At 45.7% G+C, this 72,089-nt stretch overlaps 4 long non-coding RNA genes across 6 annotated transcripts; all 4 read right to left on the bottom strand.

Moving 5' to 3' along the window:
* Positions 1–2,356: 2,356 nt before the first annotated feature.
* On the bottom strand, positions 2,357–6,583 carry LOC139701843 (uncharacterized). The gene is made up of 2 exons (XR_011704451.1): positions 5,792–6,583; positions 2,357–4,235 (listed from the first exon to the last, which is right to left on the bottom strand). It is a non-coding gene; the product is annotated as an uncharacterized lncRNA (long non-coding RNA).
* Positions 6,584–10,025: 3,442 nt separating this feature from the next.
* LOC139701841 (uncharacterized) lies at positions 10,026–21,419 on the bottom strand. 3 transcript variants are annotated; one of them, XR_011704448.1, is made up of 4 exons: positions 20,841–21,161; positions 13,007–13,196; positions 12,337–12,387; positions 10,026–11,254 (listed from the first exon to the last, which is right to left on the bottom strand). It is a non-coding gene; the product is annotated as an uncharacterized lncRNA (long non-coding RNA). The 3 variants fall into 3 exon arrangements; XR_011704449.1 differs by lacking the exons at positions 12,337–12,387; positions 20,841–21,161 and adding an exon at positions 21,207–21,419; XR_011704447.1 differs by lacking the exon at positions 12,337–12,387 and having other exon boundaries at positions 10,027–11,254.
* A 2,452-nt stretch (positions 21,420–23,871) lies between these two features.
* Positions 23,872–35,415, bottom strand: LOC139701842 (uncharacterized). The gene is made up of 7 exons (XR_011704450.1): positions 35,306–35,415; positions 33,400–33,513; positions 31,494–31,607; positions 29,588–29,701; positions 27,681–27,794; positions 25,774–25,887; positions 23,872–23,980 (listed from the first exon to the last, which is right to left on the bottom strand). It is a non-coding gene; the product is annotated as an uncharacterized lncRNA (long non-coding RNA).
* A 10,542-nt stretch (positions 35,416–45,957) lies between these two features.
* LOC139701844 (uncharacterized) lies at positions 45,958–53,789 on the bottom strand. The gene is made up of 4 exons (XR_011704452.1): positions 53,534–53,789; positions 52,364–52,495; positions 49,624–49,837; positions 45,958–46,909 (listed from the first exon to the last, which is right to left on the bottom strand). It is a non-coding gene; the product is annotated as an uncharacterized lncRNA (long non-coding RNA).
* Positions 53,790–72,089: the final 18,300 nt, after the last annotated feature.

The raw sequence follows: 72,089 nt of genomic DNA on the forward strand, positions 1-72,089 counted from the left end.
ACCCAGGACTAGCTCCCCCTCTCCTTTCCAAAGCATTTCTTTTTTCTACATTTTGTTACATCACCAGATTCCCTCCAAGTTATGTGAACAGATTTAAACAGATGTCAAAGTGATATCGATTTAGTATGGATTTGTAAGAATGAACCCTTCATACTGCCCAACCTGCATCCCTAAAATATCCACCAGCCTTACAAAGAGTGGTTAGCACTTTTGAAGCTGCTCTGGAACAGAAAAGGGAAGTAGCTCTTTATTCTAATGCCCTGCATGTCACTTAGCATGAAGTGCTTTTCTGCCTCTAGTGAGAAAACCATATCATGTTCCTCCTTCACTCTATTGAGATGGAGGATCACATTGATTTTCACATATTAAATCTTTCATTCTCAGATAAATGTATGTGTGTATGTATTTTCCCCTTGATACAATTATGTATAGCATTTCTGGGACCAGTGATAAAAAACACATTTACTACACTGCACTTGATTTGCTAATGTTTAGTGAAGAATTTTGCACCCATGTTTATTAGAGTGGCCTAATGTTCATGTGAAATAAGGAATGTCCTTTTTCAGTACCCTGGAGAATTTTGTGTAAGAATGAAATTATTTGCTCCTTAGACATTTGATAAAACTTGCTGGTGAAACCATTTGAGCCTAATGATTTCTGTGTGAAGAGATTTTTAAGTTCCCATTGGAAGTATGGTCTAGAACTGGGGACCCACATTCTGGAATCCCGTTATCACCCCACATTTCCGAAAGGAAGTGTATGCCTGGGCAGAACATGGGCTCCTTCCTACCTGGATTGACCTAGCTACTCCACTGGTGCATGTTCCTCCTGCTGATAACAAGCTGACACAGAGTCCTGGAGATGGCAGAGTTGCTCACAAACACTAGCAGAAACATGGTGGTTCACAGGAGTAAATACAAATTCCAAATGTAAATGTTCTTTCCCTATTCATAAAGCTTCTGCTACTATCACCACTCATGGATTCATAGGATGCCTTGTTTGTTGCCATAAAACTTTAGCTCCAAACAAGGAACTCATCTTACTGCAATGGTACACCAAGATGCAGGTTGCTAGGGTTGACAAGGGACTCCAGGAGAGTGGGGAGTTGAAGCTCCAAACCTCAGTGTTTGTGTTCCAAAAAAAGAGAAATTACAGACTCAAAAAGCCATGCAGGAGAGCTTCATTATAAGTAAAAGTAGAGTAAGGCTCAAACAAAGAGCACTCCTGAGTGGGTCTTCTCCCAGCCGAGAACGACAAATGGAACAATGCTGTCTCCAAATGGATTGGTGTTTTAGGGGTGCCCTGAGAGCTGGGGTCCACCTTCAGCACTATTTGACAATCAGGGTTCAACTCCTTCATGTCAGGTGGTAGAGTTTTGGGTTCTAGTTGGTCCTTTCCAGAACTGTCATGGTGTCCACCTAGGGAGGGGAGTGTTATTTACGAGTCAATCCTATGTTAATGTGAGAATTGGGACACCTGTGTCCATCAATTCTAGCTTTACAATGACCTCAACTGACCCTGTCAAGAGTTAGGAATAGCCCCCATTAAACCTTTGATGTATTTCTTATTTGGCTCCTTTTGTTCTCTTTATTTGTATACTTGTTGTTTTCCTGCATTATCTGAGTACCCACTTGCCTTAAAATTAATTTAAAGAAAACCTTAAAAGTAACTTAAGGAAAACCCATGACCTTGCCCTGATATTGGCTTGCATTTCATTTCTCACAATTCACTGCTACTTAACATCTCTCACCCTTTGAAACTGGCAGGCTGCATGGCAGATGAACAGGAGTGTCCCTGCCTTCCACAGGGACCACACAGGAAAGCAGGTAGAGGGCAGTCACATAGGCAGCTTTGGCAGGGTGCGCCACTCCTCAGCTATAAACCAGCCAGACTTCGTTAAACTTCATAAATTTCATCACGGATCTTCAACAGCCCCATGGCACATTGGACAAATATTCTCACAGATGAGAGATTAAAGCAGAGCACAGCAGTCAAGGTGCCCCAACATGAGAAAGTAAGGGGGCAGGAATGCAGGTCCCACCCCCCTGGGTCAGGGCTCCTATCTACTAGGTGGCAAAGAACCAGGCACACATGGGCACTTCCCTGGTCAGGCACCACGCTGTGGCTTCACCAGACTGAGGTTCTAATGGAGTTGGTGTCTGCTGCAAAGCTTTAATTCAACAAGTTAGCTTTAACAGGAAAGCAAAAATTCTAATCACCAAAATATCCCCTTTACTAACAATGTTACTGTACAAAATTCTGATTTATTTTCAGATTTAAAAAAATGTAATCACATCATTAAATATTATTACAGCATAATATTAGAAACAACCCCAAATGCAAACATGACATTCAATTTCTCACAAAACATGTTTATTCAGATGTATCATTTCTATACTTTACAGGGTATATCATAGCAATTCAATATATGTATACAAGTTTCATCATGCAACACTGAATCTCCCCCCAGGAGGTCACTATAGTGTAATCTCCCTTTAGTTTTTTGTGATTAATATCTTTGGATAGAATTCATACTGTGGCAGAGCCAGAGAGAATGTCTCTGAGTGTCCTTCAAGAATGGGGACATTCTAGCATTTCAAGCAGGTATTGATGTAGGACAGAGGAGGCTGGACACTTGAGAAATGTGCAGGAACAAGGTTTATTTAAGCTGGTGTAATCCAGAGGGGCTAATGCCAAAAAATCCCTGGACCCCAGGTATGGAAGTTCTCTGGGATTTCTACTCAGTGAATGGTTACACAACACAATGGCTAACATAATAGTTAATTTTTCTTCCATGTTCTTAGATTGGACAGAGGTTTCACAAGATTTTACTAGGAAAAGAGAAAGAGTAACTTTTGTACATCAACAAGTTTGATTGCTGACATAACTTTTTTTTAAGTTGTAGATGGGCACAATACCTTATTTTATTTTTATGTGGTGTAAGAATCAAACCCAGTGCCTCACACCTGCTAGGTAAGTGTTCTAACACTGAGCCACAACCCCAGCCCTGCAGACCTAACTTTTACAAGAAAGAGAAACCTGACCTTTACAATAAAGAGGAGCTAAACCACAATGAGCTCTCTAGAAATCCTGTTGACTTCAAAAAAAAAAAAAAAATCTTGTTTACTAGGAGAAAGGCTTATATATTACAATTAAGGTGGGGATCTTTTGGACACTACATCATTTGGACTATTTGGAGTATTTGTGATACATCGTTACCCCCTCTATGCTCATTATTTAACCCTTTAAATCAAAAAACATCATCTTCTAGGCTTAAAATTTTATATAATGCCATAATCTTAATTTCTCCCTCCATGTTTCCCTCCTCCTGCCCCCCCTCTCTCTAACAGCTGCTTCTATAGTTGACCCAATAGTTTCATTGTAAAGGGGAGACAAATATGAAAGCAATAAACAATAGCATAATCCATACTATGTCAATTAAACTTTTGAATCCACCAAGAATAGAAAAACCATCCTCCAAAGAGTGAGCTTGGTTCCCAAGCCTTAATGCCCTTTCAGGTTTGAACTAGTACATGTGCCAGTTGTTTTTTTTTTTTTTTTTTTTTTTCAATTTAATTAATAAGTTTAAATTTTATATAAGAAAAGTATACATATTTATATGACCATTAAAGTGTCTAAACTTCCTTTTAAGCCTTAGACCTTTATGAATTTTTTTCAATTAGTTATATATAACAGCAGAATGCATTTTGACTATTAAACACAAATGGAGGCAACTTTTCATTTCTCTGGTTAGACACAGAGCACAGTCACCCCATTCCTGCAATCATACATGTACATAGATTAATACAATCCACCTCATTCCACCATCCTTCCCACTCCCATATCCCCTCCCCTCCCACACTCCCCTCTGCCCAATCCAAAGTCCCTCCCATCTTCCCTTGCCCCGCCCCCCATTATGGGTTAGCTATGTGTTTGGTGGTTGTCAGTCCTGTAGTAAAGACCAAGGAAAGGACTGTGTATATGACAGAAGTAAGGGGTGGCAATGCACCACAGTATGGGAGCCCTCTTACAGGATGAAACAGTCCATTTGTCCTGTTGCTTAGTTTATTTTCCTCCTTGCATTGATCAGCCAGCCCTCAAGTGGCTGAAGCAGGGCTGCTGTTTCCTCAAGCTTTGGTGTGTGCAGGCTAGCCAGCTTCCAGGGTGACCAGAGCAGGGCTAGTGTCCTTCTGATCCTCAAGCTTCTCTGGTGCTTCCTTCTTCCTGATGGTCAGCTGAAGGGGAGCAAAAGAATGTATATGAGATTCTATTACAGACAGTCTAAAAACAAACCAAAAAGAACAAAATATTACATAATACATCATGTATATGTGTGCAAGTATATATATGTGTATGTGTGTGTGTGTGTGTGTGTGTGTATACACACACACATACATTTGGTGATACTGTAAAGAGGAGTAAAAAAGTTGTGGACACTGCTCCCTGTGTGTGCGGCAGAGGTGGGGGATATCCTGGAAGGTTTGAACTACATAGATTTATCTCAATGTAACTTTAAACAAATTTGAAAACAGCTTTTAATTCCATGAGCCTGACCCAACATTTCATGCTTTGGCTTATGACCTTCCATATATTATTATTTCCTCTAAAAACATGATGTAAATTTCAACTCCCTACCTCACAGGTCAGTTGTCATCCAAAGGTGCACTTCTAGGTGTGTCACCTTTAGTCTGAGAATATATTTCTGCATGGAAATATTGCTGAATGCCTACCTGGCTCCCAAGGTGAGGTAGTGCAGAACAACTTGATTTGCCCATGGCTTATTGTCGGGAGCTGCCTTGGATGCAGACGCCTTTAAGCCCTGATGCACCGGGTTCTGAACAATTACTGCATTCAGTCTGGCAGGGCAGTGCCAGGTTGCAGTAATGTGGGCGTCACCCCAGCTCAGATAACAAGGCATGGCTCCAGGTGTAGGCATCACCCACTGGGGTTGAGTTACACTCATCTGTTCCCTTGTATTCCGACCCCTTTGCCCTTTTTGGGATAAAATGTTCTATGGAAACTCCCCTTGTGTGTCTCCTGTGCAACAATAAAGAATTCCAGTGGCTCTATGTCTTTCCATGGGCCTTACGTTCACAGAGCCACGCCCGGATTATTGAAAAGGTACTTCTGTGTGGTTGTGTGCCTTCTTTGTCATTTTCTTAAGTTATTGGAATAGTCAGATTTATGAACCACGCATGAGGTCTCCAGCTATGACAGATGGTGATAGCTTATCATCCTCACCATCTTTGTTTTACCAGATGCAAAACCAAGGTTGTACCTAGTTCTGGACCCTGGACAAGGTCACCCAGTTAAAAGGGATGTGAATTCAGCTCTACCAACTCTGATGCCTTTGCCTCTCCCCACACTACCCTTTGCAAGACAAAACTAGGTAACATATTTTTCCTTTCTTGATAATCTCATGAAAGAAGCCAATGTCAGACTAAGTTTGGTAGTTCTAGGAGGGTATTTTCCCAAGAGGGGGCTTTTCCCCAAGTCCAGGTGGGTGGAGTCTGTCCAGTCTGGCTCATACCACTGCCCAGAGCCCAAGAGCCCAGATGGCTTTCTCTGGAAACCAGAGTCCCCTTCAGAGAGGAGTGTGAGGGTGAGTTAGGAAGCTGCTTCCAGGCTGGGCTCCCAGAGCAGCCAGAGATCCCTCTCCAGCTTGCCCCACAGGGTCAAGGTCCAGAGGAGGCCAGTAGCTCCACCTCTGCCCCCTCACCAGCAGGCTGGACCCACCTAGCCCCGCCCACTGCCTGCTGTGAGGACTGCAACCTTTGTTTAAAGTACTCACTTGTTTTCCTTGGATGAGTTCCCTGAGTCAGCACAACTCCTGTTCAAAGGCCCAGAAGGACTGGTGGGTGGTCCTGGGGGAGGAAAGGCAGGCGGCAAGCGGTGGGCACTGATGAGGCGACTGGGATGGAGACTGCCCAACTTCCCAGCTTCTGTGGTCTTGGGCAACACAGCAGCATCTTTGGGATGGGATCACTGAAGAGGCCTCATGGAGTGGTAGCATCTGGTGGCAGCAGCAGCAACATGTAGCTGCTTCAGGGGTAGGGCATCAGGCGAGGGAGGTCCGGAGTTGAGAGTTGGCGTGGGGGTGGCAACAGCTGAGGTGTTGGCATCCAGCTGCTGTTTGGGAGATCCCTTGCTGCATACTCACAGTGGCGGTGGCAGCAGAAGAGTCCAGAAGCTGCTGTGGTGACAACAGAGGGATGCTGCCATGATCATTTCTGTCCTGCAGTGCCACAGGAGTCTGGCTGCAGTGGGTGAAGTGGGCATCCAGTGCTGAGTATCGCTGTCATGCGTCCATGATGGAGTCTGGTGGTGGCAGCAGCAACATGCAGCTTCATCCGGGAGCCGGCATGGGGCACTGGAGTCAGGCATCATGGCGGGGGGTGAAGGGCATTGACGTTGGGCCCTTGGTGGGCAGCATCATAGTCCAGCTGGGGTTTGGGAGTTTGGTTGCTGCACGGTGGCGGCAGCACCAGTAGAGTCTGGAAACGGGGCTGAGGACACAGAGGCGTCCAGTGGTGAGCATCTTCATCCTGCTGGGGTAACAGGAATCCTGCTGCAGTGGCATCTGGCGACCGCGTGGGGAGTCCGATGGCTACAGTGAAGAGCTCCAGGCTGGCGGCGGCAGCGAGGGCGCAGGGCAGTGAGCCTCAGAGTGGAAGGGCGACGAGAGGCTGGAATGGCCTCTGCAGTGGCTGTTCCAGGCCCTGAGTCTTGGTCCTGGCTGAGCGGCCTGTTCAGGAAGCAGCACGAGGGGGGTGGCAATACCCAGGCAGCTACTGAGGACCTTAGGCTGCCCACACCTGCCTCGCCTGGCACTGGCCATGAGCCCGCCGGGTGGCTGCTCGCCCCATCCCCGATGTGGCCTCTGCAGGGGAACTGGGCCATCTGCCAGGTGGGGCAGCCTTGGGAGAGGACCCCCACCTTCCTAAGAGACATCCCACCTGGGCTGTGGGGGGAGAGAGCAGAGGAACTAGGACCTCTTCATCCTCAAAGTGCATTTCTGATGGGAAGCATTTCCTCTCAGAACTGGAACAGGACAAGGATGCCCTCTCTCACCTTCTACTCTACATAGTCCCTGATACTCTAGCCAGAGTTTAAACTATACTGCTGTTTAAACTCCACTACAGCTTAGACTACACGACAGAGCTGTAGATGAAAGAAATTAAAGGGATAGGAATAGGGGAAGAAGAACTCAAACTATCCCTATTTGCTGATGACATGATTCTACACATAGAGGATCCAAAAAAACTCCACCAGAAAACTTCTAATATTAACAAATTCAGCAATGTCACAGGATATGAAATCAATATCCATAAATCTAATGCATTTCTATCTATTAGTGATGAACCCTCTGAAAGAGAAATTAGGAAAACTATCCCATTCACAATAGCCTCAAAAATGAAATATTTGGGTATAAATTTAACAAAAGAGATGAAAGACCTATACAATGAAAACTAAAGAAAGAAATTGAAAAGACTTTCAAGATGGCAGACCAGAGGGAAGCAGCATCTGTGTTGCTCTGTGACCCAGATCTCTCCTAGTAGGAATTCTGCATCTCTTGAGAGTGTTAGAGGCCCCTGTACAGCTTCTCTCTACAGAAATGACCAGCGCTGTGACGTTGCGCAGGACTCCGGGCCTCAGTGTCCGAGCAGGACCCAAAGCCAAAGTTGCAGTTCACTTAAGACTCGGCCAGCGCCTTAGCAGAACCACCTACCAACACATCTGCAGACCGCCGAGACTCCGCTCCACTCCCACGCAGGTCACTCAGCTGCTACCTCCCCACAGCACAAGGCCATCGGTTCCCCTGACATCACCAGACACCCCGGCTCTGGAAGCACACCGACTACATCTTGGAAAGCATTCCTTGCCATTTTGAGGTGGGCGTGGCTATCGGATCCGTCCCCTTTTGAGCAGGTACCTGATTCCAATTCCTCCCTCATGGAATTAATATTGTCAAAATGGCCACACTATCAAAAACCTTATACAGATTTAATGTGATTCCAATTAAAATCCCAATAACATTCCTCATAGAAATAGAAAAAGTAATCATGAAATTCATTTGGAAAAATAGACACAGAGAAATCCTTATTGACAAAGCAATCCTTAGCAAGAAGAGTGAAGTAGGAGACATCACAATATCAAACCTTAAACTATACTACAGATCTGTAGTAACAAAAACGGCATGCTATTGGCACCAAAATACACATGTAGACCAATGGTCCAAAATAGAAGATACAGAGAAAAACCCACATAAATGTAGTTATCTCATTCTTGCCAAAGGTGCCGAAAACATACATTAGCTAAACGATAGCCTCTTCAACAATGGTGCTGGGGAAACTGTAAATCCATATGTAGCAGACTGAAATTAAACCACGATCTCTCACCTTGCACAAAACTCAAAGTAGATCAAGGACCTAGGAATTAGACCAGAGACCCTGTACTTAAGAAATAAAATCAAGAATTAATAATGGGATGGATTCAAACTTAAAAGCTTCTGCTCAGCAAAGGAAACAATAATATGAAGAGAGAGCTCACAGAGTGGGAGAACATCTTTACTACACGCACATTAGATAAAACACTAATTTCCAGGATATATAAAAAACTCAAAAACTTCAACACCCAAAGAATAAATAACCCAATCAATAAATGGGCTAAGGAAATGGACAGACACTTCACAGAAGAAGATACACAGTCGATCAACAAATATATGAAAATATGTTCAACTTCACCGGAAATTAGAGAAATGCAAATCAAAACTACTCTAAGACCATCTTACTCCAGCCAGAATGGCAGTTAACCAGAATACAAGCAACAATAAGTGTTGGTGAGGATGTGGGGGGAAGGCACACTCATACATTGCTAGTGGCATTGCAAATTGGTGCAACCACTCTGGAAAGCAGTATGGAGCTTCCTCAAAAGACATGGAATGGAACCTCCATTTGACCCAGAAATTCCACTCCTCAATCTATACCCAAAAGACTTAAAATCAGCATACTAGAGTGATGCAGCCACATCAATGTTTATAGCAGCTCAAGTCACAGTAGGTAAACTGTGGAACCAACCTAGAAGTCCTTCAAGAGCTAAACTGATAAAGAAAATGTGGTATATGTGCACAATGGAATCTTAGCTTTAAAAGAGAATAAAATTATGACACTTGCAGGTAAGTGGATGGAGTTGGAGAATATTATGTAAGTGAAAAAAGCTAATCCTCAACAACAACAGGCTGAATGTTCTCCCTGATAAGTGGATGCTGATCCATAATGAGGGGGGCAAGGGAAGAATGGAGGAACTTGGGGCAAAGGGGAAGGATAGGAGGGACGCGCATGGGGTAGGAAAGAGGGTGGAATGAGAGGGATATCATTACCCTAGGTACATGCAGGACTGCACATATGGTGCAACTCTACATCGTGTTCTACCAGAGAAATGAAAAGCTGTGCTCCATTTCTGTACAATGAACCAAAGTGAATTCTGCTGTTACGTACAACTAATTAGAGCTAATTAATTTTTTTAAAGTACATTTCCTTGTCTAAGGGTGGCAGAAGACCAAGACCAAGGACGGCACGTCTTGGGGTTCCCTCTGCCATCTATGCCCTCCACTCTTGTCCCGCCCCAGGGATGCGCTTTGAGGGGGAAGATTTGTAGCCCCACCCCCCACTGCCTCTGCTCTCAGTGGCCACAGCCCAGGAGAGATGTCGCTGGGGAGGGTGGGTGTCCTCTCCAAAGGCTGCCCCGGCTGGCAGCGGGCCTACTCCCCCCGCAGAGGCCGCAACCCAGGGAGGGGCAGGGCGAACCCGGGGTGGGGCGAGCTGCCACCCGGGGGGGCTCAGGGCCGGTGCCAGGCGCCACCTGCGTGCGCAGCATAAGGTCCTCAGAGGCTGTGTGGGTACCGCCGCCTGCCGTGTCCTGCTTCCTGAGCAAGCAGGCCCTGCCAGGAGCAAGACAAGTGGCCTGGGGAAGCCACAGCACAGGGCACCCCATCCTCTGGTCGCCCTCTGACTCTGAGGCCCCCTGTCCTACGCTGTCGCTGTCGCCACAGCCAGAGCTCCACACTGTGGCCACTGGAGTCCCGACCTGGCCACCAGCAATGCTGCCAACACCTCCACTGCACTGGAAGCAGACTCCCGCCACCGCCAATGGATGAGGATGCTCCTATTTGGACGCCTATTTCCATGCAGCCACCGATTCAACTGGACTCCCCAAAGGGCCTTAGGGCGCCTAGGCTCGCTGATGAATGCCCTGCCCGCAGAGGGATGCCGCTGGTTGCTGGGAACCTCCAATGTGGAACCCTAATGTGGAACGTTGAGGATGACTGCTGTTCGCTTCCACCCTCAACTGGACTCCTCCATAGGTGGCGCCTACACCTCCAGGCTTGGGGAGGGTGTGGGCACCCCATTTTATCTGTGCCACCTGTTCATCCTGCCAGGGGATTAATTCACTAATTGGCTTTAGGCTCTCATAACAGGATCATTTCCCCTCTAAACCTTCTTGCATTGTCTCACCCATGAGCTTTTTGGGGACACCGAGAAACTCAACCATATCGCGTCTTCATCAGATAGCTTAGCAAGATCTTCTTCATGACTTGCTGTAGCTTCTACATCAGCACTTGCTGCTTCACCCTGCACTTGTCTTATATGGAGATGGGCCGCTTGCCTCGAACATCATGAACCAAATTCTGCCACCTTCAGACTTCTTCTGGAGCTTTCTCCCTTCTCTTGGCATCAGAAAAATCTAATGTTTTGGCCTTATCTGGATGCGGTTTTGGCTTAAGGGAATGTGGTTTGTTTCATCTGTTCTCCAGACTATGAAAACTTTATCCCTATCAGCTGTTTTGCTTTCTTATCATTCACATATGCCCTGGAGCAGCACTTTAATTTTCTTTATGAACATTTCCCTTGCATTCTCATTGGGACTAACTATTCAAGAGGCACAGCTTTTTTTTTTTCTTTTCTTTCTTTCTTTCTTTTTTAAACAGTTTTAGATCAACAGCATGCCTTTCTTTGTTTAGTTGTTTTTTTTTTTTTTTTTTTTTGTAGTGCTAAGGATTGAACTCAGTGCCTCATACATTCTAGGCAAGCACTCTGCCACTGAGCTACAGCCCAGCCCAAGGCACAGCTTTCTATTTGGAATGCAAAACATGGAACTCTTCCTTCTATTCCAACTGTTCAGTCCATTACAGAGTAATTAACTGGTCTAACTTCAATATTGTTTCTTAGGGAATGAGAAGAAGGTGAGTCATGATCTGTGGAGCAATAAGAAGACACATATTAAGTTTGCTGTCTTATATGAACAGGGTTTGTAGTGTCACATGACATCTAACCTAGTTAACGTCACAGAACACAGTAGGGGATAAAATGCCCTGAAATCCTCACCACCCTTTAGGCAGTCATCTCTGCTCCATGCACAGGGGCCCCACAGGTCCCCTGTGCTCTAAGGGGGCTCCATCTTCAGCTATTCAGTGCTGGGGGTGGCACAGCCTGGTGAATGGATTGAGCACTATTGTGTCAACATAAATGTTTGCTACTAAAATACTTACAATGCCATCCCAGACATTAAAAAAAAAAAAAAAAAAAAAAAAAAAAAAAAACCATCACAAAAAATAAAATAGACAGTTTTAGTGGGAGGAGGCGGATAGCTGTGGTGGGGCATCTGGCACAATGCGCAGGTGCTCACACGTGGGAGGTGCCCTCAAGGACTTTAGAACTAGGGCAGCGAGAAAACATTCTAGGAGAAGTGGAGGCTTCTGGTCTAATTGTTTCTTGACCCCCTGCCTCTGGCATTTGTGTGTGTGTGTGAATTTTATGTAGCTGCCAGGGAAGATGGCTGACTTTGAAAGAATGGGATGGCAGCTTGGGTCACCAACTGTACCAACTGGAAGATAATGATGTAAAGGGCCTCTCCTTCAGCTGGAACCTCCCAAGGCCCCCTGCATGGGGAGCTTCCCAGAGAGTGTCCAAGCAGGTCACATGCAGCAGAGCAAAGGGGGCAAAACTGTGAGGCTCATGTGTGGGTAGGATTCTCCCCTCACTTTCTCTCCAGTCTCTATACAAAAAAGCATGGGCAATCCAGGCTGGGATTGGCTGTGCTGGAGAGGGATCCTCACAGGGCCTGGCTCTGGGCTCCAGCCACGCCTCTCTTCCTTGGGTACCCAGAATCCCACCACAGCTTGCTTTGTTCCTTCTACAGAGTAAGCCCCAGACCTCTGTCCTCTGCTGGGAAACAACAGGGTAGACCCTGAGGTCTGCCCAGCCATCCTCTACAACAGCCCCCCAAGTGACCACTCTCGAGACAGCAGCCCTCCCTCTTGGCCCAAAGACCACTCACTTCTTGTCTTGAAGGTACTGCTCCTCAACATATGGCTGGAGGCGTCCATACCTAGAGAATACCAGGAGGCTGTGACCTCTAATATCCTGTGTCCCTCATCTGTCGAGATGCCTGGTGGACTTGACTAACTTACTGACGATAACGGGAGCTCAGGAGGGCTGGGAGAGTTTGTCTGCACGGATTCCTAAATGATAGGCCAAGTGCCTGCCAAAGGTAGGTGCTTCATATATATTTGAGCCATGAATGAACCCAACCACCTGCTGCCTGGCTACCTCAGGGCCAGGACCCTCTCAGTTGACCCCAGGGGTCCCTGTTCTGTCTACAGGCAGGTTGGAACCCTCCCAGATGCAACCCACAGACTCCTTCCCAAATGTGGAAACTGCTTTTCCTGAGGCCTCAGAAGAGTGAGGTCTGAGGCAGAGAACTTCCTCTCAGGGAGGGGACAGGCCCCCAGGGAAAGGCCAGAGCCATCGCCAGCCTGTGTCCCAGGACCACTCTGAGGAAAACACTCCTAGGGCTCATCCTACTTGGATTTCTAAACACCCAGGCAGAGTTCTCCTCTGAAAAACCCTACTTTCCTCAGAGCTGACGGAGGTTCAGAGTGATGCCCGGCATTCCCAACACCAGGCCAGGAGATGGCCATGGGCCAGGGCTTGGAGGTCATACACACCTTTTACCCAGCAGCTCCAGAGCCTTCTGGGTACTGGCCAAATCCTGGTACAAATACAAAACCCCATGGACATAGGGGGTGTTCCCCTGCTGCAGGGCAGGCACCAGGCCATCCTCGAGCTCCCAGAGAAGTATGTCAGGGTTTCCACAAGACAGGACACATCCACTGATGAGCCTTGGTCATCTTCTCCCTAGGATGGGCAATCAAAGAGGGACATTTCAACAGGAAAACGGTAGCCATTTGCAAAAGGAATCACTGCCATACGTCAGGGGAAATCAAAATATTTTCCCTCCATATTCTCAGGAGACATCACACACACACACACACACACACACACACACACACACACACACACACAAACCTGGTGAGATCTGGCACTTTTGAAAGGGGAATCTGAATGTGGGTTAAACTATGGACACCTGTGGTGCCCTGTCCTGTCTCACTTCTGGTCTCCTTGGGAAAAATTGCCAGAGTCGTTGGGACACAGCGCTGACCCAGCACCTCCACACTCAGGAAAAGCCCTGAGGCTTAAGCACCCACAGATCTGTAGACAACAAGAACTCATGGCTCTGGGCTTGCTGTCTCAACACCAGTGAGCAGACTGGGACTGTTTGTGGACTGTGAGTGCCTAGCTACCAGGGTTCCAAGTTCTGTGAGTTCCATGGCCAAGGAAGTGAGGTCACTGTCTCAGGAAGTCCTTTGCTGAGTCCCTTTCTTACACAAGATGGTTCCAATGGCCCACTGGGCTGCAGTCTTCCCATGACATAGGCACAGGTGGACCCAGTTACACCAACACACCCTGGATCAGGCCCTCAGACAGGCCCGGGTGTAGCCAGCTCCCTTGGTTTGGGGAGACAGAGCTTGGTTGAGACCCTTCCCCTTCTTGTGGGTATGTGTGTGGCCCTGAGGAAGTCATTGTGCCTTGCAGGGCCTCCATAGCTTCTCAACATGTTCCCAGGGGTCATTCTAGCATCTGCTTTAGAGGTTGTCATCACGGACATGTGCCCACACATACATGGACTCCCTGAGAAACCCTAATCCAGGAGTCATGTGTCTCTAATGCACAAATATACAGATAACATGACATAGGAAGTTAAGGGACAAAGGATGACATCCAACTTTACCATGACCTGAGTCCCACAGTGACAGAGGGAAAGTCAGCTCCTCTCTTGGCCATGGTCCCCACTCTGCACCACTGGAGGGTTATTTTCAGAGATAGCCTCCCCTTTGCCATAGAATTCTAATTCCTGTGCAAAATCAAATTGCCCCAATGTCTCTTCCGATCGTATGATGGGGTACACTACAGGGGATTTCAAACACCACAGCATCCTGTGCCCAAAGCCTGTAGCTCCCTCCTCTCTCAGTGGATCCACATCAGCATCTGGTTTCTAAGAAACAGAAATCAACAAGCCTCATGGGGTATCACTTCCAAGTTTGAGTCACGGGAAGTCTAACTTAGTCTGGCTCCACAGGCCCACAGCAGAGGGCACTGCTGAAATTCCAGAGGTTTGTGGGGAAAGTTGGTGGGGCAGCAGGCAGAGACCTGAGGACCCCATGAAATGGCAAGGAGGTGGCATTTCTGTGCCTCTGTTTCTACACGCCTCCCATAGGTGAAAATGCTAGGGCTAAAAAATTCACTGATGCACAAAACATATAAGAAGCAAGGATGGTGTGGAATGGCCAAGAATTTGTTCCATAGCATGGCCATGACCACGGAAACGGACTTCTCTATCTCCATGTCTTTAGGGAAAGGCAAAGCCACTTCCTTTTGTTTTGTGTGCAGTTTAAAGCAACAGTTTCCTCCTATTCTTCCAACTAAACTTTGGAGGCAAGATCCCAGTAGTATGAACAAAGAAGCATCTCAGAGGCAATAGTACTCAATAGCTGAGGCTACTGGAGCAGAGAGAAGGACAGACAATTCAGCTTTGAGGTCTGGAAAGGGAATAGGAGACCAGTCCCTGCAGGGGACACTCACAAACCTAATGCATGTTCACTGAGCGCCCTGTGCTCACTGTTGAATGGAACATGAGGAGCTGATGTCTTTCCATCTCCTAAGGAACTTCCAGATTTAGCTAGCCATCCCAGGAGACTCAGGACCATCATCCTTGTGCACACAGAGCTAAGTGGCTGCTCATTACCTTCCCACCAAAGGTGAGAGGCAGGTGATGCTAAGTTCTTTGAACTGATACTGAATTGAAAAATATTTTAATTGTATATGCTCTCCTGAAAATACCAGTAAATTCATCAGCTTCAAATTACTATAAGAAAGAACTAAAGGGGAGAAGATATGTTAAGCAAAGTAAAGATATGACAAGAATTCAACTTCCAAATGACCTAAATGCACTTGCAGCTTCTGTGCTATTTCCTGTTGCTTATAATACATAGCAGGTTTCATATGTGCTGATGGTGCCTTACAGGCTCCTGGCCTAACAGGAGAGGCTTTCCTCACACTAGAGCAGCTTCACCAAGCATCTGGATTTACACAGCTGCAAATTTTGAAAAGTAACACTAAATGATATCTCTCAAGATAAAGATGTCTGCTCAAAAACAAATATTAAAACTAGATAAAATTCTACTAGAATACAAACATGTAGAAACTACGATGACATAACAAAATATTTATTAAACTCTAAGCATGTTATTTATTGACCCCCAAACAAATATTCCTATAGCATTTCTAAAAGACATCATCCTTATTCTTCCTTGAATTGCTTCTATCCATCAGAAAGATGTCATGTTCTTAAGGCTGGTTGATTTATTCCCTTCAAATGTGAATAAAAACCCAAATCTCAAAATTCCACAAAACCATTTATAAGAAGGGAAAATGTCCTTCATCCAATTCACAATGCAGCTGAAAAAAATCCCAATAAAACCAGAAACAGCCTATGAGAAGGTTTCATAAGAATTGCAATTAGCTATAGAATGATATACAGAAACCAGTTTTTTAAACACTTGAAAGTGCTCCTCAGCCACATCAGAAGCAACTAAGATATTTATTTACCACCTATTAACTCAATTTCCACAAGGAAAAAAAAAATCTTCCTCATGCTAAACACGATAGATGAAGGAAATGCAATGTCAAAGAACAGCTCTCTTTGGTCATCAACTCTGCACTTCCCAGTTCACACTGAGGTTGACTTTCATCTTGCCCACATGGACCAGGACACTTAATTAACACACAGTCAGGGAGCCTGCCCTAGAAGGCTACTACTCCCCAGAGACTAGTACATGTGCTCCTTTGGCTTTCTTGACACTAACAGGTTATGAACATCCTTTCTTCTTAAAGAATAGGCTGATGGTGCTGGGGTTTGGGTCAGTGGTAGAGTGCTTGCCTAGCATGTGTGAGGCACTGGGCTCAATTTTCAGCACCACATATAAATAAATAAAATAAAGGTCCATTAACAACTAAAAAACAATATCAAAAAAAAAAAAAAAGAATAGGCTGGTGAACACAGCACATCAGCTGTTTCATGTGAGTACTGATATCTATTAGTTGTTGATAGCTGTCCCATTCTCAGGATTACCTGCTATTAAAAGGCAAGCTCACTGGGGAAGCACTGAGGACTCCTATCATAGCCTCCTGCTGAAAACCTCTATTGAACTCCTGCTTCAATCCTAAGCCTGCTGCTTCCCCAAACACAAGTCTATTGCATGATTTTACAAAGAGGGGGAACTGATGGAAATCACTGAGGGTCTGGAACACCTGAAGAAGGTCAGCCTGGCCAGTGACTAGGTCCTCTTCCAGTCTGACCTCTTTGGAACAATTTGGAAGAAAATGATTTCTAGACAAGTCACTTGATAACAAATTTATAGTTTCATATTTGAAAGCACCACCAACGAAAGCTTTAGTTACCAGTCAAGATATGCAATTCATGGGTGTGTCATTATGAGAAGTAACCAAGAAAAGGGTTGTGGCTGAACTCGGACCATAGAGAACCCTCAGTGATCCACAGTGGCATTGGGCAGGGGGAGAGGTAGGGTCAATATGGGTAAATTCAATGCTCAGGACAATATTAAGAAGACTGTTAGATTAATTCAAACTATAATCCCCAGCTCTTTACAATAACAAACCATCCATTTAAGATCCACTCTCCCTCCTCCTGGCCATTTCCTAACAAAAGTACTAAGAGGCTCAGATCTGGCCAAAATGAAAGGCCCAGCAGGGCTTGGAGGCACACACCCGTAGTCCAAGCATTGGGGAAGATGGGACAGGAAAATATGGAGTTCAAAACTAGCCTCAGCAAGCTAGAGAGGTCTGAAGCAACTTAGCTAGACTCTGTCTCTAAATAAACATATTTAAAAAAAAAGTCTGAGGATGTGTCTTAGTGGTTAAGAACCCCAGGTTCAATATCTGGTATAAAAATAAATAAATGAATGACTCATCAAATTTTCAGTCCTCTGGATGGTTCTGTATTTTCAGCAGTGCCCATCAGGAACCATGGCGATGAGGTTACCTTCTAGAAAGCCAATCACATTATATATTCCCACATCCAATACTGCTCAAAAACCTGTTCCCCTGGTTTGGATTCATCTCAATGAAATGCCTGACTGTGCCAGCAATGCTCCTGTGCAACGACTGTGAAGCACTTGACAACTACTACACTCAAGGCAGGCAAGGCTGGCATCCTGCACCTTTGGGTTCAAAGGCTGGAGAGTCCAGGTTCTGGCAGGGACTGCCCTGGCTTATTCTCCTTTGTGGGACTTTCCAGGACTTGGGCACCATGGGTCCAGCTTAGGACCTGCTAAGACACCCTAGCTATGGGTGCTTCTAATTTTACTGCCATCTCCAAAGTCATCCGAAGCAGAAACCCCTACGATCAATGCAGGGGACCAACACCATTTCCAGAAAGGCCACCTGCACTTGAAAGTCCATGCTGTGGAATCACTGGCTTCTACGACTACAGACCTCCCTCCAGATGTGATACTGGCCTTTGGAGCACTGAGCATCTGCTCCAAAAGAAGAGAAACTCCAAGCCCAGACAGCAAGCCTGGAGCATGAAAACCTGCAGCACCTCTAACCAGAATACCTCCAGTGACCAAGGGACAAAAGACAAGCAGCAAACATGAGCAGGGAGTCACCAATGCCCCTCCATTTAATGCTTGACACAAAGGCCACCCAAGCAGAAATCGAGGGGCCAGCACCACCCCAGAAAGACCAACTTGCATGACTATGCCCTTGGCAGTGTCCTCAGTGGAACCTGAGAGCAGAGAACCTGGGAGCAGCCTGTGGGTAATGAGCATCTCCTTTCTAAGAGGAGGGACCCTCGAGCACCAGACAGACCTATGAGGCAAGCTTGGGCCTGACTCTCTGTGGCCCCCACCACCAGAGTATTTCCATGGTGACCAAGTTACACAGGACAAACAGCAACCATGATCTTGGAGCCACCTAGGCCCCTCCTTTCAGTGCCATCCCCAAAGGGCCCACCCAAGCAGAAATGCCCAAGTTTGCCTCGGGGCACCAGCACCACCATGAGCAAGGCTGCATCTAGGTGCACATCTGTGCTGGCCTCTCAACCTGGCAGCTCAGCTGGACCAGCCACCAGACCATCCTCTTCCAGGTCAGGACCCACTCCTGTGGGGTCCAAGAGAAAACTCTTTTGCTAAGATGACATCCACCTTCTCCCACATGGGACCTGGTGGCAGACTGCTTAGATGCATAGCACAGGTCTCACCCTGACCTCTGTGATCCTGGGGCAAAGTGGAGGCTCAGAGAAATTATGTCCCCTTCCCTCTCACTTCCTGGCAGCTTTGCCCTCAGAGTTGGGTAGCAGGAGGCTTTCATTTTACTTGGCTCTCTGGTCAGGCTCCTCACTACTACAGAGGCCCTGTCCTGGCTCTCTGGTTTCCTTGTTGTTTGAGCATCTGGGAGTTCTCTGTCCTTAGGCCATTTGCTTGGATGGGGAAATTTGAAATTGGCTTGTGGTCCAGATAATGAGAAGGGATATGAGGTGCACAGAGGAACCACAATGTTTGGAAGGTCTCCTTCATAATATGTAAGTATAGGAAATATTAAGCCCAGACTACTCACTAGAAAGAATTTTCACAGAGTGCTCTGCTTATAGCTATAAATCTGTGACCAAGAAAAAATTATTTTCCCACTCTAACAGAGCATGGCCTCTGTATGGGCCAGAATCAAGAGAAAAATGGCCTTTAAGGAGGTCACTGAATTATTAGTCTTATGCAAATAGAATTGTTTTGTCAAAGACCAGGAAAATGGGATGAAATACGTAATTTTTTTATTCTACATAAATAAGCCTGTTCTAGACTCCTGGTGGGAAGACCTCCAGAAGCCTCTGCCACCTGGTGGGGGAGAGTGGAGAGCCACAGGGTGGGGTGGGTGAGCTGAGCCAGTGAGGTGCATGGGCTGCAGTCCTTCAGGGACCCTCAGTTGACCTTCACAAGAGAATCACAGAGGACAGGGTGGCTGAATCAGGAAGGCTGGAGGGATTTTCAGGTAACTTTAAAATAAATCTCACTGTGGGGAAGTGGGGCAAAGAGGAGGTGAGTCAGATGCCCCTTGGCTACCACTGGACAAAGGGGAGTGAGCAGAGGAAGGGTGTGCCACCCTGCCTGCCTCAAGGTCACCTGGGGTATGGAGCTCGGGGCAGAGGCCTTCACAGGCCCACATTCCCAGCTACCTAGACCACTGGACCTTGAACCCAGATTCCTGAAGGTGACAGGAGCCAGGGGCTCACCTCCTGCCAGGTACCATCCTGCATGTTCCAGCTGCTACCAGCAACTCAGCTTTCAAGCTCCAACCAGGTCATCACCCCCTTATAGAAGCTTCCTAGACTTTTTATACCCCAAGTGGGGACCATGTGGTGCCCCATCCATGTTCTACTAACACCTCTTCTTGTTACTTGTCACAAGAACCCAAACTGTCATTCAGTCACTCAGTGTTTCTCCAGTGTCCCCTGCATGCCAAGTGACATAGAAAGACATAAACTAATCCATGTGAATGAATAGACAGTGACAACCTGAGGCCAGTTCTCTACAGCAAAAATCCTTGGTCCTCTGAGAACAAATAACCAAAAACCAGGCCTGACAGGGTAGTAGAGAGTGCAGGGAGGGCTTCCTCAAGGGGGTGATGGCCCAAGATCTGAAATAGAAGTAGAAATTACTTCTCTGGGCCTCAGTTTCTCCAGCTCTAAAGCAGGGAGATCCTGTGTGTCACCCACCACTGCCCCTACAGAGCCGACCTGGAGTTCAAGTTAAGACAGATGTGGGGACAAGGTGCAGGGGAAAGAACTACATGGAAATGGCCAGCAGCTTTGAGCTTTTTGTCTTGTTATGGGCGAGGCAGGGAGGAGGTGAGAGCTGGGAGGGGTGGAATAGGGCCAGTGGAGGTGGTGAGAAGGGAGGGTTTGGGGAAGTTCAAGGCACAGACTCAAAGACAGTTGGAGGATGGAGCAGGGAGGGGTGCTGTCTCCCTGCCAGACCTGGCTCTTTCCATGGTGTGGCCCAACCTTCTTTTCCTTCTGAATCCTGTCCCCCTCCGTCCCTGCACCCCCAGCTGCTCACAGGTCATTCCTCTGCCTGACCCACACACTCCCGCTGCCTGGCCTTGCTCATGCAGTCCCCTCACTCGATCCCCTCCCTCTCCTATTGGTCTCCCCCTCTGGACGAATTCCCCAGCCACACCCATCTCTTCATTCTTCTCTGAGCCCCCCACCCCAACTTGATGGGTCCCCCCCTTCCAAGCTCCCGGCATCAGGCCTCCCCTGAAGGGTTCTGCACATGAGGCTCTGGAGCCAGATTTCCAGAATTCCAGTCCCAGCTCTTCCAGGCAAGACCTTGACTAACTCATAATTCATGTCCTTTCCCAGAGCCTCACCTTTACCACCAGGGAAATGGGTGATATGATTCCCTCTGTAAATATATGCAGCCTGGTTCATGGAGGTATTGATGCTCCGAGGTGGAATTCAGGGTTCCTGTAAGGGGGCGCCTTTTGGCACTTAAAGGAGTGGCCCTCGTGGCTCCAAGAACAGAGTTGGTTTTTGTCCCCTGTAAAGTGACCACTATAGGGATGGTCTAGTTAGTGGCGCTGAATATGTCGAAGCCCCATTTACCCTGTAAATGCTGTCTCATGCTTCTCTTTCCTTCACTTGGGGAGGAGATGAACAGAACCCCAAAGACAGATATGAGATCCGGGAGCTAGTTTGGGCTCCCAGGTTCCTGGATTGCATGGGGACAAACTTACAAGTTGAGGTGGCCTTTCCGAGGGTGGTGATGGTTCCTCCCAGGAGAGCTTCAGGGGTTCTGCACGGTCAGGCTTTGGGGGATGGCATGAATTGCACAAACATCAGTGGTTGCTTGCCCTGGTTTGTATTTTGCCTTCTCTCCCTTGGTCCTCATGGTGGTGCTCTGCCTAGGGGCAGCCACTGGAGCTGTTCTGTCCCAAGCTTGCCCCATGGTGTTCTCTGGTTTGGGGGGTCCCTCTACTTTTTTAGCAGATGCCCATTTCTGCCATGGGAGATGGAAGAACTGGGGACAAATCTGTCCTCCAAGTTGCAATTGAGGCAACTGACACTGGCAGCATTAAGGGGGATGAAACTTGGTTGTCCCATGCTGACTGGGACTGCCTGTTCTTGGGACAAACACTGGTAACAGGCCCTGGCCTTTGAGTAGCAGCTGCAGAGGCTGATGGACTAGTTGCTCCAGTGGACTTGCAGCCTGGCTGCCAGCAGAATGTGTGTGGGTGCTGGCATGGGCCCCCACGGTGGGATTTCTACGTCTGTCAGCACCAAGGGCTGAGTGGGTTGGGCTGCCCAGGCTGGGGGGCCTGCTATCAATGGTGGGAATGGAGCTACCCCTGGACCTGGAGATCCCAGGTGTCCAAACTACTGACAGCTGGCAGAGGTGGGGGCTCTGGGCTTCTTCCTGTCAGAAACCCCAGGTGGGATGGTGGCTCCAGGGATGAGGGGCTTCTTCCCTCGGGGAGCGTGTTTAGGTACCTTTCAACACAGCAGACTGAGGAATCAGACCAGAGACTCTGCGTCTAATAGAAGATAAAGTTGGTCCTCATCTTCATCTCGTGGGGGCAGGCCCCAGATTCCTTAATAAGACTCCTATAGCACAAGAGTTAAAACCGAGAATCAACAAATGGGACGAATTCAAACTGAAAAAGTTTTTTTCTCAGCAAGAGAAATAATATGCGAGGTGAATAGGGAGCCTACATCCTGGGAACCAATTTTTACCCCTCAAACATCAGATAGAGCTCTAATCTCTAGAGTGTACAAAGAACTCAAAAAGTTAAACAACAAAAAAGCAGATAACCCAATCAACAAATGGGCCAAGGACTTGGACAGAAACTTCTCAGAAGAGGACATAGGATCAATTAACAAATACATGAAAAAATGCTCACCATCTCTAGCAATCAGAGAAATGCAAATCAAAACCACCCTAAGATACCATCTCACTCCAGTCAGAAAGGCAGCCATTATGAAGTCAAACAACAATAAGTGCTGGCGAGGATGCAGGGGCGGGGGTGGGGGGTGGGGGGGGAAGGTACACTCATACATTGCTGGTGGGACTGCAAATTGGTGCAGCCAATTTGGAAAGCAGTATGGAGATTCCTTGGAAAGCTGGGAATGGAACCACCATTTGACCCAGCTATTCTCCTTCTTGGATTATACCCAAAAGACCTAAGAAGAGCATACTACAGGGACACAGCCACATCAATGTTTACAGCAGCACAATTCACAATAGCTAGAATGTGGAACCAACCTAGATGCCCTTTAATAGATGAATGGATTAAAAATGTGGCATTTATACACAATGAAATATTACTCAGCACTAAAAAATAACAAGATCATGGCATTTGCAGGGAAATGGATGCCAAAGAAGGCCCAGTGTGAGAAGGTGGCTGTAGGCAGAGCGGGACAGCCATTGCCAAGGAAGAAATGCTCATCCATGGGGAATACGGGTAGGCCACAGAAATGAAAGTTTCCTTTGCCGTCACATCAATAGGGGGGACCTCTGAGGCTGCCACCACTTCTGGAACTGGCCTGTCCAGTCACCACTGAGGACCTGAACTGGGAGAAACAGAAAGCTCCGCAGCACATCCACTGCCTTCTGATGGGTGAGTCCCAGGCCATCTGGGACAGCTATACCATGCCCCCCAACCCCAGCCCATGTGTGGGCCCCTCTACCTGGGAAGGGGCCAAGCCTCTGGCATCAGTGGGCCTCAGCCAGACCTTGCCTTACCACCCCAGCACTGCCTCCCCGCCCAAAGTGGGTGGGCGCTGCTCTCTCCTCCCAGAGACACCCTCCTACCTCCAAACTTTGTGTCCCCCTCTTCCACAGCCTGCCAACTGTTCCTTGGCCCTTCCTCCCAGGCCCTCTCCCAGCACCTTGGCAGGCTTGGCTCTGCAGCCAGTGGCTCCCTTGGGGGCCACCCTCATGAACACCATTATGACTTCACAGTCCCCCTTCCCCCACATCTGGGGCCTCCATCTGACTCCAGTAGGAACTTCCTACTCTCTCACCAGGGCCCAAAGCCCAACAGTACTCACAGGGCCTCAGCAGTAGACAGCTCCAGTCTGCCACCTTTTTTAAAAATTTTTACTTATTTTTTTTAGTCATACATGACAGAATGTGTGGGGGTGCTGGCATGGGCCCCCACGGTGGGATTTCTACGTCTGTCAGCACCAAGGGCTGAGTGGGTTGGGCTGCCCAGGCTGGGGGGCCTGCTATCAATGGTGGGAATGGAGCTACCCCTGGACCTGGAGATCCCAGGTGTCCAAACTACTGACAGCTGGCAGACGTGGGGGCTCTGGGCTTCTTCCTGTCAGAAACCCCAGGTGGGATGGTGGCTCCAGGGATGAGGGGCTTCTTCCCTCGGGGAGCGTGTTTCTTTACCTTTCAAGACGGCAGACTGAGGAATCAGACCAGAGACTCTGCGTCTAATAGAAGATAAAGTTGGTCCTCATCTTCATCTCGTGGGGGCAGGCCCCAAATTCCTTAATAAGACTCCTATAGCACAAGAGTTAAAACCAAGAATCAACAAATGGGACGAATTCAAACTGAAAAAGTTTTTTTCTCAGCAAGAGAAATAATATGCGAGGTGAATAGGGAGCCTACATCCTGGGAACCAATTTTTACCCCTCAAACATCAGATAGAGCTCTAATCTCTAGAGTGTACAAAGAACTCAAAAAGTTAAACAACAAAAAAGCAGATAACCCAATCAACAAATGGGCCAAGGACTTGGACAGAAACTTCTCAGAAGAGGACATAGGATCAATTAACAAATACATGAAAAAATGCTCACCATCTCTAGCAATCAGAGAAATGCAAATCAAAACCACCCTAAGATACCATCTCACTCCAGTCAGAAAGGCAGCCATTATGAAGTCAAACAACAATAAGTGCTGGCGAGGATGCAGGGGCGGGGGTGGGGGGTGGGGGGGGGAAGGTACACTCATACATTGCTGGTGGGACTGCAAATTGGTGCAGCCAATTTGGAAAGCAGTATGGAGATTCCTTGGAAAGCTGGGAATGGAACCACCATTTGACCCAGCTATTCTCCTTCTTGGATTATACCCAAAAGACCTAAGAAGAGCATACTACAGGGACACAGCCACATCAATGTTTACAGCAGCACAATTCACAATAGCTAGAATGTGGAACCAACCTAGATGCCCTTTAATAGATGAATGGATTAAAAATGTGGCATTTATACACAATGAAATATTACTCAGCACTAAAAAATAACAAGATCATGGCATTTGCAGGGAAATGGATGCCAAAGAAGGCCCAGTGTGAGAAGGTGGCTGTAGGCAGAGCGGGACAGCCATTGCCAAGGAAGAAATGCTCATCCATGGGGAATACGGGTAGGCCACAGAAATGAAAGTTTCCTTTGCCGTCACATCAATAGGGGGGACCTCTGAGGCTGCCACCACTTCTGGAACTGGCCTGTCCAGTCACCACTGAGGACCTGAACTGGGAGAAACAGAAAGCTCCGCAGCACATCCACTGCCTTCTGATGGGTGAGTCCCAGGCCATCTGGGACAGCTATACCATGCCCCCCAACCCCAGCCCATGTGTGGGCCCCTCTACCTGGGAAGGGGCCAAGCCTCTGGCATCAGTGGGCCTCAGCCAGACCTTGCCTTACCACCCCAGCACTGCCTCCCCGCCCAAAGTGGGTGGGCGCTGCTCTCTCCTCCCAGAGACACCCTCCTACCTCCAAACTTTGTGTCCCCCTCTTCCACAGCCTGCCAACTGTTCCTTGGCCCTTCCTCCCAGGCCCTCTCCCAGCACCTTGGCAGGCTTGGCTCTGCAGCCAGTGGCTCCCTTGGGGGCCACCCTCATGAACACCATTATGACTTCACAGTCCCCCTTCCCCCACATCTGGGGCCTCCATCTGACTCCAGTAGGAACTTCCTACTCTCTCACCAGGGCCCAAAGCCCAACAGTACTCACAGGGCCTCAGCAGTAGACAGCTCCAGTCTGCCACCTTTTTTAAAAATTTTTACTTATTTTTTTTAGTCATACATGACAGAATGTGTGGGGGTGCTGGCATGGGCCCCCACGGTGGGATTTCTACGTCTGTCAGCACCAAGGGCTGAGTGGGTTGGGCTGCCCAGGCTGGGGGGCCTGCTATCAATGGTGGGAATGGAGCTACCCCTGGACCTGGAGATCCCAGGTGTCCAAACTACTGACAGCTGGCAGACGTGGGGGCTCTGGGCTTCTTCCTGTCAGAAACCCCAGGTGGGATGGTGGCTCCAGGGATGAGGGGCTTCTTCCCTCGGGGAGCGTGTTTCTTTACCTTTCAAGACGGCAGACTGAGGAATCAGACCAGAGACTCTGCGTCTAATAGAAGATAAAGTTGGTCCTCATCTTCATCTCGTGGGGGCAGGCCCCAAATTCCTTAATAAGACTCCTATAGCACAAGAGTTAAAACCAAGAATCAACAAATGGGACGAATTCAAACTGAAAAAGTTTTTTTCTCAGCAAGAGAAATAATATGCGAGGTGAATAGGGAGCCTACATCCTGGGAACCAATTTTTACCCCTCAAACATCAGATAGAGCTCTAATCTCTAGAGTGTACAAAGAACTCAAAAAGTTAAACAACAAAAAAGCAGATAACCCAATCAACAAATGGGCCAAGGACTTGGACAGAAACTTCTCAGAAGAGGACATAGGATCAATTAACAAATACATGAAAAAATGCTCACCATCTCTAGCAATCAGAGAAATGCAAATCAAAACCACCCTAAGATACCATCTCACTCCAGTCAGAAAGGCAGCCATTATGAAGTCAAACAACAATAAGTGCTGGGGAGGATGCAGGGGCGGGGGTGGGGGGTGGGGGGGGGAAGGTACACTCATACATTGCTGGTGGGACTGCAAATTGGTGCAGCCAATTTGGAAAGCAGTATGGAGATTCCTTGGAAAGCTGGGAATGGAACCACCATTTGACCCAGCTATTCTCCTTCTTGGATTATACCCAAAAGACCTAAGAAGAGCATACTACAGGGACACAGCCACATCAATGTTTACAGCAGCACAATTCACAATAGCTAGAATGTGGAACCAACCTAGATGCCCTTTAATAGATGAATGGATTAAAAATGTGGCATTTATACACAATGAAATATTACTCAGCACTAAAAAATAACAAGATCATGGCATTTGCAGGGAAATGGATGCCAAAGAAGGCCCAGTGTGAGAAGGTGGCTGTAGGCAGAGCGGGACAGCCATTGCCAAGGAAGAAATGCTCATCCATGGGGAATACGGGTAGGCCACAGAAATGAAAGTTTCCTTTGCCGTCACATCAATAGGGGGGACCTCTGAGGCTGCCACCACTTCTGGAACTGGCCTGTCCAGTCACCACTGAGGACCTGAACTGGGAGAAACAGAAAGCTCCGCAGCACATCCACTGCCTTCTGATGGGTGAGTCCCAGGCCATCTGGGACAGCTATACCATGCCCCCCAACCCCAGCCCATGTGTGGGCCCCTCTACCTGGGAAGGGGCCAAGCCTCTGGCATCAGTGGGCCTCAGCCAGACCTTGCCTTACCACCCCAGCACTGCCTCCCCGCCCAAAGTGGGTGGGCGCTGCTCTCTCCTCCCAGAGACACCCTCCTACCTCCAAACTTTGTGTCCCCCTCTTCCACAGCCTGCCAACTGTTCCTTGGCCCTTCCTCCCAGGCCCTCTCCCAGCACCTTGGCAGGCTTGGCTCTGCAGCCAGTGGCTCCCTTGGGGGCCACCCTCATGAACACCATTATGACTTCACAGTCCCCCTTCCCCCACATCTGGGGCCTCCATCTGACTCCAGTAGGAACTTCCTACTCTCTCACCAGGGCCCAAAGCCCAACAGTACTCACAGGGCCTCAGCAGTAGACAGCTCCAGTCTGCCACCTTTTTTAAAAATTTTTACTTATTTTTTTTAGTCATACATGACAGAATGTGTGGGGGTGCTGGCATGGGCCCCCACGGTGGGATTTCTACGTCTGTCAGCACCAAGGGCTGAGTGGGTTGGGCTGCCCAGGCTGGGGGGCCTGCTATCAATGGTGGGAATGGAGCTACCCCTGGACCTGGAGATCCCAGGTGTCCAAACTACTGACAGCTGGCAGACGTGGGGGCTCTGGGCTTCTTCCTGTCAGAAACCCCAGGTGGGATGGTGGCTCCAGGGATGAGGGGCTTCTTCCCTCGGGGAGCGTGTTTCTTTACCTTTCAAGACGGCAGACTGAGGAATCAGACCAGAGACTCTGCGTCTAATAGAAGATAAAGTTGGTCCTCATCTTCATCTCGTGGGGGCAGGCCCCAAATTCCTTAATAAGACTCCTATAGCACAAGAGTTAAAACCAAGAATCAACAAATGGGACGAATTCAAACTGAAAAAGTTTTTTTCTCAGCAAGAGAAATAATATGCGAGGTGAATAGGGAGCCTACATCCTGGGAACCAATTTTTACCCCTCAAACATCAGATAGAGCTCTAATCTCTAGAGTGTACAAAGAACTCAAAAAGTTAAACAACAAAAAAGCAGATAACCCAATCAACAAATGGGCCAAGGACTTGGACAGAAACTTCTCAGAAGAGGACATAGGATCAATTAACAAATACATGAAAAAATGCTCACCATCTCTAGCAATCAGAGAAATGCAAATCAAAACCACCCTAAGATACCATCTCACTCCAGTCAGAAAGGCAGCCATTATGAAGTCAAACAACAATAAGTGCTGGGGAGGATGCAGGGGCGGGGGTGGGGGGTGGGGGGGGGAAGGTACACTCATACATTGCTGGTGGGACTGCAAATTGGTGCAGCCAATTTGGAAAGCAGTATGGAGATTCCTTGGAAAGCTGGGAATGGAACCACCATTTGACCCAGCTATTCTCCTTCTTGGATTATACCCAAAAGACCTAAGAAGAGCATACTACAGGGACACAGCCACATCAATGTTTACAGCAGCACAATTCACAATAGCTAGAATGTGGAACCAACCTAGATGCCCTTTAATAGATGAATGGATTAAAAATGTGGCATTTATACACAATGAAATATTACTCAGCACTAAAAAATAACAAGATCATGGCATTTGCAGGGAAATGGATGCCAAAGAAGGCCCAGTGTGAGAAGGTGGCTGTAGGCAGAGCGGGACAGCCATTGCCAAGGAAGAAATGCTCATCCATGGGGAATACGGGTAGGCCACAGAAATGAAAGTTTCCTTTGCCGTCACATCAATAGGGGGGACCTCTGAGGCTGCCACCACTTCTGGAACTGGCCTGTCCAGTCACCACTGAGGACCTGAACTGGGAGAAACAGAAAGCTCCGCAGCACATCCACTGCCTTCTGATGGGTGAGTCCCAGGCCATCTGGGACAGCTATACCATGCCCCCCAACCCCAGCCCATGTGTGGGCCCCTCTACCTGGGAAGGGGCCAAGCCTCTGGCATCAGTGGGCCTCAGCCAGACCTTGCCTTACCACCCCAGCACTGCCTCCCCGCCCAAAGTGGGTGGGCGCTGCTCTCTCCTCCCAGAGACACCCTCCTACCTCCAAACTTTGTGTCCCCCTCTTCCACAGCCTGCCAACTGTTCCTTGGCCCTTCCTCCCAGGCCCTCTCCCAGCACCTTGGCAGGCTTGGCTCTGCAGCCAGTGGCTCCCTTGGGGGCCACCCTCATGAACACCATTATGACTTCACAGTCCCCCTTCCCCCACATCTGGGGCCTCCATCTGACTCCAGTAGGAACTTCCTACTCTCTCACCAGGGCCCAAAGCCCAACAGTACTCACAGGGCCTCAGCAGTAGACAGCTCCAGTCTGCCACCTTTTTTAAAAATTTTTACTTATTTTTTTTAGTCATACATGACAGAATGTGTGGGGGTGCTGGCATGGGCCCCCACGGTGGGATTTCTACGTCTGTCAGCACCAAGGGCTGAGTGGGTTGGGCTGCCCAGGCTGGGGGGCCTGCTATCAATGGTGGGAATGGAGCTACCCCTGGACCTGGAGATCCCAGGTGTCCAAACTACTGACAGCTGGCAGACGTGGGGGCTCTGGGCTTCTTCCTGTCAGAAACCCCAGGTGGGATGGTGGCTCCAGGGATGAGGGGCTTCTTCCCTCGGGGAGCGTGTTTCTTTACCTTTCAAGACGGCAGACTGAGGAATCAGACCAGAGACTCTGCGTCTAATAGAAGATAAAGTTGGTCCTCATCTTCATCTCGTGGGGGCAGGCCCCAAATTCCTTAATAAGACTCCTATAGCACAAGAGTTAAAACCAAGAATCAACAAATGGGACGAATTCAAACTGAAAAAGTTTTTTTCTCAGCAAGAGAAATAATATGGGAGGTGAATAGGGAGCCTACATCCTGGGAACCAATTTTTACCCCTCAAACATCAGATAGAGCTCTAATCTCTAGAGTGTACAAAGAACTCAAAAAGTTAAACAACAAAAAAGCAGATAACCCAATCAACAAATGGGCCAAGGACTTGGACAGAAACTTCTCAGAAGAGGACATAGGATCAATTAACAAATACATGAAAAAATGCTCACCATCTCTAGCAATCAGAGAAATGCAAATCAAAACCACCCTAAGATACCATCTCACTCCAGTCAGAAAGGCAGCCATTATGAAGTCAAACAACAATAAGTGCTGGCGAGGATGCAGGGGCGGGGGTGGGGGGTGGGGCGGGAAGGTACACTCATACATTGCTGGTGGGACTGCAAATTGGTGCAGCCAATTTGGAAAGCAGTATGGAGATTCCTTGGAAAGCTGGGAATGGAACCACCATTTGACCCAGCTATTCTCCTTCTTGGATTATACCCAAAAGACCTAAGAAGAGCATACTACAGGGACACAGCCACATCAATGTTTACAGCAGCACAATTCACAATAGCTAGAATGTGGAACCAACCTAGATGCCCTTTAATAGATGAATGGATTAAAAATGTGGCATTTATACACAATGAAATATTACTCAGCACTAAAAAATAACAAGATCATGGCATTTGCAGGGAAATGGATGCCAAAGAAGGCCCAGTGTGAGAAGGTGGCTGTAGGCAGAGCGGGACAGCCATTGCCAAGGAAGAAATGCTCATCCATGGGGAATACGGGTAGGCCACAGAAATGAAAGTTTCCTTTGCCGTCACATCAATAGGGGGGACCTCTGAGGCTGCCACCACTTCTGGAACTGGCCTGTCCAGTCACCACTGAGGACCTGAACTGGGAGAAACAGAAAGCTCCGCAGCACATCCACTGCCTTCTGATGGGTGAGTCCCAGGCCATCTGGGACAGCTATACCATGCCCCCCAACCCCAGCCCATGTGTGGGCCCCTCTACCTGGGAAGGGGCCAAGCCTCTGGCATCAGTGGGCCTCAGCCAGACCTTGCCTTACCACCCCAGCACTGCCTCCCCGCCCAAAGTGGGTGGGCGCTGCTCTCTCCTCCCAGAGACACCCTCCTACCTCCAAACTTTGTGTCCCCCTCTTCCACAGCCTGCCAACTGTTCCTTGGCCCTTCCTCCCAGGCCCTCTCCCAGCACCTTGGCAGGCTTGGCTCTGCAGCCAGTGGCTCCCTTGGGGGCCACCCTCATGAACACCATTATGACTTCACAGTCCCCCTTCCCCCACATCTGGGGCCTCCATCTGACTCCAGTAGGAACTTCCTACTCTCTCACCAGGGCCCAAAGCCCAACAGTACTCACAGGGCCTCAGCAGTAGACAGCTCCAGTCTGCCACCTTTTTTAAAAATTTTTACTTATTTTTTTTAGTCATACATGACAGAATGTGTGGGGGTGCTGGCATGGGCCCCCACGGTGGGATTTCTACGTCTGTCAGCACCAAGGGCTGAGTGGGTTGGGCTGCCCAGGCTGGGGGGCCTGCTATCAATGGTGGGAATGGAGCTACCCCTGGACCTGGAGATCCCAGGTGTCCAAACTACTGACAGCTGGCAGACGTGGGGGCTCTGGGCTTCTTCCTGTCAGAAACCCCAGGTGGGATGGTGGCTCCAGGGATGAGGGGCTTCTTCCCTCGGGGAGCGTGTTTCTTTACCTTTCAAGACGGCAGACTGAGGAATCAGACCAGAGACTCTGCGTCTAATAGAAGATAAAGTTGGTCCTCATCTTCATCTCGTGGGGGCAGGCCCCAAATTCCTTAATAAGACTCCTATAGCACAAGAGTTAAAACCAAGAATCAACAAATGGGACGAATTCAAACTGAAAAAGTTTTTTTCTCAGCAAGAGAAATAATATGCGAGGTGAATAGGGAGCCTACATCCTGGGAACCAATTTTTACCCCTCAAACATCAGATAGAGCTCTAATCTCTAGAGTGTACAAAGAACTCAAAAAGTTAAACAACAAAAAAGCAGATAACCCAATCAACAAATGGGCCAAGGACTTGGACAGAAACTTCTCAGAAGAGGACATAGGATCAATTAACAAATACATGAAAAAATGCTCACCATCTCTAGCAATCAGAGAAATGCAAATCAAAACCACCCTAAGATACCATCTCACTCCAGTCAGAAAGGCAGCCATTATGAAGTCAAACAACAATAAGTGCTGGCGAGGATGCAGGGGCGGGGGTGGGGGGTGGGGCGGGAAGGTACACTCATACATTGCTGGTGGGACTGCAAATTGGTGCAGCCAATTTGGAAAGCAGTATGGAGATTCCTTGGAAAGCTGGGAATGGAACCACCATTTGACCCAGCTATTCTCCTTCTTGGATTATACCCAAAAGACCTAAGAAGAGCATACTACAGGGACACAGCCACATCAATGTTTACAGCAGCACAATTCACAATAGCTAGAATGTGGAACCAACCTAGATGCCCTTTAATAGATGAATGGATTAAAAATGTGGCATTTATACACAATGAAATATTACTCAGCACTAAAAAATAACAAGATCATGGCATTTGCAGGGAAATGGATGCCAAAGAAGGCCCAGTGTGAGAAGGTGGCTGTAGGCAGAGCGGGACAGCCATTGCCAAGGAAGAAATGCTCATCCATGGGGAATACGGGTAGGCCACAGAAATGAAAGTTTCCTTTGCCGTCACATCAATAGGGGGGACCTCTGAGGCTGCCACCACTTCTGGAACTGGCCTGTCCAGTCACCACTGAGGACCTGAACTGGGAGAAACAGAAAGCTCCGCAGCACATCCACTGCCTTCTGATGGGTGAGTCCCAGGCCATCTGGGACAGCTATACCATGCCCCCCAACCCCAGCCCATGTGTGGGCCCCTCTACCTGGGAAGGGGCCAAGCCTCTGGCATCAGTGGGCCTCAGCCAGACCTTGCCTTACCACCCCAGCACTGCCTCCCCGCCCAAAGTGGGTGGGCGCTGCTCTCTCCTCCCAGAGACACCCTCCTACCTCCAAACTTTGTGTCCCCCTCTTCCACAGCCTGCCAACTGTTCCTTGGCCCTTCCTCCCAGGCCCTCTCCCAGCACCTTGGCAGGCTTGGCTCTGCAGCCAGTGGCTCCCTTGGGGGCCACCCTCATGAACACCATTATGACTTCACAGTCCCCCTTCCCCCACATCTGGGGCCTCCATCTGACTCCAGTAGGAACTTCCTACTCTCTCACCAGGGCCCAAAGCCCAACAGTACTCACAGGGCCTCAGCAGTAGACAGCTCCAGTCTGCCACCTTTTTTAAAAATTTTTACTTATTTTTTTTAGTCATACATGACAGAATGTGTGGGGGTGCTGGCATGGGCCCCCACGGTGGGATTTCTACGTCTGTCAGCACCAAGGGCTGAGTGGGTTGGGCTGCCCAGGCTGGGGGGCCTGCTATCAATGGTGGGAATGGAGCTACCCCTGGACCTGGAGATCCCAGGTGTCCAAACTACTGACAGCTGGCAGACGTGGGGGCTCTGGGCTTCTTCCTGTCAGAAACCCCAGGTGGGATGGTGGCTCCAGGGATGAGGGGCTTCTTCCCTCGGGGAGCGTGTTTCTTTACCTTTCAAGACGGCAGACTGAGGAATCAGACCAGAGACTCTGCGTCTAATAGAAGATAAAGTTGGTCCTCATCTTCATCTCGTGGGGGCAGGCCCCAAATTCCTTAATAAGACTCCTATAGCACAAGAGTTAAAACCAAGAATCAACAAATGGGACGAATTCAAACTGAAAAAGTTTTTTTCTCAGCAAGAGAAATAATATGCGAGGTGAATAGGGAGCCTACATCCTGGGAACCAATTTTTACCCCTCAAACATCAGATAGAGCTCTAATCTCTAGAGTGTACAAAGAACTCAAAAAGTTAAACAACAAAAAAGCAGATAACCCAATCAACAAATGGGCCAAGGACTTGGACAGAAACTTCTCAGAAGAGGACATAGGATCAATTAACAAATACATGAAAAAATGCTCACCATCTCTAGCAATCAGAGAAATGCAAATCAAAACCACCCTAAGATACCATCTCACTCCAGTCAGAAAGGCAGCCATTATGAAGTCAAACAACAATAAGTGCTGGCGAGGATGCAGGGGCGGGGGTGGGGGGTGGGGGGGGAAGGTACACTCATACATTGCTGGTGGGACTGCAAATTGGTGCAGCCAATTTGGAAAGCAGTATGGAGATTCCTTGGAAAGCTGGGAATGGAACCACCATTTGACCCAGCTATTCTCCTTCTTGGATTATACCCAAAAGACCTAAGAAGAGCATACTACAGGGACACAGCCACATCAATGTTTACAGCAGCACAATTCACAATAGCTAGAATGTGGAACCAACCTAGATGCCCTTTAATAGATGAATGGATTAAAAATGTGGCATTTATACACAATGAAATATTACTCAGCACTAAAAAATAACAAGATCATGGCATTTGCAGGGAAATGGATGCCAAAGAAGGCCCAGTGTGAGAAGGTGGCTGTAGGCAGAGCGGGACAGCCATTGCCAAGGAAGAAATGCTCATCCATGGGGAATACGGGTAGGCCACAGAAATGAAAGTTTCCTTTGCCGTCACATCAATAGGGGGGACCTCTGAGGCTGCCACCACTTCTGGAACTGGCCTGTCCAGTCACCACTGAGGACCTGAACTGGGAGAAACAGAAAGCTCCGCAGCACATCCACTGCCTTCTGATGGGTGAGTCCCAGGCCATCTGGGACAGCTATACCATGCCCCCCAACCCCAGCCCATGTGTGGGCCCCTCTACCTGGGAAGGGGCCAAGCCTCTGGCATCAGTGGGCCTCAGCCAGACCTTGCCTTACCACCCCAGCACTGCCTCCCCGCCCAAAGTGGGTGGGCGCTGCTCTCTCCTCCCAGAGACACCCTCCTACCTCCAAACTTTGTGTCCCCCTCTTCCACAGCCTGCCAACTGTTCCTTGGCCCTTCCTCCCAGGCCCTCTCCCAGCACCTTGGCAGGCTTGGCTCTGCAGCCAGTGGCTCCCTTGGGGGCCACCCTCATGAACACCATTATGACTTCACAGTCCCCCTTCCCCCACATCTGGGGCCTCCATCTGACTCCAGTAGGAACTTCCTACTCTCTCACCAGGGCCCAAAGCCCAACAGTACTCACAGGGCCTCAGCAGTAGACAGCTCCAGTCTGCCACCTTTTTTAAAAATTTTTACTTATTTTTTTTAGTCATACATGACAGAATGTGTGGGGGTGCTGGCATGGGCCCCCACGGTGGGATTTCTACGTCTGTCAGCACCAAGGGCTGAGTGGGTTGGGCTGCCCAGGCTGGGGGGCCTGCTATCAATGGTGGGAATGGAGCTACCCCTGGACCTGGAGATCCCAGGTGTCCAAACTACTGACAGCTGGCAGACGTGGGGGCTCTGGGCTTCTTCCTGTCAGAAACCCCAGGTGGGATGGTGGCTCCAGGGATGAGGGGCTTCTTCCCTCGGGGAGCGTGTTTCTTTACCTTTCAAGACGGCAGACTGAGGAATCAGACCAGAGACTCTGCGTCTAATAGAAGATAAAGTTGGTCCTCATCTTCATCTCGTGGGGGCAGGCCCCAAATTCCTTAATAAGACTCCTATAGCACAAGAGTTAAAACCAAGAATCAACAAATGGGACGAATTCAAACTGAAAAAGTTTTTTTCTCAGCAAGAGAAATAATATGCGAGGTGAATAGGGAGCCTACATCCTGGGAACCAATTTTTACCCCTCAAACATCAGATAGAGCTCTAATCTCTAGAGTGTACAAAGAACTCAAAAAGTTAAACAACAAAAAAGCAGATAACCCAATCAACAAATGGGCCAAGGACTTGGACAGAAACTTCTCAGAAGAGGACATAGGATCAATTAACAAATACATGAAAAAATGCTCACCATCTCTAGCAATCAGAGAAATGCAAATCAAAACCACCCTAAGATACCATCTCACTCCAGTCAGAAAGGCAGCCATTATGAAGTCAAACAACAATAAGTGCTGGCGAGGATGCAGGGGCGGGGGTGGGGGGTGGGGCGGGAAGGTACACTCATACATTGCTGGTGGGACTGCAAATTGGTGCAGCCAATTTGGAAAGCAGTATGGAGATTCCTTGGAAAGCTGGGAATGGAACCACCATTTGACCCAGCTATTCTCCTTCTTGGATTATACCCAAAAGACCTAAGAAGAGCATACTACAGGGACACAGCCACATCAATGTTTACAGCAGCACAATTCACAATAGCTAGAATGTGGAACCAACCTAGATGCCCTTCAATAGATGAATGTATTTTAAAAATTGGCATTTATACACAATGAAATATTACTCAGCACTAAAAAATAACAAGGTCATGGCATTTGCAGGGAAATGGATGGCATTAGAGCAGATTATGCTAAGTGAAGTTAGCCAATCCCTAAAAAACAAATGCTGAATGTCTTCTCTGATATAAAGGGGGGGGGTGACTCAAAATGGGATAGGGAGGAAGAGCATGAGAAGAAGATTACCACTAAATAGGGAAGAGAGGTGGGAGGGAAAAGGAGGGAGAAGGAGAGTTGCAAGGAAGATAGAACGAAACCCTCATCATTATACAGAATACATGTATGATGTTGTGAGGAAGAAAATTTTTTTATTTAGAAAAAAAAAGAATACAAATAATAAAAATTGCTGGTAATGATACATTTATTATGTTGATAACAGAACTCATATATATTCTTTGTGAAATTGTAAATTAATGCAACCAACATAGAAAACAATATGGAGCTTCCTCCAAGGATTAGTAATGGAACCACCATATGACCCAGACATACCACTCCTCAGTGTTAAACCAAAAAAAAAAAAAAATTAAAGACAGTGTACTATAATGATACATTCATCCCATGTTTATAGCATCAAAAGTTATAACAGTTAAGTTATGCAATCACCTAGGTGTCCGTTTTTTGGGGTCTTCTAGGTATAGAATCATATCATCAGCAAATAGTGCTAGTTTAAGTTCTTCTTTTCCTATAGTTATTCCTTTAATTTCTTTTGTCTGTCTAATTGCTCTGGCCAGTGTTTCAAGAACTATTTTGAACAGAAGTGATGAGAGAGGGCATCCCTGTCTTGTTCCAGATTTTAGAGAGAATGCCTTCAGTTTTTCTCCATTTAGAAATGATGCTGGCCTGAGGCTTAGCGTAGATAATGTTAACAGTTCCCAATATCAATAGGACATCATCTGGGCTGGGGATGTGGCTCAAGTGGTAGCGCGCTCGCCTGGCATGCGTGCGGCCTGGGTTTGATCCTCAGCACCACATACAAAAAAAACAAAGATGTTGTGTCCACCGAAAAATAAATAAATAAATATTTAAAAAAAAAAAAATAGGACATCATCTATGAGCAAGTTTTCATTATTAATACATTTATAGTTAGACTCTATTTCTACAGATGTTGGCTTCAATTATTATTTAAAATATAGTCATTAGTTTCATAAAAGGCATGCCATTTCTGGTGGCATATGGAAAACCGAGGGTCAGGCATAGGACATTATATTAAGGGGGAAAGGAGTGACAGTATGGGGTTAATCTAACTTAGCAACTTTGGAGAACTCTAATGAATAGACAGGGGTAATTTACAGAAGAATGTATACAAACTCCTATCTGTATTTAGAAAATCACCCTACATATAAATAGTAAAAGTTAGGAGGTTGAAAGTGGGATAGAGGGAGGAAGAAAAAAATAACAAGGAAAGAAAGAAAAAAAAGTGAGTGGGAGAAAGAAAATAAGAAGAAGAAAAAGGGGGGGGGAAGTGGGGCATATGCAATTCCTCTATATTATATTATTCTGGTGATTAAGTTGTTAAAGTCCTATTTCATGCAAAGTTCTTGGTTTCACAAATGTTGAGGTTGTGAGGACCAGAGGTTGAAGAGTAAAGGAGATTGGATGAGAAGAGCAAAAAAATAAAAGAAAGAAAGAAAAGTCTCAGAACTCTGTTTTCTTTTCTTGCAGTAGGTGGAGTTGTCTATTCCTGGCTTGAGTCTCTGCGTTCAGGATGGTGGAGGTAGCCAGTGTGAGAGGGCTTGAGCTTCTACCTGGAGCCTCCTTACTCTTAGTCTCTGAGTTGGAAACCAAGTGCCTGTACAGTTGCTGTTACATATTGATAGTTACGCACCGCCCCCCCCCACCCCACCAAAAAAAAAAGCTTGTGGGAAAAATTTTGAGTTATCACAGCTGGGGTTGGGGAGTTGGAAACCAGGTACCTGATCAGCCACAGAACCAGGCTGGTAGCCACGCTCACTGATAGATGGGGAGTAAGGTTTTCCAAGATGGATTCCGTCTGTTTCCCGCATAGGGTATTTGGTGAGGTGGGGGATACTGGGGTGACCTTGTGCTTTGTCCAGAGCTAGGTCTGGTGACCCGCAAGCAAAGCCTCTGTGTTCTGCACCAAGCACCACGCGGCTCCACCTTCCACCTGTGCCGATCGCCGTGCCTTCCATCTCACTTTATACTTCTTGTATATGCTTTTTTCAGAGAGTAATATTCTGAAAATACAAAATTATTATAACTTGTAGTTAATAACCATTTTCATTTCTTAAGAAATTTTTTGCTATGTGTCAGAAGAATAATATATTGAAATAAATTTTGAATTCATTTTTTTTGGCCAAATTCTTATTATAGAAACAAGATTTGCTCTATTGAGAAATAATGTCCAACCAATTAATGACTATGAGATTTTGTTATTAGAAACCTAAAAATTATTATGATACATTCATTGGAAGACTAAGAATTGAAAAGGAGTAAATACAAGACTAAGTTGTACATTATTTATTATGCTACAAATGTCTTAATATCATGAACTTTTAAAGCATAAAGATGAAGATGGACAAATATGCATATAATACTTCTATACACACTAATAATGCCTGCTAATGAAAATGAAGCCATTTAGAAAAGACCTGTCTTTTCATTATGCTAACTATAGTGATATATGCAAATGCTTAATTTGTAAACACATTTTCCTGGTATTGTGCATTTAATTTTTATTACATAATGGTAAAAATGCATAACTAATTATTCTTTAATGGTGATTAAAATAAGAGAACATATCACAAATAAGAAATATTAAAGAAATCTTTAACAGGGTTTGTTCTATAGACAGTGTGTTTGTTTCATTGATATTTTGAATTTAAGCTTGGTAACACTGAAATGGAGCAAGATATCAAACAAGAATATAGACATTATAAATTAACTGATACTATTTTATCCCATGAAAACACTTTCTAGTTTTCATAAACATGTAGTCTATCAATTAAAAAAATTGAATGACTGCTTACAAAATTCCAATTTGTAGATAGTTTAAGCAAATATACATTATTTTAAGTGTGTAATTTTTTATATACTGTGGAAAATTGAAAATTTTCTAACTCCTTCATTCAAACTCAGGGACTAACAGTTTCAAGGACAATGCCCAATTTCAAGTTTGAAAATCTTGTCTTCCTTGTAGTTATCAAAAATGGTTTATATTTACAGTCAGTTTATATTTACAGAAACAATGCTAATTAATATATTTCAAATGGGTAGTTTTCAACTACAATTAACTGCATTAAATATATTAACAAATAACAGAATTATCAAAGATTAGTAACCCATAAAATCTTGAACAACTGTGAGTCCTGCTCCATGAGTCAGAAAAAAAAAATAGTTCTATTCTTTAATACCCCTTTAAATTTGTTCCATGCCATAAAAATCCTTCAATGACTAGGTTTTTAGATGCTCAGACTCTATAGGATTCTGCAGACAAGTCCAGGCAACAGTAGGCATTTATTCATTTTCTACAGTCTACAGATTCCTAAATGCATGACATTCATTATCATTACATGTATAAATAAAAAGACATATGTATGGTATATATCATTCCTTATCTAAAAAAATAAAAATCTGCAATATTCCAAAATCAAAACATTGGAGACGCATTGTGATGCTACAAGTAGAAAATTACACATCTGACCTCCAAGTATGGTCACAGTCAGAATACAGGTGCACTAAATATATTGCATATAATACTAACTTCAGGATATGTGTAAAGGTGTGTGTAAAGTACTCATGCATTTCTTGTTTAGAATTGAGTTTCATTCCCAAGGTAACTTATGTAATTGAAAACATTTCAAAATCTGAGAATTTGAAACCCTTCTCCCAAACATTTCAGCATAGACATTGAATCTATTCAATCATTCAATCTAAGTGCATGGGGTGTAGGTGGATGGGTTTGTGTATGTGTTCCATGAAATCCAGTATTTAATTACTCCCACTGGAAAATTTACTCAGATATATAATCTGCCATAACCCTAATAAAATTTCTAGTTGATCAAATGAAACATTTCTTCCTTTTTGTTTGTTTCCTCTAGAAATTGCTGCTAAAATTATTACAGATTACAAAGGAAAACATTTATATTTTAAATGCTAAAACTAAACAATAAAGTTTTGCTATAATAATAAATGTCTTACTAAGTGGTATAAATAACAAGGATCTACTGGCAAATTATAGATGGGTAACTGCAAAATTTTGGAGCACATATTTAAAGAAATAAATGCCAACGATCATGTGATGCTTCAGTACTACCCAGTCGGAGAGCTGCAAAATGTTCTTTTAAGGTTCCTGCGGTGATTTTGAGCCTCTGTTGCATCATGAGGGGGAGGTTTGGGCTGGATCCACTCATTGTTCTTCTTACTTGGGAAGATCTTCTTCCTCAGTACAAAGTCATACTTGACTCAAGGATTCAGGGAATAGAAGATATTTGCGTCATGGGGAATCTTCAGCTCTGGGGAGAGAGGAGAATACAGGTATTAGGTGGCTTTCAACAGATGCACCACAGGACACTCCCAACATCTGAGAGCCTCTGTCAGGAAAGGCATGATCCACAGACCTGCGAGTTCACCAATTCAGCTCCAATACCTACAAAGATGTCCTCAATAGTTCTTCCTGAGGAAAAAATGACTTCAACAGACATAATATCTGTTGCTTTGGCAGAACATTTCAGTTCCTCTTGTATCTGCCATAGGACACTGCAAGGGTTTGCATCCAGAATCTCCTGCAAAAGGCTCAAATGTTGAGTGACTGGTCCCCAATTCAGCAATGATCATAGGTCAGTTTTGGGGGAAGCATTCGATGGTGAGTGCTCTGATGTTATCATGAAATACTCATTCAAGATGAATACAATACTGGGAGGTGGTATGAACTGCAGCTAGTTTGGGCATGGTTGAAGAAAGACCTGCACAGAAGAGGGCCTTTGGTAGGTGTATATTTTCCCAGTTGGCTCCCCTTAATCTTCATTCTCCTAGTAGTATTCCTCATCCTCCTATCTTTCTTTCCCTCCCTCTATCACCCTCATTCTCTCTCTCCTAATCTATGCCCTGATTGGCAAGAGGCTGAGTAACTTTCCACTGCCATACACTTATGTCATTATAGACAGACTCAGTGCATAATCAAATGGAGAGCAATGAGACCCAGAGCCAAAATACATGATTTCTTTTCTAAGTTATTTTCCTCAAGTATTGTCACAGTGAGAAAAGGCTAACCAATACACATACCACATTTAGCCATGCTCCTGCCATTGGTGGTGCCTGCCTCCATGGGTCCAGGCTTCCTAGAATGGATGCCATATCACAAATGCTACCCTACTGAGAACAATGGTTCCAAAGACCAGGGGAGTAACTGCTTTACTTCAGCATTTTGCTATGGCCCAGGGATGCCACAACCCCCAGTGGGTTTCAGACACTCAGCTAGTCCTTCCTCTGAACACCTGTTTCCTGCAGCCTTCCTCTGGCCTACAGCCTGTTCTCAGTCAATGCTGGGCTGGATGTGTGTATCTCTGCTATGATTTCCTTAGCCTACCAAGGCTTCAGCCTTCCTCTTCTGTAAGACTCTACTAACCTAACAAACTTAGTAGATTAATATATGAGATAAGTTACCCTAGAATTCCTAGGGGTGGAGTGTTTCAGTGCAGACAGGTTGGGATCATGGCTGCTATGGATGTTTTACTCTCAAAAAAGAAAACAGCAATGGTATTATTTATAGATCAGCTTTGTGGTATACATGCTTAGAAATCCCTCAGATTACTTTAGTTAGGGATAATGATCTCACTATTCTGATCACTTATTGGGAAGCAGACTCTGGCACAGAGGACTTGGGAATTTGTCCAAAGATAGACTATTCAGGCTGTTGCCCAGCCTGTACTTTTTAAAAATTTATTCCTGGTTTTGCTTGCTGGAACACTGACAATACTCCACACAGGCTGTGGTTTTAATGTCATACACAATGCTTTAAATATTGTGCTTCAGGCCAGAAAAGTATCAATTTCATCCTTAGTCCCTGTGTTCCCATCTTCCTCTAAAACCATTCCTATCAGTGAGCTATGGAGCCATCCTGACCCTGAGAGGAAGCTTTCCTCCTTACTCCTCACTGATACCAGCATGGAATGCCTGTTCAGGTCCAGGGAAAAACACATGGTGGGGGTTGCATTAGCCACTGGGGAAGATAATAGAACCTGTAAACCGTTTTTCCAGCCTCAGTGCAGGTTTTCCTGTGCACAACGCCCACCACACCCTGTTTGAGTGTTCTTCTAGGTCAGATACTACTATTTTGAACTACAATTTGTCCTGAGTCCACTTCCAGACCATTGCTCCCTGCCATCCTATTGTCCCACTTACTCATGGTCTTCTGAATTCTCCTCCTTTAGCAAGTGTTGGTCCAGAGTCCTGCATATGATTACAGAAGCCCTATCATGGCAGGTCCTGGATCAACATAGGATACAGGCCTTCAGGAAATGGGCCTACCCGAAGGACAGTGGCTACCTGAAGGACAGTGGTCAGGTCATTTGAGTCACCTCAGCTCTAAATAAAAGGATACCATGTCATCACTCTAGTGCCTGAGGGTGGTCTCCTGGTAATCTCGTGGGGTCTTCTGATGGGCTGCGAGCCCAGTTCTCATACAACACTGTGCTTGTAGCTTCCATTGCCTTGTTTGTGTAGAGTCACATTCCACTCACCTCAAGGGGGCTCAGCCTCTGGATTCATGGGAATTGAAGTGGGTATAGGTGATGGGATATCATCTCCAAGACTGAGTTATGCCAAGTCCATGACCCCTGTCTGCATCCCTGTCTCCAGCACCACTTCCCTCTCTCTCTTTCCTCCTCAGAGCAAACAAATCCATTTAGCAAGTGTGTCCTGTGATAAAGACATGACAGTCACCCATCCTCTCATTACAAAAACACTGAGGCTAGCCAACATGGATCCTACCAGGAACACAGGCATGAACTCAGACTCTGATCCTCCCAGCTGAGCCTCAGTGGAGCCTGGACTCCCAGCCTCCTGAGTCAAGGAAACAGAGGTGCCTAGCCGAGCCACACCTTGTGTGCAGCCGCACACAAACTGAACTTATCAATGCCTCTTGCTCTCAGTTGTGAGTAAGAGGGGAGGTGGTGTCTCACAACCCTGGACATCAAGTGCAGTCTCCAGGCTTTGGGGTGTGCCCTGGCCTCTCTCTATCTGCCCAGGCCCTCCAACCCACACTGGCCTTTTACCCAACCTCCTCCTAGGGCCAAACTCAATCCTGCCTCTCAATTTCTGCTGCCTTCCCCAACACACTGCTCCCCAAAATGAGCAGGGCTGGCTCTCTGTTATCATGCTGGTGCCAGCAGCAATGCCACCCCACTGACATAATTCTGATTCCCAACCTAGGCACTCCAGCTGTCCTTGCCACACCTGGCCTGTTTGGGCTCTGGCTCTTGCTCTTTTCATTCATGTGCATGTGTTTTGAGGTTTTGTGTTTCTCCCACTGCAGAACTGCAGCTGGAGCAGTGTACAGCCATTGAGGGTGACATTCTGAGCCACATCCAGTCCCATCAGGACTGTTAACTGGGGTGACTGCTGGAACACGGTGATGAGTGAACACATGGGAGGTGGTTGGACCCACCTTGCCTCTGAGGGGCTTCCTTTCAGGACAGGAGTGCTAGGGATGGGAGCCCCTGGCGTGGGACGCTTTGGACAAGGTGTGACCATGGGCTCTCTTTCCTGGCAAAAATGGCTCCACTGAGCATGGAGAGCACTGTCATTCCTGGTGGCTAACAACAGCCCTGGACCCCAGTAACAACCCCACACTCAAGACCTACCCCTGAGTGTGCGTGTCCTCAAGGAAATGAGGTCTCCTGATCCCAGGTGCAAAGGGGTAAGTCCTCTAACTCCAGGGGCCATGAAGGGACTTCTGAGTTTCCCTTGTCCTTCTTTCCCTCTGCTGAAACCACGGTGTCCTCACACTAACCACAGTTAGGACCCTGGCCTCATTCCCCAAAGAGGATCCTTAGTCCCCACAAAGGACAGTCTCTAAGATGCTCAGTGGACCAACACCCTCTGCACAACCCATAACCCTATTCACCCAAGATGCAAGAGGATTTCTATTCAGGAAAACCAGGAAAGGGAGAGCATTTCTCAAGGACACAAGGACATTAGTGGGTGAGGGAGTGCTTAATGGATGGAGAACTACGGCCACCACCAACTTCCAGGAGCATATATGGCCCTTTGGGCACAGGTCCATACCCTACTTTTCCCCATCAAATTTTTCAGAGAAGTGAGGCTGTCTCTTAGATGGCACCTCCACACTAAGAGGGTCTCCTACTTCTTCCACAAGAAAATAGTGGGCAATGGGCCTCCCACTATGTGCATCCTAGAATACTCTGGGGGCATCTGCAGCCTTTCAAGACCCCAGGAACCATGGGGGCACCCAGCACCAGCAGAGCATTTCTGCACATCACAACAATCACCCTGGGTGAGAACTCTCCATTCCACTCTGTACTATGCCCTGTCATCTGACCTGATCAGTCGAACCCCTCTCCTTCCTGTTTCTTGATTGTACTGCTGTGGTTCCAGACATGGATGCCAGGGTGCTTGTGGCCCACCACAACCGTCTGGGTGCCAGGAACAAATGACATAGAGGAATGTGTCTGGGAACTTCTGGATGACGGGAAGTCCCACCCTCCAGGTTTTCATCTTCAACGCAATGAGTGCAGAGGGAGCCAGGAGGGCTCTGTCAGGTAGAGAGAGGTGGGAGCTGACTGAGCCTCAACTAAGTGCCCAGGACTCTGGGTTCAGAGCTGGTGTTATGTGGAATTGTTGAGAGACGTGAAGAAAACCCAGCTCACTGTATGCAGAGACAGCAGATGCCCTCACGTGGTCAGGCTGCTGTGCTTCTCAGAGCCCCGAGATGTTCCACAGGTGTGGAGGTGGGGAACCCACGTGCCATCCCAGGCTGCTCCTGAGCACCTCTACCTGGATTCGAAGCACGTGACTCTGCATCAGAGTCATCACATCAATGTTTCCCGGCCCCCCACCCCAAAAGTTCTCTCAGAGACACTGAGATTCCGCTGGCTCTGGACTTGCCCTTTCCTCTGGGATCCTGGGGGCCTATTAATTAGGAGGTCACACCAATTCTCAGCACACGGGCTGGGCCCCCTCACATCCCAGGAGTATCCAGGCATTGGTTCTATTTATAGTCCATCATGACCCACGACACAATGGACACATTCTGCAATTGCTAAATAAACCACCAGGCCCAGGGCCTTCGCGCCACTGGCCTGCAGAGACCTGGAAGAGGAGGGGACCTACAGGCTGCGTGGAACCCAAGACCCTAGATCCTGGGATCTGAGCTGGACAGACGACAGCTCATGTGCACACAGTCACCACTGTCACTGAGAATGCAACTGAGACACCCGCAGATTTGGCAGTGGACCCGGTATGCCCACGAGTGGGGGTGAACTGCATCCCTTGAAAATGATGATGTCCGGAGAAACACAAATTTTGTAGGATTTCACTCATCTCAGGTTCCCAATTATCAGGTTCATAAAAAGATAAAGTACAATGTTTTTTGCCTGGGCCTGGGAGGGCACTAGAATTCAGTACTGATGGCAAGAGTATGTCCATGTGAGTTCTAGAGATGCATAGTGGTGATGCCTATGCACCAATATGAACATGCTTAATGCCACTCAACTGCGCACTCCAAAATGGTTCAATTACAAAATGGATGTTTGGTGTTGATTACCACAATGTGAACACTTGGGAGACTACTGATTGACTCATCTTAGCATAGTTTGCGTGGTGATGGTAGAATACAAGACACTGGGTAATTCATAGCATAGATTTTATTCCTCAAACTTGGGAGGCTGGAAGACCAAGACCGGGGGCCAACTTGTAAGAACGTTCTTGTTGTGTTCTCCTCTGGAAGCAGGTGAAACAGGGACAAGGGCTGCTTTGAGAACCCCCTTCCCAGGGAAGGAGAATCCATGGCCTAAGCACATCTTCAAGTTCTCACCCGCTAACACAGCATAATGCAGAGACAGAATAGAATGATAGCCCATGCTCCCCAGAACATCCCAACTTCTTGGCATGACTCCATTTCTGCAACATTTCACAAGTCGATTTTGGATAAGACAAGAGTTAAGCTGAACACATGGGGAGAGGGCTCCCTTCTCGGCTCCTGCTTGCAGTGTTGCAGGTGGCCTTACAAGCCATCACTGAGGTTCTGCACCACAGCTCCGACTGCCCTCCTACCACATCCCCATGGGGCTGACTCACACACAAGTCCTGAACACTCCCAAGTCCAGAAACCAGAAATGTTACAAGAAATCCAAGGGAGATTTGTTCAAAGTCCTCCAAAAACACCATCCACACAGGCTTGAGTCTCTTACAAAAATGCCAGAGTATTTGCATCTAAACGCTGCATATCTTCTTCCTGTAGCATTTCCATTATTTCCAGATGATTTGTGACACCTAATACAATGAAAGGGCAGTGTCATTCTCTGTAAACTGTAAGATCCAGGAAACAATGAGGAGAGAAGTATCTGTCCAGAGAGACACAACTCCTTTCCTGATAGTTTGGATTTCCAGCTGGTGGGGACCATGGATGCAGAAGAATGGGTACAGGGCCAACTGCACTTTCTTGCTTTGCATTGAGGGGAGGAAACACTGCAGCCAGGATGAGGGCTTCTAGGAGCTGATATCCTTCAAGTCAATATCTGGACACATCTGACCTTCAGGCCAGAAGACTTTCTTGCAGGGGATCCAAGGACTTGCCTACTGTGGGAGGAATCCAAAAGAATAACTTACTTCAAAGGGCATCAAAGAGGTTCAGGAGGGAGGGAGCCAACCCAATTGCCTAGACACTTTTAGAGGTCAGAGGGTGGGTTCCAATGCAAACACCGCAGTCCCATGGAGAATTCTGCAGTGTGTTGGTGATTAAAGAGAATGTATGAATCCAGGGGTCACTAGGTCCTCTCAGCCATAAGGAGGGAACCTGCCATAAAGGAACGAGGACAAGGGTGCAAGGAGGCTCAGTGGGGAGAGATCTGAAGGAAGGAAAGCGTACTCATTAGAAAAGTGTCCCCTGAAAATTCTTAGCCACCCAAAATTCGTGCGCACTTGTGTGGAAAAAGAGTCTTTGCACAGTGATGAAGCTAAGAGCTCACATGATGGATCACAGCATCAACTGGGCCCAAATCCAATATCTGATATTCTTGTAGGAAGAGGGGAGTCTGGACCCAGAGACCAGGGAGACTTGGGGATACTGCCTATGTGAGGTTGGAGTCAGGAGGGGATGCCCATACGGGAACCACAGATCGTGGGCAGCCGTAGGAGAGTGGGCAAGGGCTGACAGAGTTGGGGGGACCCTCCCCTAGAAACCTGGGAGGGGTTGTGGCACTGGGACAGCCCAACACCTACTGTGTTGAGCCTCTGGAGCTCAACGGAAGACCCTTCCTCTGCTGTGGGCCACCCAGGTGACAGGGTTTGGTTGCAGCAGCCTAGGACCCAGCTGAAGGTCTGAGCATGTTGGCCATGCAGGGTGGATCTGGGCCGCAGACACACTCTAATGACTGTAGGGTCTCAGCCCTGAAGCAAGAAAAGTGCCAAGCCAGGCCAGGTGGGGAAAGGGCTAGGCACACACTGGGGGCTGGTGCCTGTGTGACTGGGAGCACTTCTGACCCCAATTCCCTGATCTGCTGCCAACACAGGCTACAGAGGAGGGTAGAGGGACACAGAGCACGGATCGGCCCCACTCAGCTGGCCCAGGCATATACCATGGCCAGCAGCCTCGTGCCATGCCCAGTGAGTCCCAAAATGGCCCCCTCTTCCTATCCTGAGAGCTCTTCCCTTCCTCATGTGCCACTACCTCCCCACTGTCTCTGGCAATATCTACTTGGTGAGATGACAACATCCCTAGGTACTGCTCTCTCATCCCAGGACAGTGTGGTCCCACACACCCTGGTGAAATGGGCCACCTGGAGACTGTTGAAGCTGAATGGCAGGTGTGGTCCTCTGGCATTTTACTATTTAAGTAAAAAAAACAAAACAAAACAGGTCTTGGTGCTTAAAAATATTTGATTTGCACATCCTCATTCCTACACCCCAATATTTTTGTTATTTCTTCAACATATGAAATTTGACTAGCAGAAAGTTAATTTTGTATCATACAAAGTTGATTGAAATAACATTGGTATAAATAATCAATCACCATACTTTCAGTTTGTGTTCTCCTTTCTGGTTAGAAACTGCTTGGATACAAGAGAACAGAGGACAGACTCATGGAAATGCTTGAAATGACAGGAAGCTCCCATTCAAGCTCAGCATTCAGTCCTGGACAGCGTAAGATCAGGCCACTTTGACATCTGCTCCAAAGAGTCTACCAGACAGAATCCTCTGACTGATCCCTGACTGAGCCATAGGAACTGGCTAGAAAAGCCTTCACATCCTCAATACATTCTTCACTTCAGAATACTGGACAAGCATTGATATCCATCTCGTTACCTTGCTCCCCAGCCAACCATTCTTTAACAAATTCAAAGGAGCAACTCATGCAAGCACACAGAAAGGGATCTTCACTACACACATCCATGTGTGAAAAAGACAACTGGTATTTCTTGTTTGGGCTATTTCAAATGAAATCACTTCTGCATGACCTCCACAAACCAAATGAAAATATTTGTGAAATCCCCAAGTACAAGACAAGATCCACTTGCCAATGAGACAGTGCCATCAATTTTGACACTCCAAATGTAGTCTGTGTGTTTAGGAGGCAGTCACAGTTTCCATGAGAGAGTCCCATGAAATCAATTAGGAAGATCCATGCTCTAGCCCTATCATACAAGTGATGTGACCTTGAAAGAGTCACTTACTCTTAGCAACCATCATCACTAACCACTAAGTCAATGAATAAAGGTCCTCAGGTGTCAAGCCACACGATGCGGGATGAGCATGGATGAGGATGGGTGGGAGAATTCTCCCCCTCTAACACAATTAGGGAAGGCTGTGCCTGCCCTCAAGTGGTGGGAGACCTGGGATCCTACCACAGAGGGGGATTCCAAACCTCACATCCCCTGACCCAGGCCAGAAGACCAGGTAGAGTCCAAGGACCCTGGGGTGGCCCAGTGGCAATAAAGGTCCAAAGGAACTAGGGATCTGCCTGGACCCTCAATCCCCTACTCTGTGAGCAGGGCTGCATGACGAGGCCAGAGGCCATCCACAGCAATCTGCCTTGACAGGAAAACGGAGGGACTGCAGGCTGCCTCTGGCTCACTGAATCAGGGTGGTGTTTTCATAAAGCAAGACCACTTCCTCACATTTGACCAGCAGCTCATGCGCTGACAGCACAATGGCTGGCTTGACTCAGGCCCCGAGAAATTAAATAGAAAATTCATAGCAAACCCATCTTTAGCTCTTCCACATCATCAGGGGCTCTGATTCAATTCCTTCAAGAAAGGGGTCTGAAATGGTGTCTAAACATGCTGGGGACTCACCTCTGTGTGGAACTTTTCAGAAAAAAGGGGATCAAATCTCATGAAGCAACTCTTCTCTCTTCTAGCCCATGGGCAATGCAAGGAACCTGCATGATACCAGAGGCTCACTTCTCTCTTCTCATGTCTTCTGGAAAGGATTCATTAATGCTTCCTTCAAGGTGAAGCAGAAGCCTGCATTCCCAGCTGCACAGAAGTGTTTGAGGGCACTGTCTCCCTTAAAACCCAAGAAGAAAAAACAGGTCATTAAACAGGCACATGGATTAGAGTACATGATCGATGATCCGTCTTCCCTGGAGCCTTCCACATGCCCATCTTCCACATTCACAGAGCAATGCTTGGCCATTCTAAAGACCAGGAGACCAAGATGCTCATCACCAGGAAGTCATTAAAGGACTCGAACAGAGCAGCATGGATTGCAGAAGGTGGCACACCAAGGATCTTCAGCACAGCTGCTAGAACACAAGAGCTTAACTTCAGTATTGACTTTCTGCCACCTACCAAGTACGATGTTAGTGTCAAGCACAACATGCACACATCCAAGTAGCAGGTGACTCTCCGCACACATTCACAGAAGTGGGCAACATCTGCATTGGAACAAGGAAGTATCTTATCCTTACTCATAAAAATCGTCATACACAAAGAATAAAATGGATGTAAGACTTCTCATTTCACTATTACGTAGCTGTTGAAATTCCCTATTAAATAATACCTCCTCCGAAATAAAAAGTATCTCAGACATGTGTCAACTGCACAATGGATGACATTTTAAAAATTACGGTCTTTACTTAATAATTATGTATGCGATGTATCTAGTAAGACTCTTTGGGAGAGGAGCACATAGAATTGCATCTGGGAAAAGCTAACATTTGCTGATAAATATTACTGCTGATGTCAGGCATGGTGAAGTGAAAATTGGAATACTTTAAATACTCAAAGAATGCAATGCTGTAGGACTGGAATCCCTGACTCATAGACAGCATGTGGTTTCTATGAAAGCTAGTGACGGAGCAGGAGGAATGAAGCTGATTGAACAGATGACGTCGGGGGATACTGAGGGATAGGCCAAACTGAAGAACATGTTCCAGCTAACTACTGGTATGTGGGCTCATTAGCCCAAACCTGTGTTTGAAAAAGCACTCATGTAAAAAGGTCTACCATTTAAATGTGTGTCATTTAAATGGGATCTAGTTGCATATCTGATAATTGATGAACTTCATGCCAGAGAAAAAAACAGATGATGGTAGATATAAAGATAAACCCTTGTCTTCACCAGGATGCCTAGAAATAGGTTTTATTTGGCTAAGATACAAATATCTTTAAACAGAATTTGTGATTTCTCAATGACCCTATTCAATATTATACAGCACAGATCACAAGGTTTTCTTTACAGAATAGTCTCTTCTTCTTCAAGCCTCACATAGAAAATGTCTCACAGGACATATGAGGGGAATGATCCAAGGGATGAGAGAATGGCTGGAGCCATTCTCAAATGTACACATGGAGCCCGAAGGTTTGGAAATGGGACCAGACACATTGCCTCGTCAAGACTGCACTAGGGTTGCAGGTGTACCAACAACTGTCATGGCTCCATGTCACTAACTATGCCTAGTTCTCCTCAGAAACCTGAGGACAGCCAACAACCTCAGTTTGAAGGCACCTAAGGTAACCTAAAAGAACTATCACCCTATTGGATCCATGAATTAATACATATCACAACGTGACCACTTAAACCAAATCCCAGAAAATTGGAAACAGATGATCATTTCCTCAGATACCCTGACTTCCATTTCATTGCCCAGAGATATTTTGGAAAGAATAAAATAGAATCTCATGCTTTGAATATATCATCCAACACTTTTCTTCCCAAAATGCTAGCACAATTTCTGGGCTCACTTTCTCTTTAGGAAGTTTACTAACTGTTGGAAAGTTTTAGAGGGCCTGAGTTGGTCTCATAATGGACAAACAATCCAACACACTCCAGAGAACTTACATGTGCGATAAGAAGAAAACAAGGTCAAGCAGAGGAATGGGCAGGGGGATCCAGAGGAAGCTCATTTTCATGGGAGAGAATCCCCCCAATGAAAAGCATCAGAATAGAAACTAAAAAATATACCAACAAAAACAGTGTGCTAACTACTCAACATGCACAAGTCAGAAACCTAGACAACAGAATGCTGGCCATATGTGGACAGGCTGAGCTCTTCAGAAGAGCCACCTGGCACTGCTTAGTCAAAGATGTAAGCAGACATTCTTTGACCCAGAAATTCCACCTGTCCGTACTTTACCTACATATTGCTTAAGCAAGGGGACATGCATAGGGATATTTATCCTCATGTTCCTTATAGACTTGTCTGTGTTGACAGGGAGTTGAGGGTCATCAGGATGCCCACAGCTGGGAAAGTCAAAAGCTAAAACTGTGACGGCTGCCAATCTGGATCTATTCAAAGAAATCAATGAAAAACAACAGATGGACACATGACAGTCAAATCCCTGAATCAAGTTCTTGCTATCCTGCCTACCAACAATCATGCTTGGTCAACACACTGGCATACCTCAAGGCAAAATAAAAAATTTTTTTTAAAAAAGAAAATATTATGTCATGATTACTTTTCTTCAATGCAACAAAGGAAATGGCAATATTTCCCCATCCGAGATCTGTTACTCTGTTAAGCATACTACATGAGATTATTGTGGACATGCTTACAAATAATTATCTACTCAAATACTTTCTGTGACTCACCAAATGCAAAGATGTAGGAAGAATTAAAGTCTCCATACGTGAGTTCATCATCAAAAGCCTTGAGTTAACAGGTGCTTCACAAAATGGCTTCTTTGCCAACTTGATGACCTCTTCCTCCGCCAATGTTTCCATCTGGAAGATGTCACCAACTTGTTATCATTCACATTTCCACAGTGCCAGTAAAAAGAAACAAAGTCTGATATTCCATTGAATAAATCCTCAAGTGGACCAAACTCCATACTTCCTTCTATATTTTAAAATTAACAAATGCAACTTCAACTCAATAACTTGTATTACGCAAAATGCAACCGTAACCTCTTACACTGTGCTCTTTTACAGACTCACGTGTCCTAGGTTCTGATTTAACTGTACATTGAGTAGTCAGAACACGTGCTACTTCACATTCCTTACAGGTATCCAATTCATTCTCGGCCAAGCTGAATAAAAATCCCTGGTCACATGAAAACGGAAGCATATCTCCCACAACAACATGCATCAGGAAACATTGAGGTTTTCAATAAAAAATCGGGCACCACCCTTTTGAAAATCACTTAACCCCTGCCAGGTCACTTTTCTCATCTCTGAAACAAAAGGTCCAACAGGACTATCCATCTCGTGGTTTCCATGGAGTCTCCTAAAGGAATCAGGGCTTAGGCTGGTGTCTGAAACCCAGCATGCAAACAGCACATTTTGGCAATCAACCGCCATCACTGGGAATCATCCCATGGCACATATTGCAAGCACTGTCCTCAGGCGACTCTCTCTCACACAGTGGAGACCCTGGAGCCCGCAGGACTCACTGCCTTGATTCCCACCCTAAGTCGCTGCTCTTTCCATGGCACTTCCAGGAGCTACACTGCTTTGCTGAATCCTTAAAAAACCGCAGGATCTCTTCCCAGTGTTCACCAGGAGCAGGAGGTGAACAGGAAAGGGTTTTTAAAGCGAGGACTTCAAACAAAATCCACAGGTGCGACAGGAAGACAGAACCAGACCCAGAGTCAGTGAGAGCTGAAATACCTGGGCGGGTCCCGCTTTTAAACCGCCTCCTGCTCCCCAGGTCCCACTGGGCTCCTCCGTCGCCCTCCCCTCTCCAGGGGGCCTGCGGGTCGGGCCACCTCTTCTCCTCTGAGGCCCCCGCATCCTGACCAGGACCCTGCAAGTCAAACCCACCCAGCTGTGAACAGCAGCTCCGCCGAGGAGAGCCTCAGGTGAGAGCCGGACAGCGGGCTCGGGCGGTGGGCGCTGTGGGGACCGCCCTGGCGGCTCCAGGGCACAGGCAGCCCGGACCGAGGCTCCCAGGCGGCGGCAGCGTCCTCCCGGGTCCCACCCTCGTGTGGGCGCCTAGACCGGGGCCGCTCCCGGCCAGCGCCCCTTCTCCTGTCACGGACCCCGGGAGCTGGACCCGACAAACGGGACCTGCAGCCCCGCCTCCGGGCGCTACTTCCGGCTCCTCCCCCTCGGAGCTCCGCGCGACCAGGCTCCAAGTTCGCGCCCCGGCATAGGCCCCGCCCCCGTCTCCCTGGCGACGGCTCCGCTTCCCCTTAGGGTTGGCCTGCTGGGGGCGGTGCCCTCGGCGCGCTCCGCCTGCTGGCCTGTCACCTCAGCTGGGGACGTAGGTTGCCACAGGATCCTCACCTAGATACAAACTCCCTAGTGCGAGGCCTCGGCTGCCCCCTCGTGGCCGTGGGACCGTGTGGACTCGCCCGGATGCTGGGCTTTCCCGTCTGAAACAGCTCCTCAGCCAGGGGGATGGGACTGCTGCCCAGGAGGACAGGGGCCCTGGGAGGCGCCTGCCACTCTCCTTGCTTTCAGGGACCGCCTCCAAGGGCCTCCTGGACAGCCAGCTGCTGGCGAGGGCTTTCCTGGGCATATGTTGTGAGTCTGCCCCAGCCTCAGGTTGGGAAGTGGGACCTTCCTTCAAGCAGGCAGGACACTCAGGGTAGCACTGCCCTGTGGTGGCCCCGTGCAGACAGGGATGTGGTAGAAAACAGACTCTCCCAGGGTGTTGGGACTAAGCACCTAAGAGAAACCACACCAAAAGAAAGCCTCGCTTCCCAGGCTCCCCATGAGGTTGGCCTTGGAGTCCCCAGAGCTGCTGCTGTGCCCTGATGGGCCCCCCAGTTCCCCAAGCAGCCTTCCTGCTGAAGTGCTGAAGAGTTTGCTGTCACCCTGACCTTCCATTAGTGTTCCCCATACAATCCCATAACTAAGGTAACCTGCAAAGATAACTGAGTTCCCTGTTGTTTGACATAGCCAAAAGGATGCGAAGAGGCAGCACACGGTATGGATCAAATAGATAGTAGCTGATTCTCTTAGGTAAAGGAAGTGTCAACTAAAAGAGAATGACTACTGGAGACATTAGGATGCCCTCTCTATCATCTACTCTTCCTCTTCTACAGTGTGTAGCATTCCTGGTGCTTGGTTGTGGTTGGTTCAAGGATAACAGATGTGGTAAGATGTACAGTCAGTGAGGTTGGGCACTTCTGCTTAATATTTTGGTTTATTCATAATTTTTTTAACCTTTGATTGCTGCTGTCAGAATTTGCCACTACAGTAAAAGGCAGCCTGAAGACAAAACTGCTAAGAGGAAAAAGGCAGGCCCAAGATCACCATGGAGAAGTGAAGATGGAGTCCAAGTCCATCTATGAGCAGTGAGTGAAATTCATTTTGGTAATTAAGCCAGTTAGCATTGGGATTTGATATGACTTATAACAGTGTACCAAATAATTTGGAAGGTTTTCCAACTAGACAAAAATGATGCCCCATAGTGAGACAGTTTGAGAAAATGCCTATAAAGCTGTACATTGTACAATGTGTAAAATGAGCAACTTCCCTATGGGACTAGAAAAGTAATATCAATTATTTAGAAAACTAACTCCTAAGAGCCACCAGAATTTTTAATATTTTTATAACAACAAATGCTGTTAAAGGAGGGTTGATAAATGGATTTGCAGACTGTATTCAAAGCCTTAGATGGAAAGAGAATTTTGTCCTGCCTTATCTCCACAAGTAAGTTGCCTTTATTTGGCTGTTACTCCGTGGATACTTCATTGAATCTATTAATTATTTGATGTAGAAAAAGATCAAAGGACAAGAACTGAAGATCACTTTTTTCCAGGTTTTGAGAAGGGTTAGAGAAGAAAATCCAGGGATATTTTTTCTATCTATTAATCAAAAGGCTATTATATCATTTTTCCTTTCCAGTGTGGGATCTGGGTATTGTTTATGTCATGTCTCTTCAGGTTTCTTTATTTGGAATATGTTTCTCCTTTTCTTGGTCTTTTATAAAATTAATATGTGAGGATTACCATCCTTATTTTTTTTTTATTTGACGTACCGACAAATGAACTTTTCTTTTAGCTTACAGTTCTTTGAGTTTCAGTAACATTGAGACTCAAGCAACCAGCAGCACCGTTGAGTAGGATGTTAGTTGCAGGTCTGTTGTGGCTGCCCTTTACAAAACCTCTGAATCTGCCACTTAATCATCATTATGTCCATAGTGTGAAAATCAAATGCGAGTCTAGGGAAGTAAAGAGAAGACTTTCCTCAGTTCACTGCACTTCAGCAAATGCTTCTCATTTTGTCATATCCCCTTTGGCTCACTTAAGTGGCCCACTCCTGCTTTAGGTACTCTTAGGTGATATTTTCATTTCACTGTGTCTTTGAAGCATGTCCCCAAAGGTCATGTTCTTCTTTATTTAGGTTTGCTCTACTATGATAACATGTCCAAGGAGGTAGTTTAACTTTTATTAACCTATATATCCATGTATCTGTCACTCCATCCATCCATCTCTCTTCTCTATTGCAGACATATGCACATCCATGTATATTCATCATCTGTTCTCAATAATTGACAACATGTGGGTAAATTCGTTTTGTTTTTACTTACATTTACTACTGCCCTGGGTTTCCATATTATTTAGAAATAAGTGCAAGGCATCATATTATTTCACTCATAAATAGAAAAGTAGGACAAAACTATCATCATGGTCATCATGCAAATAACACTGAATTCTTTTTGATTTTTCCAGTGTCAGCAATAGAATTGAAAGCTGCAGTACTGCCAGGCATGCATTTTAACCCTGAGATACATCTGCAGCCCTCTCCTAAATTTTTGTTTCAAAACAGGATATCACTAAATTACCCAGTTTGGCCTCAAACTTGTTATCCTCCTGCTTCAGACTCTGAGTTGCTAATAACCGTGGCTTCTTAATATTATCACACAGACAACCGGTGTTTGTATTTCTCCAGTTTTCCTAACAAAATACTCTTTTAGGGTTTGGTTATTTGGTTCATAGGATGAGAAGGCCTATGCTTTGCAATTGAATTCACCTGTCTCTTAAGTTTCTTTATTCTAAAGATTCTCTATGTCTGATTTTTCTTGCAGTTAAAGTAACTGAGTCATTTGTCCTGAAGAACTTCTTACACTGGGGTGTTGCTGATTGTGTCCCTATGTTCTCACTGATCATTCTCTATGTCTCACTGTCTTCCTATCATTAGTAGTTACATTTAAGAGCTCAGTCTCTGATTTTTGTTTGTGTACATGTGTGTATGTGCATGTACACATATGAAGAACAGTTTACAGGTGGTGTAATTCTAACAGGAGTTGTGTGAAATCTGTCATTATATGATTTGGGCAGTTATTGATGATCATTGCTTGGATTCATTTATTCATCAGGAGATATAAAATATTGATATTCTGATTCTATCATTCTTTATTATTAGCTGGGGTACTTCTCTAAGAAGAAACTTCCCTTCATTAACATTTTTCTTCCCTTAGGATCAATGTCTGATTCCCACTATGCTAAGTAGTTTTCAAAGCAATCCTCCCAAAGTGACCACTTCTTCTTTTGCAGAATCATTTAACATTCATGGAGTCCAAAAAGATTGAATGAGTTTCAGTTTATTGTAGCTTTTTTACTTCCCACTGTTCAAATTGTCCTGTTCTTGGCTTTGAGAAGAATCCTTTCCAAGTTGGTTCTGGAGTTGACCATATCCTGTTCCATACACCTTTAATTCTTCAGTTTGGATGGAACCTTAGAAGTTTGCTGCTTCAACCTTTCTTCTTTTCCACTGAAGCTCATTTTTTCTCATCATTCAGAGACTTCCTTAGGGCCCTAATTATGTATTTACACTAACTTCTTTCTTCTGCTAATTGACGTGTTTCATGTCAACACAGCAATCATTCTTGATTGACTTTAGAATGTTTGGGGGGCATTTTTGCTTTAACCTGACAACTCTACAATAGAAATCAATCCACATTTATAGAATCTGGGATAAGCTCTAACGTTATTCAGCATGTTATCCTATTATTTTTCAACTCCTTTAATCTCAGAGTCCCTTAAAATTTTGTTCCTCTTAATTGAGGACGAACAACATCATCTCTAAAGAAGATAAAACCCCAGGGTTGGTTGGGGTTTTATCCCATTTATCCTTTTGAATCAATGCTCCTGGGTGAGAGGAAAAATTGATTGCTTTGAATTTCTGAGCCTCTCAAGGAGCACAAACAATGAAATTGTAGTAAATGGCACACATAAGGTTGTGTGTGCATTACTTTTAATATGCAAATATAAACACTGTATTATAAATTTATGTGTACAAGATGTATATATACATGTAAACCCTAAGTAACCCCATGAATATTCTGTTTCTCAACCCAAATTGCTTCCCTTTAATGCCATAACAAATTGCTTCCTGATATATGAGACCCTTAGGATAGATTCCTACTGATAGACCCAACCTGATCTTTTCTTAAAATAGGGAGCCATCTTGCCACAAAGCCATGAAAAGATAATTTAGGCTTTACTATAAATTACTGAAAATTCTGAACCTGCTTGGAATGCCTGCCCGTGCCTTGAACTCAACCATGCCTGGCTCTCTGACCAGAGAGCAGCCCTCTCTAAAACTTTAGTGATGCCTCACAAATCTTGGCCTTCCCTGGCCAGATAATGCCCCTTTCTGAGGATCTAATAACCTTCATAAATTCTGATGTTGGGGCCAGCAAAAATGTAAACTACCATTAGTGTTATGCTCCTCAGAGTTTTGTTATCTGTAACCCCCCCCCCTTTGTGTAACTTTCTGAGCTATAAAGCTGGGCTGCAGGAAAGATGCAGTGGCTGTCTTTTTCCCCCGGTTTTGGGTGGGAGAGGCAGCCTAGCTGGTCAAAATAATAAGTTTGCTTTAATTTAATTTTAATTGTAGTCAGTGGTCTTTTCTTGTGTCATGGTCTAACACTATTTTCATGAATACTTTGAAGAAATCACTTATTTAAAAAGAGCAGATTAAGAAGATACCACGGAGAAGAAAGATGGTGGATTAGTGGAAATTTGTGGTTTTCACATCTCCATGAATTGAGACTCAAACAGTGAGGGATCTCCTTCTCCAGGAGGTGAGTAAGAGGAAAAAAACACTCCACTGACACTCAATATCAGGAGAAATCCTTGAACACTGGAAGAGTTGGGTTACATCAGACAAGGCTAAGGAACAGAATTGAAGCTGAGCTCCAGATGGGCGCTGGGGGTAGGGAAAAAAATACAAGGTCTGAAAAGATCTATAAGTGCTGATATATATTGGTGTGGGGAACCCCAGGATTAGAGAGGGAGCCCACCCTGGGTAAGCCCAGACGCTAGTCAGCCCAATAAACTGGTACATAAAAATCATAGTCTTTCAGCCATACACAGGGAGCATAGATTTAAATACCTCCATGAAACTAAGCTGAAATCTCACATGAATCTGACAGGTGCCATCTGCAAGATCTAAAGTGAGAGCAAAAAAGGAGAATCTCTGGTATAGAGATTTTCTGACATGGAGACTACCTTGCCTGGGGACAATATAGATCAGAAAGTCCAGAGAAAGCCCAGGCCCCTCTCCCTGACTCCACTAAATCCTCATTAACCAGGACCAGCAGCAGGGAAAAATCCAGGTGGGGCAAAGAGACAGAGCTCAGTGCTCAGAAACAGCTTTGCCTGGAAATAATATAGAATCAAGAGGCCAGAGAAGGCCTGTGACCCTTTCCCCCCTCCATTGAACCTGCAGTCAACAGTGCACAGAACCAGTAGCAGGAAGAAACTGAATGAGGAGGAGTGACTGAGTTCAGTGCTCTAAACCACCCCACATGAGAATCCAAAAACAAACACACAACCAACCCTCAGTATCCCTGATAAACAGCCCCAGTGAAGGATCAACTTTCTCCTACCATGGGTGGTTCCCTGTACAGAGTACTGGAATACAGTCCTGAAATCTCATTGAATATTTAATTCCTGAACCCCCCTCCGCCTCATAAAAAATACCTGGGAAAATAGCAGATCAAATTCCCACCCCTGGGAGCTTCACTTGTAGCAACCCATTGCACAGATCCCAAAGACAACACTCAGGAAGTCAAGCTGATAGCATCTTCCACATCTTGAAGTGTTCATTTTATGTATGTAGATGCTCCATGGTTTGGGGCCTAAGTATTTATGATTGTTATGTCTTATTGATATATAGTTCTCTTAAGCAGTATGAAATGTCAAATAGATCATAACACAATAATGGACTTCAACACACCTCTCTCACCATCAATAGATCTTCAAATCAAACACTAAATAAAGAAGCTGACATGATGCTGACATGGTCAAGTTTGCAAGTTTTTTTCTTTGTGAAGGAAGAAAGTATTTAAGGTTTTTGTGGGCCGCAGTGCCCTTGCACACCTAGTTAATGCTGCCATTGAGGCAAGAAGGGTCTATGGATTAGACCTAAATGAATGAGCACAGGTATGTTTCCCCCAAAACACTTCATTTATGAAAATAGGTGGCAACAGGATTTGGCTCATGGGCCATAGTTTGCTAACCCCTTATACAATAGTAAGAGAGAGAGGAAAAGAGAATGTCCTAACTCAGTTCCTTTAACTCAGTTAACTTATGAGAGAGATTTTTTTAAAATTTTTCTGTTTTCCTTTAAGTCTGGGGAGATGCTAATCAAAAATTTTGGAACTGTGTATTTTTTTTTCTGTATTTCTTATGCTAACAAGTTTAGGGCTGAGTAAGTCTTGCAGTCTACATCTCAGCCTAATTGTCTCCTGTCAACTCTCACTACTGCCAAGACAGTGACTTTGCTTCTGGGTCAGATCAGCTATTCCCTAAATGGCTTGTGTTCATCTGCACTTCAAGTGCCTGGATTTGAGGGGGACAAACCCCAGAGCCCAGCACTCTTTTTGCTCCACATGTACATTATGCAGGCAATGCATTATTCAGCTCAATTAAAGAGCTCAGGACTACAAAGCCACTGTGTGTCACTTGTCCTCCCACCCTGCCAAGGACATCATTCAAACACCTGATGCTTGGGGTCCTTTTGCTGCTTATCTAGCTCCCTTATCTTAGCTGAAAATAAATTGCAAACATCATCAACAAGATTCCTTAAGTAAATCTTCCTGTGCCTGCTCATATCAATACTCCATAGAAAATTATTTGAAATAATCTCTTTCTCAAATTTCATTTTTTGAATTGCCCAGGAACCTTGGAGTGTGGATGGGGGGACAGTCAGATCTGGGCAACACTGGCACATTTTGTCTTAGATGCTGCCTCTTCACACTTTCCTGGTCCCTCCTGATTCTTTCAGTAAGGGTCCAAATAATGTTTTAAAAATGCTAAGAATGATAATGGCTAATATTTATTAAACATTCAGCACTTTTCTTGAAATATCTTATTTAACTCCCCCAACAAGCCTATTAGGGAGCTTTGACTAAAATCCCTAGATTTGCAGAGCCAAGCTTTGGTCCTCAGTTTCCGGTTGACTCCCCAACTTGTACTATGTTCTGTGGACCACAGCACCCACACTCCAAGCCCTTGGACTCCCCAGCCTGTCTGGCTTCTTAGTCAGGTAGCCTTTTTGTTGATGGGATAACTAGATAATGATCACAAAAGTAAATTTCTGTTTTTTTTTTTTATGAAAAATTTCCGGTTCACACACATTGTCACTTTCTATTATCCCAAACAGGTCAGACAGGTTAAAATAGAATTTAAAAGAAAAACCATAATATTTAAAGATGAAAAAAAATAAGGATTTCCACATACACAGGTAGAAACTAGCAGAGTTGGGAACTCAGTTCAGGCTACTTGTTAGGTCAGCTAAAGTGTCCTTTCAGGGTGCTATGGTTCTCCTCAGAAATTCTCCTTTCCCAGGGCAGTTCAATGCTTTCTTGTGATTAAGGCCCAATGGAACCAACCTATGTACCCTTCATCAGATAAATGGATAAAGAAAATATGTCATATATACACAATGGAATATTACTCATTCAGAATGACATCATGGCATTTGCTGGTAAATGGATGGAGCTGGTGAATATCATGCTAAGTGAAATAAGCCAATCCCCCAAAACCAAAGGCCAAATGTTTTCTCTTATATGCAGATGCTAACTCCCAGTAAGGGCAGGGGTGTTAGGGAAGAATAGAGATGCTTTAGTTTAGGTAGAGGAGAGTGAAGAAAGGGGAGGAATTATGGGGGCAGGAAGGATAGTAAAATGAATGGGACGTTATTACCCTATGTACATATATGACTGAATGACCAGAGGGATTCTACATCAGGTACAGCCAGAAAAATGAGAAATCATACTCCCTTTATGTATGAAGTATTGTAGTGCATTCTCCTGTCATGTATAACTAATTAAAAGAAATTGAAAACAAAGAATTGAGTTCAAGTTCATATTTGGCATCTCTCTATATGAAGAAAACAAATAAGTAAACATGCAGAGACTTCATGCTCCTGGGGCCTCCTAGAAATTTCTGGAACCTTGTAGTATAGCGCTCACCTCTTCCCCCACCACTTCACATCACTCTTTTCAGACACCTACTGCAAATCATCAGGGTGGAACAGCACAGCAAACTGGGAGAAAAAAGAAAATTCTGACAGCCAGATTTTTATGCCAAATTCAAAATTCTAACTTTTTAAAAGTGACTTTCATCATTTCTCACTGCCCATTTTAAGTTTCCATTTCTCACTGCCCCACACAGCACCTTTTCTTAAACAGGTATTCTCTGGAATAGAGAACGTGGAATTCCACCTGAGGCCTGTGAGGACACAGAGCCACTGATTACACATATTTGAGGAACTGCAGCACCTTCGAGCTTCTTTTTTGGAAAGTGGGAATGTGCAGAGGGTATTCCAGGCTTTGGCTCCCTGCATTCATGAGCACTGAATACTTTCATGGAATTCGTGGGATACTCCTGAGAATTGGTGTTGCAAAACATTCTAGCAACTCTGAAAAGAGAAGGAAAGTGTAGGCCCCTGGAGACAGCCCTACATAATTTACTTATACCAAATCTATCAATCTCATCACTCCACTGACTTCCTTTTTCTTCCATGCATGCCCATCTTGTGCATTCCCAGTACACAGAATTCTCTTGTGCATGCTCACGGCTGTCTCTCTGCCCTCTGGTCTTATCTTCTTATAGCCTTCTGGGTGTCTCAGTGGGCTCATTAGTGGAACAGAGGGTACCATGACCCCTGTTTACTCCATCTGTCTCTCATCTCACTATCTCTTTTTCCCACTCTTCTCTCTGTGATGAGCTTCCTGTCTCTGACCCACCCTTTCTTTGTCTGCTAATGGGGAGGAGAGCACAATGTATCTGATAAGATTCCATGAGAAGTACCTGGAATGGGGAATGTGAAGACTTATGGGTAAAGTATTATCAGTGAGCCCCTTACTGAAAACTAACTCTAAGCCCTATCTACCACTTATAAGAACACGATTCCAGAATCACCCAGGCTTCGTCTTCCTTGAGAATACTATATTTTGTGTTCTCTCTGGATTTTAAAGCCTTTTTAAAAAGCATTTTGAAAGCCACATGTTCTTAACAGTGTGGTTCAAAGAATGTTAATGTGCTGTGAGTTCAAATAAAGGAGGCTTGATTGCTATAAACTTAATGTTTAAACATCCTAAATACATATATGTTATCCCTAAAGGCAGAGAGTCAATTCTCATCAGAATGTTGAGGGCAGAGTGTGACAGGACATATATTATGAATTCCAGGATATTGGGTAGAATGCCCAAAGCCCAATTAAGCAATGACATTTTGAAAATAATGTTTGCATACAAAAAAACCTTAACTTCACAGTGTACTCTTCCCCTGTGGTCTCATTATCACAGGGACCAATGAGGAGAAGGAAGAGGGAGGATCACTACAGTGTCACTCAGTATGGCCAGTGCCAAGGCTGCCATCCTCCAGCCAAAATCAGACCTCTTCCATGTCCCCTGGACTCCACCATCCACCTGTTTCCAGGCCATGTACTGGAGTTGTCCCTCATGGCTTGTTCTTCTTTACTTCCTACTTGCAACCAGTCTCCCAGATGTCTCAAGTCAGGCTCTAAAACCTTGACCATCCAGACTTGGTGTCTGGTCCCATGAACTTTCTCCTGAACTCTCCTCCATCTCAGTCAGTCCTTAGGACCCTGAATGTTCACTCTGATTCCTTTTGGTTTTGCATGACCATGTGTGGTTCATGGGAAATCCTAAATCTCCACCTTCAAAATGTGCCCAGAACCTGACTACCTTCACTATTCTCTCCCAAGTCCAAAGGATCAACTGTTCTTGCCTGTATTTTTTTCTCCATAATTTCTTGACTGGTCTTGGTCACTGTTCCTTTTCCTGCAGAACTAGATTTCTCAGCCCTGACACTGTTGACACTGGGGTACATATCATTATTTATTGCAGGGGACTGTCCAGGGCATGTGGAATGTTTAACAGATCAGCATCCCTGGTCCCTAGCCCCCACCCACCTACACACGCACAGCAGCTTCTCTTATCCTGCACAGGAAGGTGCCAAGGTCATTGAAGTGCACCCTGCCTGACCACGCCTTACTGTTCTGACCTTGCTTTCTGCCCCTCTATGCCCTGCTTTCCCTGTCATAGCCCTGCCAGCCTGCAGGGCAGGTTCCTAGTGTTCCCTCCACTGGGAAGTGTCATCCCCCAGATATCCACATGGTTTACTCTTTCATCTGCTTAAGTTGGCACCTCCAGGTCTTCATGTAAAGCTATATGTTGCTCTCAGCAAAATTATGCTTTAACATCTGACAACTTGATGTATGTTCCCAAAGTATCATTAGATTACAAAGGATTACTTTAAAAAAAAAAAAAAAAAAAAATATATATATATATATATATATATATCATGATCTTCATTTTGCTAAAGGAAACACCACATGCACAGTTATATACGCATTACTAGTAATAAATAAAAACGTCAACGCTAGAAGGAGAGCCATACAAATGCTGTGTCCATCTCTGTGTACCAGCAATCTAAGCAATTTGTTTTCTGACTACTTCATTGTGTGGTCCATATTTTCTTTTATAAAGATATTTTCTTTTTATTATCAAAGTAATAAATGAGCACTACTTTTAAAAAAAGAACATGATCCTAAATATCTCTGAGATTCAAAGTGGGGCATGATAAATTTGGGTGCATGCTGGCCTGGAAACTCTTGATGAGAATCAAGAGCATCTGGAGAGAGAGAGAGAGAGAGAGTGAGTGAGAGAGAGAGAGAGAGAGAGAGAGAGAAATTAAGTAACCTGGGATGTTTACATTTATGGGGACCTTGGCTATCTTAGAATTTAACACCTTTTTCTTTAATAGGGTAGTATCTCCAGAGAAATCAACTAACCAAAAGTCACATGGTTAAATAATGGCAGAGATTAGATTGTTCAATTATTTTTTTCATCAAACCTTTATTAAGCCTCTACTACATGTTGGCTGCTAGAGGTACAGTAGTGAAGGATAAGTCTAACCCCACTCTTGAGGGTAGTGGGGTAGAAGCACAAATGTACTCCAAGTAGGCCATGTGGTACAGGTGCCCTGGGCCATGTGTAGCTGCCCAGCACCTGAAGTAGTGTTAACTGAGTAGTGTTAAATAGTGTTAACTGAGATATGCTATGAGTATAAAACACTCACTGGAATTACACAAAGGATGTAAAATTCCCAGTGCTATTTTTCATGCTGATTGTATGCCAACCACATTACTTTGAATATAGTCATCCCTCTGTATCTGAAGGGGATTGGCTCCAGGACTCATCCCAAACTAAAATCTGGGATGCTCCTATCCTTTATATAAAAGGGCATAGTATTTGGACATAACCTATGCGTATCCTCCTGTATGTTTTAAATTACCTTTAGATTTATAATGCCCATTATAAATTAATACTATGTTAATATATATTTACATATTATATTGCATTGTTTAGGGAATAATAATAAGAAAAAAATCTGCACATGTTCAATAAATATGCCATTTTTTTCCCTGAATATTTTTTAATCCTAACTTGGTTGAGGAAACCACAAGTATGGAGGGCCAACGCTGTTTGGTCAGACAAGATGTATTGTTAAAACTGATTTTCCCTTCTCCCTGCTGCTTTTCTGCACTTGGCTACAGAGACCTCTGGTCACATGCTGCTTACATTCTATTTGTACTTGAAAGAGGTACAGCTGTGTCTACTCTACAGTATGCTCCGGATGAGTAGGGGTTCACAGGAACACCCTTACTCAGCCACGGGGACAGAGAAGGCCTGCAGAAGGATGTGACAATAAAACTGTCATCTGGATGGCAAGTGAGATTTAGGTCAGAAGCCAGTGGTGGGTTAGGAGGATAGACTTGAAGGCAGAACAGGGTATTTAGAGAAGGCCACCATTTGCATAGTCAGATCATCATGATTTTCTTTTATCAAGTAGCAGGTTGCAGCCACTTTTTAAAAGTGGGCTTTCTCTTCTCATGCAAGACTTTGATGGCCCCTTTATTGGAAGCCTGGCAGCAGAAGGGTGGGCCTCTGTGATGCCAAATTCCCCCACATGGGCTATCTCCCCCTAATATCTTAAATTGAGATAAAGCTCATTGTAGGGAAGGGTAAATTCTCTTGGACCAGAGGAAAAATAGTGACATTGAATTAGCTAGATAGATGGCAACAAGTAATCTGAGTGATTACCTTGGACTTGGGCTGGGCAGGCACGTCAGCATTGGCTGGAGGACCTCTGATTATGCAATTTATCCTCATCCATGGAAATGAATGTGCACTTAAAAAGTTCCGGAAGAACATTTTAGTGAAAAACGATAGAAAATTTTAAGACAGATTAAGGTTTAGTATCACAAAAGATTATAGTGTGAGCAGACTGTCCTCATAGGGATCAGTTTAACTGTTCACAGCAGGAGGAGATGTGAGCTGCAAGGATATTTGACATGAGAAATGTGAATTTGCCCTCTGAGTGTTGACTAGCATTTGCAAGTAGCAGGAGATGAGATATGAAATGTACTGTCAAGCATTCAGTGTTCAAAATATAATGCACTACTTTAAGTTGAGGTTTTTGCTTTCTGAGATCCTCACTCTCAATTTGTCCACCTCTGGGATAGATAGAGTAGCCTCATATGGTGCCTTCCCAAACCCTAATGGCAAGCTGCTGCAGCAAAAAAAAAAAAAGGATGGGGCTTTCCAAAGCCACTTACTCCTGCCTGTTCCTTGCCTCCCTGGATTAGAGGCAGAATGGTAAGGCCAGCCCCTCTGTAACAAGCGAGGGTCATTGACTTACTCTGTCCAGTAAGATTTGGGCATTAGGGTCTAGGGAGAATGTTCTCCCAGACAGAAAACCCAAAGCACTACTGGCAGGGAACCCATGCCCTTTTCCTCACTACCTCCTCCAGCCTGGTGTCCAGAAGGAGGACACACATTCAGCAACAATGCAAGATGCTTCCATGATGGTGGGCAAAGGGCGACTTTCCCGAGTTGCCCAAGACACCTTCTTTGTCGCAGTGTGTGGACCAAGTCTCTGAACCTCCCTATAATTCTGCAGGGGAAAATCTTGTAACAGCAGGGACCTGCAGACCTGAACCTTAGTGAAATAGTTAGGGTATCACTTCTGGAAGTGCAGAGGACCTGTGACCATGGGCTCTCAAGCTAAAATCAGGATGGAAAGTGCAGTTTTATAGGAATCCTGTAAAGCATGGCCTGGTAAAGCCAAAGTACTTAGAATTGAAAGCTCAAGACTTACTTACTATTGCATGACACAAGCCTCTGTGGTGTGGTTTCCCTTCCCACATCTGAAAAACAATTAATGTTAGTTTTAATACTTAAGCCAAGAGATTCCCGCCGCCCCAGCCTACTCAGATACACCATGTGAGTGTTTACTGCTACTCTTCCTGGATCTCACTGCCTTTCTTGTAGCCCTCCTCTCTAAAGTCCAGCTTTCTCTGGTCATGTCCAAATATGAGGTGTTGCCCAAACGATATTTATTATATGAATAAATGAATGAAATAAAACAATTGAATGTGAAACACAAAAGAGTTTTTTTTAATGTCTGGCTTTTATAGTCCATTTTGCTTAGAGACTCTAAGATATTTACTCCCTATTTCCCTCTTTTTCATTCTCCCCTGCTCTTTTCTACACACTCCCTCTTCCTCTCATGTAATCAGTGTGGATGGAGCTGGTTATCTACTGGGGGTTGCTCTAAGTTCCCAGGACACAGTGCTTGGAGGACAGACCCTAGTCCTCGCCTTCAAGGATCTTACATTCTAGAACAGCACAGGAAGACAGAAATGTCAATCTGTCACACAGCAGGCTATAACAAAGGCCACAGTGAAACAGACAGAGTTGGAGGATGAAGAGTAATGGAACTGCCATCGCAGAAGTGACAGGCACCCTGAAAGGAGGTGACACTTCAGCAGAAATTTGAATAAATGGGGACAGGAGTCTGGCAAGGACTGAAGGAAGAACAGTTCAGGCAAAGAGACCCCACACCCAAGGCACTTGAGGGCTGGACTTGTCCTGCCACAGGGAAAAGACCTGTGGGAACAGAGCAGAGAAGGGAGGGGCAGGGGGTGAATATTGGAGAGGAAAGGGCTTCTCTTCTTTTCCCACTTATTATCATGTTAGTTGGACAATAGAAGTATCTGTCAATGAATAGGTCCACAGGTAAGGGTAGTAAGACCTGGTGTTGATGATATTTCAAGTTCTCTAGCTACTGGTGCTTTGTTGGCCTCTTGGATTACCATAAATACTTTGCAGGCTCAAAATCTTGCTCCCAATTCAGTCTGAAGCACAGCACAGCTCCAGCCTGGATGAGCTGTTTCATTTTGTCTAGATGCTCATTGTTGCATCCTGTGCCCAGACTGTGTCTGGCACACAGTAGGTGCTAAATAAACATGTTGAATGAATAACAGTTGGATGCCACTGCTTGCTTCCCATGAAGCCCAGTGGAGAGTCAATTCATGAGGAAAAAGTCCTGGCTTCTTGGCTGGGGAAACATGGTATTGGTGAAGGACAGCCCCCTATAATATTAGACACCAACAAGTGTGTCAGTATTTGTAAAAGAACAGAGAAGTGGGCCTCAAGAAGATGCACAAATGCTCCTGGAGAAAATTACAGACAGAAGTGTCATCTTTATACCAGCCCCCAGCAGCCTGCTGACCCTCACATGTTAAAGCCATTGAAGAGCTCATAATGAGTTTTTCTGGCATAGTGTATTTAAGCAGAAGCCTCCTTGAAATGTAACTGTCTTTTCCTCTTGTTCTCATCAAGAAATCCACTGTTGACATTAAAGTGCTGATATTTAATAGCCATCTTTTTTTTTCTTTTTGGTACCAATTAAAATTGTTCAGTGCATTTATCCAAATCATGGTTAGACTAAATTAGATTGGTTGGTCAGGTGGGAGTCAAACCTTGGGTTTTAATAATTATTTGGAGGTTCTTCATTGAAATAATGAAAATCATTCTACTGACTCTCCCTCTACAGAAGCCAGATGCATTGCTGATCTGTGCCTGCTGTCCATTTAGCATCTGGAAAATGTCAATCCAAACATACACATATGCATGTAGATATACATGTATCATATAATACATGTGAATCGATGATGCTTTTCATATATACCATCTCAAAATGCCTTCTCTGTGTGTGTGTATGTACATATGTATATACACACCAGTGATTTACGATTTTGTACATTCCCAACCTCACATAGAGTTTGTCTTCCATACATGGGAGTTGGGGTCCCACCTACCTCACTGGTCTTTACATAGAGTTTCCTATCATCAAAGTGTCATGTACACAAATGACTTGCTCTTGACATTTGGGTGCCTCCAACTGCCAAATGGGGTGTGATGCAGCTTTTGTATTCTTTGGCCCCTAACACCAAACTCTTCCCTCTTATCACCCTGCTCTCAGGGGAGGTGGCCACAGGGCAGGGTGACACAGAAGAACCCGCCCCCATCCTCCTTTGTCAGGGCACACCATGCTCGTGTCCTCTGCTGTCCTCTCTGAGGAATTATAAAGGTAGAAATAGAAAACAAATGAAACAGAATCTGGGGTAGTAAGACCTGGTGTTGATGAAATTTTTTTCACTCCAGTGGTCTCCCATTCACAAACTCATTTGATCCTCACGAGAACCTGTGAGCAATCATGATTGCTCTTGTACAGGTGCATGAAAAAGATTCAGAGAAGCCAAGTGATTTGCTTAATGCTACACAGATAGTAAATTTTTAGAGCCAGAAGGAGAAATTCAACATTTTACAAACTCCCCATTCAGCCAGTTTTTGATCATACTTTTTATTTCATGTACTTTTTATTTTAGCAAAAGACATTATTTTTCAAATCATGGCCCAAATAGCAAATTTATTAACCTAATAACACATTCTGAAACCTACAGGGTGCAGAACTTTACTTTTAGGAATTATCCAGTCCTACCTGCTTCATTTAGATCTCAAAGGCCAGGTTTGGAGAGGAGATTCGGTCCATTCATTATTCCCCTCCCAAAGGAAGCTGCTCCCAAAGGAAGCGGCAAATGGAAAACAAAGCATTGACTGCATCTGTCCTGACTCTATGCTGAGTCTTGCATGAGCCAACTGACAGCCGTGCCCAAGCGCCTTCCCTCCATCCCTATCCATCCACCTGCCTGCCTCTCTAGCAGGACCCCTTTGTGCTACTGTAACAGAATTGGTGCCTTCTGAGAAAGTGAGGCACCACGAAGACCCCCTCCTGAAACCATGATTCATGCAACCAAGGTAGAAAAATTTTAAACTTGTCTCTAAGAGTAAGAGGCATGAGTTTATTGAAGGCACAGGAAAATGGGAAAGGGGAGACTCTCAAGGGAGAGGGTGGGTCCTCTCAGGAGAGGGATAATGTGCCTCTCCTGATCTACAGTTTTAATGGGAACTCCAAAGAAGTTTCCAGAAAGTCTCACCCAGGTCCACCACTTGACTATGACTGACAGGAGGGTGACATCAGACTTTCAAGTCCCCAAGTGCATGGCAACTCTAGGTTACCTTAGCTCATGCCAACCAGTTTTAACTGCATCCTTAACCCTATATTCTTATATATTTTATGGTATGGAGAAAGCATTCTTATCACCCAGAGTTTCAGGATCTGTTTACAAAAGTCTCCCTTTCATGGTAACTTGGTTCCTGTCATCAACATTATTTCAGCCCTTCATTTTTCCTGCAGTGAATAGGTAGTTTGCAGAGGAATGTGACTTATCCTGTCCACCGAGGCCAGGCAGGGCTGCAGGTAATTTGCTTCTAGGAAAAGAAAGCATCAGCACAGTGGGCACATTTTATGGAACTATTTCCTTAACCTCAGGTCCCCAACATCCTCATCTGTCTGTCCCCTAACCCCACCTCAGTGCTTCTCCTCCTTTTCCCCACAAGACGGCCAGAGTGAAGGATGCCAGTGTACAGTTAGCTCCAGAACTATATAAGAGCTCCTGAGTGTCCCATTTCCAGGATTCTCAAATGTTTCTTTCCCAACTAGAGACAAATATACAACTTTGAAAATAGACTGCATGTGAAATTAGGGGAACATGAGGAGGAGGAGCAAGAATCAGGAATTAGCGTGGGCAGAATTCTTTGAGGGTTGAAGTAGTGATCAGTGCAACTTTAATCACTTTTTAAAAATTCCATGTCAACTGAATATCAGGAATGAATTTTAAAATCTCACCCTTCCCAGGGCTGCCAAGAGCAAAGAGTCCCTTAGAGCCACAGCAGTTTTGCCTATTGTGCTCCCTAAGCTAAGAAATCAAGTGTCTAAATCCATATCTTCACTTTCCCTAAAAATGGAAGAATATGTAAGCCAATTTCCATTTTTGGTAAATTCACTAAAGTGGCCAAATATGAGCTTCAGTCTTAATGTAACATTTCTTCCAATAATAATGCACTTGCATTGTTCCCAAAGGTATAGGAATGTAGTAATAGTAATGACATTAAGAACTACTTGCTTGAGAACTATGTCTTTCAAAATGAATTTTGGAAAGTGAGGCTCTAGTATTTTTGGATAGAATTCAGTGAAGTTATATTCAAAAGTGAACTGGGCCATGCTCCTTTCAAATGAAAGTTGAAGATACAGGATAATTGAAGGGACTGCATCCCTTGCTGAGGGTTTTGTTAGGTGACTGCTTCTTGGCTGTTGTCATTATGAGCGGGGATTGAAAGGCCACCCCTTTTTACTAAGGCTTTTGGATGTGGAGAATATGGTATGAAAGGATAATCTCATTTTGGTGACATCTACACAGCTTTGTCCTTGACAAGCGTTCAGAAGTGGGAGGTTGAGACCAGGTGAGGGGCATGCACAAGCATACAGGTCCCAGCTCTCTCTTCAAGTGTAGGGGGAAGCATAGTGTTCATTCTCTTGTTTGTGGGTTCATGCTATTGTGTGACTGTGTCCCCCCAAAAGCAAGTGTTGGAAACTGAATCCCTAGTGCAGCAGCATTGGAAGGCAGGGCCTACTGG

The sequence above is a fragment of the Marmota flaviventris genome, chromosome 14, assembly GCF_047511675.1.
Source record: "Marmota flaviventris isolate mMarFla1 chromosome 14, mMarFla1.hap1, whole genome shotgun sequence".
NCBI classification, from domain to species: domain Eukaryota; kingdom Metazoa; phylum Chordata; class Mammalia; order Rodentia; family Sciuridae; genus Marmota; species Marmota flaviventris.